The 60,948-nt window shown below is 39.8% G+C and overlaps 2 protein-coding genes across 4 annotated transcripts; one reads left to right on the plus strand and one right to left on the minus strand.

Moving 5' to 3' along the window:
• Positions 1 to 22,637: 22,637 nt before the first annotated feature.
• Positions 22,638 to 36,314, minus strand: LOC104102451 (uncharacterized). 3 transcript variants are annotated; one of them, XR_011414099.1, is made up of 9 exons: positions 35,997 to 36,314; positions 35,198 to 35,384; positions 34,435 to 34,532; positions 34,005 to 34,134; positions 27,332 to 27,549; positions 26,122 to 26,164; positions 24,230 to 24,480; positions 23,457 to 24,048; positions 22,638 to 23,030 (listed from the first exon to the last, which is right to left on the minus strand). XR_011414099.1 is itself a non-coding variant. In XM_009610157.4 (8 exons), exons 1-8 carry the CDS (start codon positions 36,173 to 36,175, stop codon positions 23,628 to 23,630), a joined length of 1,503 nt encoding a protein of 500 aa, XP_009608452.1. In that variant the 5' UTR covers positions 36,176 to 36,314; the 3' UTR covers positions 23,362 to 23,627. The 3 variants fall into 3 exon arrangements, 2 of the variants coding, with proteins under 2 accessions (XP_009608452.1, XP_009608451.1); XM_009610157.4 differs by lacking the exon at positions 22,638 to 23,030 and having other exon boundaries at positions 23,362 to 24,048; positions 34,005 to 34,110; XM_009610156.4 differs by lacking the exon at positions 22,638 to 23,030 and having other exon boundaries at positions 23,362 to 24,048.
• A 5,960-nt stretch (positions 36,315 to 42,274) lies between these two features.
• Positions 42,275 to 44,603, plus strand: LOC104109835 (uncharacterized). Its single transcript, XM_009619203.4, has one exon. It carries the CDS (start codon positions 42,433 to 42,435, stop codon positions 44,464 to 44,466), a length of 2,034 nt encoding a protein of 677 aa, XP_009617498.1. The 5' UTR covers positions 42,275 to 42,432; the 3' UTR covers positions 44,467 to 44,603.
• The last annotated feature ends 16,345 nt before the right edge of the window (positions 44,604 to 60,948 follow it).

A 60,948-nucleotide genomic window follows, 5' to 3' on the forward strand; every position in this document is an offset into this window, starting at 1 on the left:
CGACAAAACACCGGTAGAGCCACGACCTGAGGAGTATGTTCCCGGGGGGTGTGTTCTTACCTCTGATTTTAAGATCGACAAAGCCTCGCCAGTTCACGGTCAATGCGAGCCAGTATCGAGGTATATGTGCTCGATAACCGAGGGACATCTTGAACAGTTAAAGAAAGATTACAACTGGGAGAACAAAGAAGTGATAATCCTGGCTCCCGAAGAAGATATTACTACCCATGTGAAAGTATTTTTAAGCGTGTATACTTACCCTTTTGCGTTGGGCCCGCTCGACCCTGTTGTCATCGATTTTTGCCGCCAATACCGAACAACCCTAGGCCACATCAATCCTTCATTTTGGCGGATCATTATTTTGATCCGCTTCTTCGTGAACAAAATTGAGGGGATGCCTTTCACCCTCGACCATCTCATCATATTATACAACCCCCGCCTTTATCGAGGTGGGTTAATAAAACTCCAGCGCCGGGCTAACAAAGTGTTGTTCTCGAGCATAAACGAGGAGAAGGACCGAGGCTGGATGGGCAAGTTCGTTCGAGTGAAGACCTCCGATCTAATCCCGGCCGAGAAGATGCCGTTTCTCGAGGAATGGAACATGAAGCATAAGTATAATTCTACTGTTAGCTCCTATTGTTTCTTTCTCCTTCGTTTCTTTCTCACCGATATCCTTTTCCATGATATAGAGGTTGCTTGGATGCCCGGTGCTATTCCTAACCTTAAGAGCTAGGTACAGGACGTGGCTTCGACCTCCACCTATGCCGAGCGCTAGTGGCGCGACTTATCAAAGGGCCGATGGGAGGCTAAAACTCATGGTAAGCCTCTTTCCCATGACTTTGACGATTCGAACAAAATGCCTTTTTTTATACTTAACAAATTTTCTTGTGTGTAGGCCTGGGCAAAGATGCGGTCATGAGGCCCCCGTCTGGCAAGGAAGAGACTTCGACCCCGGTTCCAAAATATAAGACAAGGATGGCTCGTAAGTCGAGGAATAATACCATTCTTTTGACCAAAGAATCGGTTCGGCGTCTAAGGGATGAAGAAGAAGAAGAAGAAAATGATGGGTCCATTCTGGTGGCCCGAGTGAAGAAGTGCGTCGAGGCTCCAAAGGCTACTGAATCGATGAAGGCCGCAAATATTCTATTTTGTGATGAGGGAGTCTCGGGAAGAGAATTGGTTGAAGTCCCCGAGTCATCGAGGATCGAGGCTACCTCCCACCATAATGAGCCAATGGTGGGTACGACTGCGGGAGATGGTCTCGAGGCCCCTCGAGATGGAGAGAACGCCCCAAGTGATTCACTTGGGGCAATAGAAATTGGAGGCTCCCCGCTGCTCCCCTCGTTTTCCGAGGAAATTATTCGAGAGGCTCGAGCCTTGAAAACCCTTTCTGTCGAAGGAGGCCACGGAAGGAAATATCCCTTTCGTGATTATTTTACTGGGGTCGAAGATGCTACTGGCCTGAGCGATTTGGAAGTATCGAGAAAGTACTTGGGTGAGGCATCGGGCCTTTTTAACGAAGTGCAGCGAGCTCTGAATCGAGTAAGCGTTAACTCTCTTGGTTGGTATTATTTGTGTTTGTTTTCCTCTTCTAACTTATTTTCTATCTCCTCAGCCCTTCATTGGGAAGCATGTTCTCGGTCCCGAGCTGGGATGAGTTGGTAAGAGGCAGACCTCTGAAGGCTCATGGGGGAGATAAATGCCCTCAGACTTCTTTGTGAACAAAGAGAAGATGAGACCAAGGACCTCCGAGCCGAGTTAACCAAGGCTCACCAAGCTTAGACCGATCTGACCGAGCAGGTAATGAAAATCTTAAAATCTCATGGGTTCGATTCGGGATCAGAGGCAAATATTTTGATCTCACAGATGCAGCAGAAGCTCGAGATGATCGGGCAGCTCCGTGAGGAGGTCGATATAATAAAGGTGGGGACCTTGGGGTGGAAAGAAGGTATGGACCGCCTTGCTGCAGAGAAAGAGGTTGCTCGAGCCCAATTATCATCGGACCTTGTAAATACTCATGTATATGAAGATCTTTTCCTTTCCCGACTTGTCTTTGTTTCATTTTCTTCCTTGTGAAGATTTTGTTTCATTCATGCCTTATGAAAGTTTTCATAAGTTCGAGGCCTTAGGCAATTTGATCAAAGTCAGACCTTGTAGTCTTTATAACCGAGTGAGCGTTTGCTTGAACTTGAATTAAAAATAGCCTTTAGGCTTAATAGTCGAGTATGTTTGCTCGAACTCGAAGCAAGAGTAGCCCGTAGGCTTAGTAGTCGAGTGAGTGCTTGCTCGAACTCGAAGTAAGAGTAGCCCTTAGGCTTAATAGTCGAGTGAGTGATTGCTCGAACTCGAAGTAATGTAGCCCGTAGGCTTTATGGTCGAGTGAGAGCTTGCTCGAACTTGAAGTAAGAGTAGCCCTTAGGCTTAATAGTCGAGTGAGTGTTTGCTCGAACTCGAAGTAACATAACCCGTAGGCTTTATGGTCGAGTGAGAGTTTTGCTCGAACTCGAAGTGATGTAGCCCATAGGCTTTATGGTCGAGTGAGAGCTTGCTCGAACTCGAAGTAAGAGTAGACCTTAGGCTTAATAGTCGAGTGAGTGTTTGCTCGAACTCGAAGTAAGAGTAACCCTTAGGCTTAATAGTCAAGTGAGTGATTGCTCGAACTCGAAGTAATGTAGCCTGTAGGCTTAGTAGTCGAGTGAGTGCTTGCTCGAACTTGAAGTAATGTAGCCTGTAGGCTTTATGGTCGAGTGAGAGCTTGCTCGAACTCGAAGTAAGAGTAGCTCTTAGGCTTAATAGTCGAGTGAGTGTTTGCTAGAACTCGAAGTAACGTAGCCCGTAGGCTTTATGGTCGAGTGAGAGTTTTGCTCGAACTTGAAGTAAGAGTAGCCCGTAGGCTTAATAGTAGAGTGAGTGATTGCTTGAACTCAAAGTAAGAGTATCTCGTAGACTTAGTAGTCGAGTGAGTGATTGCTCAAACTCGAAGTAATGTAGCACGTAGGCTTAATAGTCAAATGAGTGATTGCTCGAACTCGAAGTAAGAGTAGCCCGTAGGATTTTATGGTCAAGTGAGAGTTTTGCTCGAACTCGAAAAGATGTAGCCCTTAGGCTTATGTGGGGCTTGATCTCGTTGATTTTTCGGTTGGCAGTCCCCGATTTATGGGGTAATGATCGGCCCTTAAGCCTGTTTGCATAATTAGATCATGAAGTAGAGGATAGATTCTGAGATATGAGATATCGGTAAAGAAGAAATTTCTCTTTATGTCATTATACATGTGTTCATGTTTTGTATCAGGGATCGAGCAAACTACACGAGCATGGTTCGTTTTGACCATTTGGCTCTTACAATTTTTCTTAGCGAAACCCTGTTGTCATGAAGTAACTTCCTTGCATCGGACTTGATTATGGACCTCGATATATTCAAGGGTAATGCCCCCCAGTATTCGAGGTTGATTGTAAAGTGGCCTCGGATACTGTTGAATTGTTCTAAGTTAGAACGATCAATGGTTGCCTCATTAAAAACCTTGCCGAAAAACCCATTTAGGACAAAACCGATCTAAGGGAAAAAGAGTGTAACGCGTGCTTTCAGGCCTAAAGGCTTCGAGTTGGATATCACATCCCTGTTTCTCATCGAACACCTGCAAGGGTTAATTTCTAAATATAAATGAACATAGAAGGGTCGTATCTTAAGAGTAGTATCGTTTTAGGTGCGACACGTTCCAATTGCTTGGTAGTTGTTTGCCGTTTATTACACCGAGCTTGTAGGATCCTTTTCCAACGATTTCGAGAACCTGATACGGTCCTTCCCAGTTCGGACCCAGTTTTCCTTCATTTGGATTTCGGGTGTTGAGGGCGACTTTCCTTAGCACTAATTCCCCGATTTTAAAATATCGAAGATTGGTTCTTCGATTATAATACCTTTCGATCCGCTGTTTTTGGGCGGCTAATCGGACGAGAGATGCTTCTCATTTTTTGTCCAATAATTCTAGCCTCGTGTTCATTGTCTCGTTATTCGACTCATTAGTTGCATATCGAAACCTAATGCTAGGTTTTTCGACCTCTACCGGGATAAGAGCTTCTGTGCCGTAAAACAACGAGAACGGTGTTGCTCCGGTACTGGATTTTGATGTTGTGCGGTATGCCCATAGGACTTCGGGTAATATTTCTCTCCATTTTCCTTTAGCGTTGGTTAATCTTTTCTTAAGATTTTGGATGATGGTTTTGTTGGTCGATTCGGCATGTCCGTTCCCGCTGGGATAATAAGATATTGATAGGATCCTTTTGATTTTGTGGTCTTCGAGAAATTTAGTTACTTTACTGCCGATGAATTGCTTTCCATTGTCACATACAATCTCGGATGACATCCCGAACCGACATATGATGTGGTCCCAAATGATGTCTATTACTTCCTTTTCTCTCACTTTCTCGAAAGCCTATGTTTCAACTCATTTAGAGAAATAATCAGTCATAAACAAAATAAACTGAGCCTTACCTGGGGCCGATGGGAGGGGGCCGACAATGTCCATTCCCCATTTCATGAAAGGCCATGGAGACAGGATCGAGTGGAGGAGTTCCCCGGGTTGATGAATCATGGGTTCATGTCTTTAACATTTGTTGCATTTTCGAACGAACTCCCTTGCATCTTTATCCATATCGATCCAATAATATCTTGCTCTGATTATTTTGTGGACTAATGAATCGGCACCGGAATGATTCCCACAGGTGCCCTCGTGAATCTCACGTAAGATGTAGTCGGTATCTCTCGGACCCAAACATATTGCTAGTGGACCATCGAAGGTCATTCTAAACAGTGTTCCATCATTGGATAAGGTGAACCATGCAGCTTTTATGCGTAGAGCTCTCGATTCCATTGGATCCGATGGAAGTTTCCCGTTCTTGAAGTACTCTATATATTTATTTCTCCAATCCCAGGTTAGACTTGTGGAGTTTGCATGACCTTCTTCGATTACCGATTTCATGAGTTTCACGACAGTCCCCGAGTTGAGTTCTGTCACGACCCAATTTTTTCTCTGTTGGGTACCTTGATGGCACCTAGTCTTAGGGACTAGGTAAGCCTAACATTTACGGAAATAATAACCATATTAATTAACGCCGGACAAATGCGAAGTAGACATCTCTATACAATACTTACAATCCCAAAATCGGTAGTACAATCCATAAGCTCTACTGAAGTACTAGAAAGCCTATAAATACAACTGTTTTGAAATAGAGATAAAACAGTGCAAGTATAATTTTAGAAGGTGACTCCAAAGCCTGCGAACGCAGCAACAGGTTTACCTTGAGTCTCCACAGCCAGATTTGTACCGTTAGCAAGCGGTCAACCGACTCCACATTACATGGCGTTGCGCAAAAATGTGCAGAAGTGTAGTATGAGTACACCACAGTTGGTACCCAGTAAGTACCAAGACTAACCTCAGTAGAGTAGTGACGAGGTACTGTCAAGACACTCACTTGTCAAATAACCTGCGTCATACTAAAATAATCGAAAACAAATAGCAATGATAGCAATAATAATCAACTAGTGATATAAACAGTAAGGCAGCAAGACCACCATAATTATTACTCAGGCGAATAAGAAAAAACACAAGTACAACCAATTAAACAAGCCTTTCACATATAATTTCTTCAAATAAATACCCTACAAATTTATTTCTTCAAATAAGTATCCTTCAAATATAAAACTCTTTCAAATAAATATCTTTAAAATATAATTCTTCAATTTAAAAGTCACCATGTGACACCTCATTTCATAATCAAAAAATACGGGTCTCAATCCACCTTCATATTTTCACGGCACCTCGTGCCCATATTTCTATCACAACTGCACGGACTACTCACGTGCCAATAAAATCAATGTATATAAGATCCACACGATCAATTTATTTCCGATAAAGTAAGTTTAAAATTTTTAAGTCAAGTAAGAAAATCAACAAAGAATTGAATTTATTTTAGAAATCATTTGGGTGAAGAAAATAACATTTCAATTAAAATGAAGAACCCGATAGTTGCTGATTTGGATGTAAAACTTATAAGAATTAAAGCATACAACAATTTCTTTTATTAAAAATAACTTAACCATGAAAACTAATAAAGACTAGAACCAAAAATCCTCAGAGTCTCGTACAAGAGCCAAAGCCAACACATTACAACAAGGGATACAAACACATAATAAAATCAAATATTATATCATAGAAGAACAAAACAATTTACCTATCACGGAAATACAAAATAACCGAAGACAAGTAAAACCATAGAGAATGTCAACAAAGGCACTCCCGAGATACCGTCTCGTAGTCCCAAAAGTAAATATGCAACAACAACAATTCCCCCAGGCCATCACAAGTCATCACAATTCAATCCCCGACATAACCCACCTTGTCTCGCCACGTGCGCAATAATAAAGTAAATTGCCCGCCTTGTCTCGCCGCACGCGCATAATATTATTCTCACCTTGTATAAATATATATATATATATATATATATATATATATATATATATATATATATATATATATATATATATATATATATATATATATAAATAGCCCGCCTTGTTATGCCGTATGTGCATAAATCAATAGTAATAATAGCACGGTAGAAACCTCATGCAAACACTCGAACATAACTCCCACAATATAACGTGCCAATATCATATCTCATAAACTACACCTCAAGTGCTCAAATATTACAACATATCACAGATTGCACATCAAATGCTCAATTATTACAACTTATCACAGATTGCACATCAAGTGCTCAAATATTACAACTTATCACAAATTTCAACAATACCTTATTTTTCAAAATAAGGAGCCCATAGCTCGACCATAATGTGCACAAAATCTTAACAAAATATCCAGAAGTGAACAACTCAACAAAATAATATTTCACATAAAAATCAAGATGGCAATCATACCAAATCATCATGTAAAAATAATTTCAACAAACAAGGATCTAGGCATGATAAATAGAGGATTTAATAAGTGCCAATAATTTCCAATTTAATACATAAGGGCGTCTAAGGATTTTTAATCAATAAAATTTGCACATATAAACCAAGTACGTACTCCTCACCTTGCGTACATGGTTTTTAATTACACAAATTGCACATAAGACTCAATGCCTAAGGGTAAATTTCCCCACTCGAGGTTAGGCAAGATACTTACCTCTAACCGTGAAATTATTTACTCTGTTGTGCCTTTGCAACGCGAATTGGCCTCCGAAATCCTTGTATCTAGTCACAATTAATTCGATACAGTCAACAAAATTTATATAATCAATTCCATAAGAAAATACTATATTTTTCAATAAAAAACTGAAATTAACCCAAAAATTGCATGCGGGACCCATGTCTCGGAATCCGGCGAAAGTTACGAAATACGAACACCCATTTATTCACGAGTCTAACCATACTAAAATCACTAAATTCCGATACAATTTCGTCCCTCAAATCGTGATTTTTTATTTTGAAAATTTTCTTCCAAAACCATCCTTTTCTCAACTCAAAACACAAATTAAATGATAAAAATAAAGATAGAATCATGGAAATAAATATATTCTAGGTGAAGAACACTTACCCAATCGATTTGCTTGAAAAATCCACAATATATCGCTCAAAACCGAGCTCTATAAGTCAAAAATGTGATAAAAATGGCCTAACCATCGATTTGGAAATCTTATATTCTGCCCAGGTGATTGTGCATCGCGAATGCGGAGAAAGGATTGCGTTTGCAAAGACGAAAAATGAAAGTTGCCTAGTTGTGCTTCGCGAACGCGTAGAGGAAAAGTCTGATGGCCTAACGACTGCTCTTCGCGAACGCGTGACTCAGTATACGAACGCGAAGAGTGAAATGGCATAGCTATGCGAACGCGAAGATACGGGTGCGAACGCGAAGAAAGGAAAAGCATACCTTCATGAACGTGAGAGCTTTATCGCGAACGCGAAGAACAAATATTCCCTCCTCCAAAATTACTCTTCGCGAACGCGAAGGAAGGGACGCGAACGCGATTAAGAAAAAGGCAAACCTTCCCGAACGTGAGAGGTTGAATGTGAACGCGAAGAAGAGTTATGAAGTGGTCAGTAGTAATACTTCGCGAACGCGAGAGACGCTTCGCGATCGCGAAGAAGAACACCAGAAGACAGAAACACATGTTCAAAAATAGGGAAAAAGGACCCATAGCCCACTCGAAACACACCCGAGGCCCCCGGGACCCCGTCTAAACACACAAACAAGTTCCATAACCTAACACGGACTCGCTTGAGGTCTCAAATCATATCAAACAATGCCAAAAATACAAATCTCACCACGAATCGAACTTATGAACTTCCAAAACTTCCAACTTCGAAAACTCATGCAGAAACCAATCTAACCACCCCGGAATGACGTCAAATTTTGCAGGCAAGTCTCAAATAACATAACGGAGTTGTTTCAACTCTCGGAATCGCATTCCGACCCCGATATCAAAAAGTCCACTTCCGGTCCAAAACTCCAAAAGTTTGACTTTCGCCAATTCAAGCCTAAATCAGCCACAGACTTCAAATTCACAGTCCGGACACACTTCTAAGTCCAAAATCATCCAATGGAGCTAACGGAACCCACGGCACTCCATTTTGGAGTCGTCTTCACACAGTTCCGACTACGGTCAAATCCTAAGACTTAAGTTTCCGTTTTAAGGACCAAGTGTCCCAAATCACTCTGAATCATCCGGTAACTAAATTCAACGACGCACAGAAGTCAATACACATAATACAAAACTGCTCAGGGCCTTATGCTGCCGAACGAGACTTAAATTCTTAAAACGACAAGTCAGGTCGTTACATTCTCCCCCTCTTAAACATACGTTCGTCCTCGAACATGCCAAGAATTATTCTGATGACATTAAATTACTGAGTGCATTATTTGCACATACTCGCGGGTGATTCTACGTCACCAAAAATTTAACAGGGGTCCGGCAACATCATCTCAGTGGAGATTATTTCTTTTACCTATATTTATAAACCTTAAAACCAATTTCTTACACTCCAAACATTTCCAAAAGGCCTGATTTGTACATCAACGCATGGTATTAGTCTCAACTGGCTATAGAAACTCGTGCGTACGCACACATCAACTTTCTTGATAGTGTTACATTCTCCCCCACTTAGGATCATTCGCCCTCAAACACATAACATAACTTATCTCTTCTTTTGCACATCTCAATCCCCCAAATTTTTACTAACTCTCAAATTTTTCAAAATTTTCGGCAGAGTCTCCCCTGTAATTGGCCTATCCACCTGCCAGAGTAACACCAAAATAACTCCTAACAACACATCCACAACCCAACAAAGTACCGCAATGTATATATCAATAACACTAATCTCAGCTTTACAAGCACTACGTTATCAAAATGATATCAGAACATGAAGCACATCATATGTATGCCCATCACCACATCTCTGGTATTAAAAGTTGTTCATAATTAATTCCAGCATCATCAATTAACCTCATATTAACCAAAACCCCGTTTTGAATTTTTACAACACTGATAACAGAATGTGAGGCATGCATACCTCATAATTATTTACCTAAATTAACGAGTCACATTTAACGCCACATGGGCACCCACCTTATAGACTAAAACTCAATGTCTACAACATAATTATGGCTAGATAAGCACAGAAAAATATACAAGGATTATCAAATAAGCATAACAGGCATGACTCCCTATTAATACTATAGTACAAATTAAATTTCACAAAATTTAAACTCATAAAATTTTCACCATAAGGATCCCGTCCTTATATAACTTCTACCGCGGCTTGTAGCCCAGTTTAAATATTTCATCTCATACAAAAATGCGAGGATCTCTTCCTCAACTCCGAATCACAAGTATTTTACACATTGTGCCAACTGAAAATTTTAAATTCCTTTCTTTCTTCTTTTCAATAAATTCCGTAAATAATTTTTCACAACACATAATGAACTCTCATACAAATAGGGAATATAATTTATAAAAATTGAGATCAATTATTCCGAAATCACATCAAAACCCAATGTAGTGAGTCATATAAAGTTACTTTTGGACTTATAGCCCTCAGTAGTGTAAAAAATAAAAATGATAGACACGGGCTAACATCTTCAAATCTCCCAACAGGGATAAACATATAGGTGGGTCACAAAATTATGAAGCTCACTCATAAGCGTAGCATATTAGGAGGACTCGCCTCAATATTCATAACCGAATCAAATTAAGGAAAAATATCCTTTTATAACAAATCGGGATGTACCTGTAACGACATCATCTGGTGTAGTGGCCTCAGCCACACCATAGCAAATATATCAACGGGCTGGGCCTCCCCCTTTAGGGTGCCCTCTACCCGCCTGTCCTGCACCTCTAACTGGTTGTGCACGTGAAATATTAACTGGAATAAAGCTTGTAGCCTGAGCGTTTTGATGAAATTCACCTCTCCCAAGTATGGGACAATCTCTCATGATGTGCCTAGTACCACCACACTCATAAAAACCTATCTGATGTCACAGCTGCTTGTGCTGAGTATGTGCCGGATAACTGAAATAACCACTTTAAGAATCTTGTGTCGGTGGTGCACTAAAAGTATTAACTTGAGCACTACGAGTACTATAAATTGCGGACTAGGCTGACAGACTGCCCGAGCCTCCGCCATGATAAGTCATAACTGTAGAGTAGAATCTAATAAATCCTCCAGAGTTCCGAGACCTTTTGGCCTCCTTAGGCTCTTCCTCCTCATTTCGAACATGTTCTAATATCCTGGTAGTCTCTACTACTTGCTGAAATGGAATGTGAGTCTGCAACTCTCGAGCCACACATATTTTAAAATCATAATCGAGCCCTTCAATGAATCTGCGGACTCGCTCTCTAACTGTAGGAACCAAGATAGGTGTATGGCGGGCTAACTCACTGAACCTGATAGCGTATTCTGACACCATCATGGTGCCCTGACGCAACCGTTCAAACTTTGTGTGCCATGCATCCCGGATAGTTTGGGGAACAAACTCTTTCAAAAACCTCTCCGAGAAATAAACCCAAGTTAGTGGTATGGCATCGGTTGGTTTAACTTCTTCATAAACGTGCCACCATTGATACGCTGCTCCTGATAGCTAAAATGTAGTAAAGGCAACTCCGCTCACTTCCACAATCCCCATAGCGCGGAGAATACCGTGACACATTTCTAGAAATCCCTGGGCATCCTCGGTAGCTGTGCCACTGAAGGTAGGTGAACTATACCTCTTAAATCTCTCAAGTCTATTTTGTTCTTCTTCTGATGCCTCTGGTCTGACCTCAGGCTGAACCAGAATAACATGATGTACCAGTACTATACTCGGAGCACGACCAATATGAACCTATTGTTCTAGAGTACGGGCAGTAGGAGTCTGAGTTACTCCCCCAATCTGTAAAATATTTGGTGCAATAGAGATCAATCCCGCCTGAGTTAATGTTCCAAACATATTCAAGAACTGTGCTAAAGTCTCCTGAAGGCCGGGTAACAATAGGTACTTCTGGTACCTGTCCCCCAACTGGAGCTACTGGCGGCTCATCAACAGCTGCTCTGACAGGTGCTCTAGTTGCGGCACGTGTCCTTCCTCGGCCTCTACTTCGGCCCCGGCCTCTCGCGGCCCTAACAGAATGCGCGGGTGCCTGCTCAGCTAAATCGGTAGCACGTGTCCTCACCATCAGTGAGAGAATAGAGATACAAAAGCTCAAATTCCAAATTCAACAAATTCCGCACGACAGGAATGAAAGAAGTGAAAATTTCCTAACAGTTCTGTAGCCTTTCGAAGATAAGTACAAACATCTCTGTACCGAACCACAAGACTGTACTAAACTCGCTTATGACTCGTAGCACCTATGAACCTAGAGCTCTGATATCAACTTGTCACGACCCAATTGTCCCTCTGTTGGGTACCGTGATGGCACCTAGTCTTAGGGACTAGGTAAGCCTAACATTTACGGAAATAATAACCATATTACAATGGTTATTATAAACCGGTAGTATAAGCCATAAGCTCTACTGAATTACTAGAAAGCCTATAAATACAACTATTTTGAAATAGAGATAAAACAGTGCAAGTACAATTTCAGAAGTTGACTTCAAAGCCTGCGAACCCAGCAACATATTTACCTTGAGTCTCCACAGCCAGATCTGTACCGTTAGCAAGCGGTCAACCGACTCCATATTACATGGCTCTGCACAAAAATACGCAGAAGTGTAGTATGAGTACACCATAGTCGGTACCTAATAAGTATCAAGACTAACCTCAGTAGAGTAGTGACGAGGTACAGTCAAGACACTTACTAGTCAAATAACTTGCGTCATACTAAAATAATCGAAAACAAATAGCAGTGATAGCAACAATAATCAACTAGTGATATAAACAGTAAGGCAACAAGAACACCATAATTATTACTCAGACGAATAAGAAAAAATACAAGTACAACCAATTAAACAAGTCTTTCACATATAATTTCTTCAAATAAATACCCTCCAAATATATTTCTTCAAATAAGTATCCTTCAAATATAACACTCTTTAAAATAAATATCTTTAAAATATAATTCTTCAATTTAAAAGTCACCATGTGACACCTTATTTCATAATCATAAAATACGGGTCTCAACCCACCTTCATATTTTCACGGCACCTCGTGCCCATATTTCAATAACAACTGCACGGACTACTCACGTGCCAATAATATCAATGTATATAAGATCCACACTATTAATTTATTTCCGATAAAGTAAGTTTAAAATTTTTAAGTCAAGTAAGAAAATCAACAAAGAAATGAATTTATTTTAGAAATTATTTGGGTGAAGAAAATAACATTTTAATTAAAATGAAGCATCCGATAGTTGATGATTTGGATGTAAAACTTATAAGAATTAAAGCATACAATAATTTTTTTTTTATTAAAAACAACTTAACCTTGAAAACTAATAAAGACTAGAACCACAAATCCTCAAAGTCTAGTACAAGAGCCAAAGACAAGACATTACAATAAGGGATACAAACACATAATAAAATCAAATATTATATCACAGAAGAACACAACAATTTACCTATCACGGAAATACAAAATAATCGAAGACAAGTGCAACCATAGAGAATGTCAACAAAGGCACTCCCGAGATATCGTCTCGTAGTCCCAAAAGTAAATATGCAACAACAACAATGCCCTCAGGCCATCACAAGTAATCACAATTAGATCCCCGACATAGCCCGCTTTGTCTCGCCACGTGTGCAATAATAAAGTAAATTGCCCGCCTTGTCTCGCCGCACGCGCATAATATTATTATCACCTTGTCTCGCCACATGCGCAAACCCATATATATATATATATATATATATATATATATATATATATATATATATATATATATATATATATAGCCCGCCTTGTCACACTGCATGTGCATAAATCAATAGTAATAATAGAACGACAGAAACCTCGTGCAAACACCCAAACATAACTCCCACAATATAACGTGCCAATATCACATCTCATAAACTGCACCTCAAGTGCTCAAATATTACAACATATCACACATTTCACATCAAATGCTCAACTATTACAACTTATCACAGATTGCACATCAAGTGCTCAAATATTATAACTTATCACAAATTTCAACAATAACTTATTTTTCACAATAAGGAGCCCATGGCTCGATCATAATGTACACAAAATCTTAACAAAATATCCGGAAGTGAAAAACTCAATAAAATAATAATTCACTTAAAAATCAAGGTGGCAATCACACCAAATCACCATGTAAAAATAATTTCAACAAACAAGGATTTAGGCATGACAAATAGAGGATTTAATAAGTGCCAATAATTTCTAATTTAATACATAAGGGCGTCTAAGGATTTTTAATCAATGGAATTTGCACATATAAACCAAGTGCGTACTCGTCACCTCGCGTACATGATTTTCAATTACACAAATTGCACATAAGACTCAATGCCTAAGGAGAAATTCCTCCACTCGAGGTTAGGCAAGATACATACCTCTAACCGTGAAATTATTTACTCTGTTGTGCCTTTGCAACGTGAATTGGCCTCTGAAATACTTGTATCTAGTCACAATTAATTCGATACAGTCAACAAAATTTATATAATCAATTCCATAAGAAAATACTATATTTTTCAATAAAAATCTGAAATTAACCCAAAAATTGTATGCGGGTCCCACATCTCGGAATCCGGCGAAGGTTACGAAATATGAACACACATTCACTCACGAGTCTAACCATACAAAAATTACTAAATTCTGATACCATTTCGTCCCTCAAATCGTGATTTTTCATTTTGAAAATTTTCTTCAAAAACCACCATTTTCCTCAACTCAAAACACAAATTAAATGATTAAAAAAAAAAGATAGAATCATGGAAATGAATAAATTCTAGGTGAAGAACACTTACCCAATCGATTTGCTTGAAAAATCCACAAGAAATCACTCAAAACCGAGCTCTATAAGTCAAAATGTGAAAAAAATAGCCTAACCCTCGATTTGGAAATCTTATATTCTGCCCAGGTAATTGTGCATCGCGAACGCGGAGAAAGGATCGCGTTTGCGAAGAAGAAAAATGAAAGCTGCCCAGTTGTGCTTCGCGAAAGCGACAACACGTTCGCGAACGCGTAGAGGAAAAGTCTGATGGCACAACGGCTGCTCTTCGTGAACGCGTGAATCAGTATGCAAACACGAAGAGTGAAATGGCATAACTACGCGAACTCGAAGATACGGGTGCGAACGCAAAGAAAGGAAAAGCAGACCTTCGCAAACGCGAGATATTTATCGCAAACGCGAAGAACAAATATTCCCTCCTCCAAAATTACTCTTCGCGAATGCGAAGGAAGGGACGCGAACGCGATTAAGAAAAAGGCAAACCTTCGCGAACGCGAGAGGTTGAACGCGAACGTGAAGAAGAGTGATGAAGTGGTCAGCAGTAACACTTCGCGAACACGAGAGGCGCTTCGCGATCATGAAAAAGAACACCAGGAGACAGAAACAACAGTTCAAAAATAAGGGAAAAGGACCCGTAGCCCACTCGGAACACACATGAGGCCTCCGGGACCCCGTCTAAATGCACAAACAAGTTCCATAACCTAACACGGACACGCTCGAGGTCTCAAATCACATCAAACAACGCCAAAAATACAAATCGCACCATGAATCAAACTTATGAACTTTCAAAACTTCCAACTTTGAAAACTCGTGCCGAAACCAATCTAACCAACTCGGAATGACGTCAAATTTTGCAAGCAAGTCCCAAATAACATAACGGAGCTGTTCCAACTCTCGGAATCGCATTTCGACCCCGATATCAAAAAGTCCACTTCCGGTCCAAAACTCCAAAAGTTTGACTTTCGCTAATTCTAGCCTAAATCAGCTACAGACTTCAAATTCATAGTCCGGACACGCTCTTAAGTCTAAAATCAGCCAACGGAGCTAACGGAACTCCATTCCGGAGTCGTCTTCATATAGTTCCGACTACGGTCAAAATCCTAAGACTTAAGCTTTCGTTTTAAGGACCAAGTGTCCAAAATCACTCCGATTTATCCGCTAACTGAATTCAACGACGCACGCAAGTCAATACACATAATACAAAGCTGCTCAGGGACTTATGCCGTCGAACGGGACTTAAATTCTTAAAACAATAAGTCGGATCGTTACAAGTTCGTCATCCTCGACCGACGAACCTAAGTTTGCAAGAGCATCGGCCTCACTGTTCTGCTCTCGAAATATATGTTGCAAAGTCCATTCTTTGAATCGATGTAGAGTCACTTGTAATTTATCCAAGTACCTCTGCATTCGATCTTCTCGAACTTCAAAAGTCCCATTGACTTGATTTACCACGAGAAGGGAATCACATTTAGCCTCCACGACCCCGGCTCCCAAACGTCTAGCTAGTTCGAGACCTACAATCACGGCCTCATATTCGGCCTCATTGTTAGTAATTTTGTAGTTTTAATAGACTGTCTAACTACATTACCTGTGGGTGATTTTAGTACGATGCCCAGTCTGGACCCCTTTGCGTTCGAGGCACCGTCTGTAAGGAGGGTCCAGACTCCCGAAGAGGTACCCGATTTTATTAGTAATTCTTTTTCAATCTCGGGTACGAAGGCCGGCATAAAGTCAGCCACGAAGTCCGCTAAGATTAGAGATTTGATAGCGGTTCAAGGTCGATACTCGATGCCGTACCCGCCGATCTATATAACCCATTTGGCCAACCGACCTGAAAGCTCAGGTTTGTGTAAAATATTTCATAGAGGATAAGTTATTACAACATGTATCGAATGACACTGGAAATATGGTTTTAGTTTCTTAGAGGCACATATTAAAGCAAGCGCTAATTTTTCTAAGTATGGATATCTAGTTTCGGCCTCACCTAAAGTTCGACTTACATAATAAATAGGGAATTGCGTACCTCATTCTTCTCGAATTAGGACTCCACTTACCGCTATCTCCGAGACAGCTAGATAAAGATAAAGTTATTCGTCTGCCTTCGGGGTATGAAGCAACGGAGGGCTCGATAAATACCGTTTTAGCTCTTCCAAAGCCTGCTGACATTCCGGAGTCCATGCAAAATTGCTTTTCTTTTTAAGCAGAGAGAAAAATCGGTGGCTCCAATCCGAGGATCTTGAAATGAATCGTCCCAGGGCATCTATCTATCCCGTTAGCCTTTGTACGGCCTTTACATTATCTACCACTGTGATGTCCTCGATTGCTTTGATTTTATTGGGGTTAATCTTGATTCCTCGAATGGATACCATGAAACCAAGAAATTTGCCCGAGCCAACCCCGAAAGCACATTTTTCGGGATTTAGCTTCATATTGTACTTCCTTAGTATGTCGAAAGTTTCCTGCAAATGCTTGAAATAGTCCTCTGCTCGCAGAAATTTAACTAACATGTCATCAATATAAACCTTCATTGATTTTCCTATTTGCTTTTCGAACATTCTATTTACTAGGCGTTGATAAGCTGCACCAGCATTTTTTAGGCCGAATGGCATTACATTATAACAGTAAGTCTTGTACTTAGTGATAAACGATGTCTTTTCCTGATCCTCCGGGTTCATCTGTATTTGATTGTACCCGGAATAGGCATCGAGAAAATTGAGAACCTCGTGACCGGTTGTGGCATAGATCATACGATCGATATTAGGCAAAGAAAAAGAATCCTTAGGGCATACTTTATTCAGGTCTTTATAATCTATACACATTCTAAGCTTGTCCCTCTTTTTAGGGACTACCACCACATTTTCTAGCCATTAGGGATATCTCACTTCCCGAATGGGCCCGATTTTAAGAAGTTTGGTTACCTCGGACTAGGGCCTTCTTTTTTATTTTACCGGTTGGAACTTTGGGTACAAGATTTGCTTATGAGTGGTGATTCCCAGTGGGATACCTCTCATGTCAAGATGGGACCAAGCGAAACAGTCTATGTTAGCTATAAGAAATTGAATAAGCTTTCTCCTGAGCTCGGGATCTAACCCTGTGCCCAGGTATACCTTTCGTTCAGGCAGATATTTGATTAGTATGACTTGCTCCAGTTCTTCGACCGTTGATTGGGTAGCGTCGGAATCATCGGGAACTACGAAGGATCGAGGGACCCCATGTTCATCTTCTTCGTCAGTTTTTTGATTTTCTAATCGGGTCGAAGCTGACTTTTGTGATTGCTATTTGGTATTCCGTTCCTCTTTCGAATTCGATCTTTTTGCTGATGATAATGATGATATCGGAATTACTTCATCGACAACAAATATTTCTTTTGCGGTCGGTTGCTCCCCGTAGACCGTTTTGATTCCCTCCGATGGTGGGAACTTCAAAACCTGGTGGAGGGTCGAGGGTACAGCCCTCATATTGTGGATCCATGGTCTTCCGAACAAGGCGTTGTATCTCATATCGCCTTCGATCACGTGGAACTTTGTTTCTTGGATGGTCCTGGCCATGTTAACTCGCGGGATTATTTCGCCCTTAGTCATTTCACATGCCATATTGAATTTGTTTAGTACCAAAGTTGCGGGCACGACTTGGTCCTGTAGACCGAGTTATTGTACGACCCTCGATCGAATGATGTTGGCCGAACTACCTGGATCAATTAACACACGTTTAACTTGAGTTTTATTCATAAGTACAAATATTACCAGTGCATCGTTATGTGGATGCATGATTCCTTCCGCGTCTTCGTTATTGAAGGACAAGGTTCCTTCAGGGGAGTAATCCTGAGTCCGAGATCACTTTTCTCTTACAATCGACATCTTAGCGCGTTTAAGCACCGGCCTCCGAGGGGTATCGATCCCACCAATGATCATGTGGTCGAGGCCATTTAGTATCTTTGATGCTTCCGATAGCCGACAAGACTGCGGATGCATCGATGCTGAAGTTATACTCTGATAACCGTGGTGCTTCCTTAAGTCCGGTATGCCTGTCGAACCCATTCCTATTCATCAGCCCCCGAGACCCTTGGCCTCGATCATTTCTCCTTTCACCTTGTACGGGGGTTGCGTGAAGGTTCGCTACCCCTACGATCTCCATTTTACGGCCGATATCGATCCTTGTTTGACCTTGGTTCTCGGTCGATATCCCTTTTAATAACGGACCTAGACCCTAACTGATCGTCTTCAACTCTGATCTTCGATTGACATCGATTGTGTACATCGGCCCAAGTAATAGCCGGGTACTCGATCAAATTCTGCTTCAACTGTCGTTAAGCCATCGAGCTCCACTCGTTCAGTACTTGAGTGAAAGCTTGTACAGCCCAATCGTTAGTGACCGATGGTAGATCCATTCGTTCCGTTTGAAAACGAGATACGAACACTCTTAGCATCTCGTTGTCCTTCTGTCTTACCTTGAAAAGGTTTGACTTCCTGGTCTCGACCTTTATGACTCTGGCGTGTGCTTTTACGAAAGAATCTGCAAGCATAGCAAAAGAATCGATAGAGTTAGACGGTAAATTATGATACCATATCATTGCTCCCTTTGACAGGGTTTCATCGAATTTTTTCAATAATATAGATTCGATTTCATCATCCTCTAGATCGTTCCCTTTAATGGCATATGTGTAAGAGGTGACATGTTTGTTGGGATCGGTTGTTCCATTATATTTAGGAATTTCGGGCATGCGAAACTTCTTTGGGACTGGTTTAGGAGTCGCGCTGGGGGGAAAAGGCTTTTGTACAATTTTTTTGGAATCTAAGCCCTTCAATATCGGTGGTGCCCCTGGGATCTGATCAACCCTGGAGTTATACGTTTCCACTTTTTTTGTCGTTTGCTTCGATCTTCCTTTCTCCTGACTCTATTCGTTTCGTCAGTTCTTCGAACATCTTAACAATTTCGGGATTAGTCCCTGATTCTTGCTCATTTGACCTTACTATAGCTGGTCCCATTTTGTGGGTGACTTCTTGGGGTGGACTGGGCTCGAGTCTGGTCGGTGCCTGGGTTTGGATCTGCAACTGGGCTACTGCTACTTGTTGAGCTTGCAACATCTCGAAAATCATACGCAAGTTGATTACGTTTTCCTCAGCGTTTTGGGTATTTCGAGCTGCAGACCGAGTTCTACCATGAATGCTATTTTCAAGGCCGGAACGTTGATTCATCTCGATGGCCGCATGTGAATTAACGTATATTGGCTCTTCGACCCGAGCTCCAACGGGATCGATGAGTGGCCTTCCACCCCCGGGGGTTAAGTTGTTGCTCTCATCTTGAAGGCCAGCTTCGTTGTCGATAGGTAGGGCCATTAATTGAGGATTCGTTGTTTTCAACGTGAAATCAAAGATACTTCCAAGAGCAAGTGTAAAATGATGTGTTTTGCAGAGATTCGTACCAAATAATCACTGTTATCGTTAGCCCCACGGTGGGCGCCAAACTGTTTACCCGAAAAACGGATAGATTTGAATTTATACGTAGTTCTAAGGATACGTGGTATAACTTGGCAAAAATCGGAAAGTAAATAAAAATATATTGAGTATTGACAATATAAAGAATGAAATACAAACTAAACTGAGTGGAAAATATTTTTTGAACAAGCAAGATGAATCAATATACTAAGCCCAAAAAGGAATAATCTCTATATGAATATCAGTATGTTTTTCTATGTGAATATCAATAATATGAGAGTGTATGAATGCCTTGATGTCGGATGCCCTTACAGAAATAATAATCATCCCTCTTATAGTGAAGGAATCCTACTTTGGATATAATTAAAATTACATAGTGGGAAATCCATGATAGATTAGTTTTTCCCTAATTCCCGCCGAGATTCTCTCCCTCAGTGCGACCGTAACGGCTCGTCTCTTAGCTCGATCTTGATCGGATTTGGTATTAGTCGATTTTCAGATTTAGAGATCGATATTAACTCGAGGCTTGATATCGACTCGGGCTCGATATTGGTCGGTCTCTGGCTCTTAGGCTCGATGACACCACCTCACATCATAGTTTGATTTGGACTCGAGCTCAGTAATGATTTCGAGTTCGGCATTCGATCGGTCCCAAAAATTTGAGCTCGGTAACCTGATTTCGAATCACATCCCCATATTATGAAGATGACATTCGGTCCATTATATTCGAATCTAGACTAGTCATACGAAGGTCGAAACCGATTTTGACTATATACACCCAATTTATCAAATACAAGTATTCAAATAAAAAAATTACAACTTCGTATATCGACTTAACACAAAGGATGCAAGTTTAAGTGGTAAGGAGCCATTCTCGGATATTGGAATTGAAACAGAACAAGTTGCCCATCCCTATCCTGTCCATACAAGAAATGGACAGGATAATGCAGTGTACCACCGTTACCTAACCTATGCTAACATCACTAGTGTCTGCCTTAACAGTTGTACCTTCCAACTTTTGGATGGTCTCTGCTCTCTTCTCTATGTCATCATCATCAGATCTTAACTGCTGCAACGTGTCATCTATAATGTATCCCCATGTCTTTTCCTGACGTGGCAGCTCCATTGGGATAATATGTCCTTTGACGTGTACGTCAACTTTCACTTGTCATAGCACATACTGTCACTATTTCATTTTACGTAAATGCATTTGACCGGACATAATTTTTAAAAATTAAATCAAAACCTGGATAGAGGGCAACACTTTTGTGATTACAAAATTACATCATTATAAAAAGCTTATAATTTAATTATAAAAAGGTTGTTTTTTCTTTAACAGATTAAGAAGGAAAAAGCATGAATATAATGAATCTAAGGGAGTAATTTTTCCTCATAAAAACAACGCCAAGCAGTACAAGTATGGGTTTGTAGTATTGCAAATAGTACCCTTTATTGCTTAGTTAGAACTTAGAAGAAAAAAAAAAGGAAAATTTGAAAAAGAACTACTTCGTAGCTGCAATGTAAATAAGGATGAAATGTAGTCTTGAAAATTTCATATTAATGTCATGCTTTTTTTTCTAAAGACACATAAATAGCTCAAGAACATTGGAAAGAAAAATCTGATCTGGAATACTTGGACATTCATTAAATCTACCTATAGGTTTACTCTCACGATAGGTTAATTTAACGAACGTCCAAGCACTTCAGATCAGATTTTTCTTTCCAATATTCTTGAGCTAATTTATGTGTCTTCAGAAAAAGAGAATAACATAACGATATAGTCAAATTTCTACGAATTCGAGAGCCTAATCAATATCAATTTTACGTATTGGAGAGCTTCATACTACGTAAGCGGCAAGAAGAACGTAATACCATTATACACCATCGAGTACAATAAATCAACGACGAGAATGATGCTTTCGAATGGGCTCGTGGATGCACAATTTGCACATACATAAAAATAAAAAGAAACTGGAATTTTCAGAAACCACTATTGTTTAATAGTTATTAATTTTTTATACCTATTATATACATAAGTACTTCCTATAACTACTATCAATAGTTACGGTAGTGCATTCGTTGTATTCGCGCTACTGTATTCATGACTATAGTAGCAAAAGTCGCCTAAAAACAAGGGGTTATAGTTGTACGCGACTGTATTCACATATATTCGCGCCATGTATTCATGAATACAACAGCAGTCACCTTAAAAATAGGTCTATCCAGCTGTCTAATAACGGAAATAGGATCAATTAGTATGATACATTCCTAATATAACTCAACAAAATCAATTCTAACACGCCTCATTATCAACTCAATTAATTAGAATGATTTTTCATACGTTAAACACAAACCTACTGCATGTATTCAGTTGTATATAATTATTGTATTTAAGGTGTTTCAATATTTGTTTTTTACTGTTGCATTCATTAGATTCAATGTTTGTATTTACTGTATTCACTATTTTGTATTCAGTGTATTCAAATGTATTTGTATTAACATTATTTTAGTTATTCCTAATACATGTTATTACTGTTGTATTCAGTATATTTCATTGGTTGTATTCACTGTATTTCTATTTGTATTCAGTGTATTTTACTGTGTTTTAAAATTAAATGTATTCACTATTTATATTTTGTTCTATTTCAATGTTTGTATTCAGTGTATTTCAATGTTTATATCATGTATTCATCCATATTGTAGGTACAGTATGTATGAATACAGGTGTATTAAAAAATACAAACCTTTGAAATACATAAATACAGGCCAAAAGACAATGTATCTATACAAAAATATAATGTATTTGAGTGAATTTATACAGAATATAATGTATTTGTATCATTGTATGTGACTTAATAGCAAAAAAGAGAAGAAAGTTCGCCAGATATGGCATTTTTCGGCCAAGCAAAATACTGTATACATTGTATTAAAACTAAAAATGGAGACGAACAATAACCCCCACCCACAAATCTTCTTCGGTGTAGAAAATATTGCAGTATCCGTCGTTCATGTTACAGCACCTGTACTCTACTCGGATTATTCCAACATCATTTTTGCTCCCGCGCAGTGGCCTTAGACTCGAAGCGACGAGCCCCTCCTTGCTATGGAGGAATCTGATTTTGAAGAAAAGGTCCGTCTTTCCCCTCTTTTTCCCTACAGTTTAGAAGTATTTTCAATTGAAATAACCCTAGAGGATTCGGCCAAAGAATTAACGATTAGAAGCAGGTTATTTTGCTCGAAGAAAGAGAAGAGAGAGAAAGAAGAAATTTTTTGTTGAGATTTTGAAAGAATCACGTGTTAATTGAAAGAGAGAAAAAACATAAATAGTGTATTTAACACCTCAATGGTAGTATATACCATAAATACCTACTTTGCTATAAAATATAAAAGGTAGCTATAGAAAATAATATTTTAAAATAGCTTTATTTTATAATAAATAGGGTATATACCTTTTGTAAAATTTCCAAAAAGAAACGAGACTAGATACATTGAAAGTCCAGAAGATGAATTTTTTAAGTGTAGCACCAGTAAGTAAAAATTCTGTCAGTATCAATCTCACAGTAACTTTCCATGTTTCACCTTTTATGTACACATTGCATCCACTTCCCCAGAGGACACTCTGATCCATTGGTGTTTGCCTCGACATATTGACAATTCTAATTGAAGCAAAGCAAGTCCAAAGAGTGGATTTTATTGAGAGTGCGAACAAAATGACGTATTGGAATTTGAGTTTTTTTTTGGGGGGGCCAGCTATGTTGAATCATTATCTGGCTCTTCTTCAGTATCACTCTGTGATTGAGGACCCCAAAATTTTGATTCGAGGATGCTTGAATCAGAAGAGGTGGGAACCATCGCATTGTTGAAGTCCCGAAAACACAAGGCGCTATGGTCTTCATCATTACACGCTGTAACTATTCTACATCCATCTACAGCCATTGCAGAACACCCAAAGCCTGGAGGGGAATCACATCGAGGGCAGCTAATGAAAGAACATGTTCGTCCACCACTCCCCGTCTCCCAAACATGTACTTCGAAATCCTCCAGCCCACCACTAACAATTTTGTAGGGATCCATGTGCAAGAGATTTACATTGCCTTTATGTCCGTCTAACTCCGCTACTGCTTCTCCCTTCTGTATGTCACATCCTTTTCTGACATCCCAGAGCATTGCTCTGACAACCATATTTGCATTAGCTTTTATCAATTATCTTCCAATTAAAACAGCAGTATAACACAAACCTAAGAGATACAGCGCAATAACGAAAACGACAATACCGATGCCCATTGATGCATTATGAAGCAACAACTTATCAAAGTCAAACCTGTAAGTTGGAAGAATCCTACCAGTCATACCTTTGAGCTAACCCTGTACAGATCAATGATTTCTCTGGCAACATTTGAAATGAATGTAATTCTTTTTTATGGTTCACTTTAAAGACTTGACGCATTGTTCTTATATCAATTGCAACAACCGAGGAACCAGCCGCAACATAGATCAGTGATTCATGACACTTCATTGCCTTAGGTGCGCCAGGCACAGTGCTCTTTCCCACACAGCATGAAGAGCGAACAGCTGATGAAGTAGAAGTGTCCCAAACCATCACCTGCCATGAGCAACTAAAGTTAAGGTCGAAAGCAACTATTGATTCTACACCAAGAAGCACAGAAGTTCCAAAAGAAAGTAAACTAAAGAGCTAATTAGTGGTTCAAGGATGCAACTTGTATGCGGATAATCATTGCAAATCAATCAAAACTTTGACAAAACTATATTCGTAAGTTGCTGCACTGCTTGTATCAGCCGCTTAAGCCTTTTCATTCACGCCACTTAAGCCTATTTTCACTTAAATGCTACGATGTTAAAAACAATTATTACTGAGAGTCTGAAAGATGTTTGTTTAAAGGGAATTGAAGTTTTTCTCTTTGTTAAATGCGCCATGGGAAATATAAAATGATAAATTTATTCTTCTGCAAAACTACTTTGAAAAAAGGTAAAAAGGGAACAAGGCGATATAGAAAAATGATGTCTTGTCTCTCAAAGGACTTGTGCAAACTAGATTCTGCAAATGAGATCACAGAAATATTAATACTTTCTAGGAGGGCCTGGAGTTCACTGTACATATTCACTTCAAAGTATGCGGACTAAGGAGGAGAATTTGCAATGTCATGGTTGATTATCAAGAAGGGGAGCCTTGGCGTAACCGGTAAAGTTGTTCCCACGTGACCAGGAGGTCACGGGTTCGAGCCGTGGAAATAGTCTCTTGCACAAATGTAGGATAAGGCTGCGTACAATAGACCCTTGTGGTCCGGCCCTTCCCCGGACCCCGCGTATAGCAGGAGCTTAGTGCACCGGGCTGCCTTTTTTATGGTTGATTATCAAACTTCAAGAAAAGAAATGATGCATCATTATGGAAGCCAACTCACTTGGTTTTAGAAGGGAAATATTGCGGGGAACACATCAAGTATCGGAATTTCTTGCAAGGCTTTACAAGTCATGCACGTGGGGAAAGCTGAGTTCAAAGGCAACCTTAGATTAACAGGAGACTATGCAAAAGAACAGAATAAGATGATCCCCTGAAGAGACAGCAGCATCTTGGCACACGACTAAGCTCAACTGCCCCTCATGCTTCTACTCTTCTAGAGATAAAAATGGAAAGCATTAGAAGCTTGCAGAAATTTTCAGTTACTTGGAAGAATTTTTTTCTCACCCCTTTTCCTTAACAACACAGAGTAGATTTTAACTACAAATGCTAAAAAGAGGGGTAGTAAACAAGAGAAGGAACTTCCTCATGGAATTTTCTCTTTCAATATAAAGTATGAGTTCTAAGTTAAGAGCTAATTCTGCTAATAAACAAGGGCTGCCGGGTGCACAAGGCATCCCGCAGGGTCCGGGGAAGGGCCACACCTCAATGGGTGTGACGTAGGCAGCCTACCCTATTGCAAGCATTAGGGGTTACTTCCAAGACTTGAATCCGTGACCGGGGATAACTTTACCGTTGCTCCAAAGCTCCCCTTAAGAGCTAATTCTGCTAATACTCAATAAAAAGTTTTTCCTACTAAATAACAAGAAAATTAATGTAAACAAACAAAAACATAATAATAACTCAAAAAGAGAATGTGCAAAATCTAGTAGTCAACAGAATCAAATAAAATGTCATGGGAAATTTTAGAACCACATTCAAATTTGGCACTGTTAATGTAGCTTGCTCATAAATCAAACTAAAGTGTCCCAACACAGATCACAATACCTTGGAGTTCCTTGATATGCTCACTAGAAGAGATGTCTTGTGCCTGAAACCAGAGAGATTCAGACAATAAGACAGTTGGGAAGAAGATAAAGCTCAAATTACAACCTCTTATAAGAAATTTAATGTTTCCATCAGAAAAACTAAGATTCACCAAGCTATAGGTTAGATTTCTCTCAATTCATATTCATAGCAAAGAATTTTGACTACCCCTGCACTGTGTGATCCAAATACTGAAGCAGCCAGCAGATCATCATAAAAAGAAAGAAGGAAACCAGAAGAAGGCAAGGTTTCTATCTACTTAATATGTTCAGTTACAAAGAATTGCTTTCTTGGGGTAAGTCTCTTGGTTATACAAGTTGCAAGAGAAATTGGTTTAATGTCCGTATGATTACAGATGAAAGAGAATCACAGGTATATCCTGGAAGTGCCAATGATACTGCAAGAGAAACAGTTCTAAATCATTCAGTTGGGTACTCACGTTTCTGGATTGCACGGTGCAAACGGTACTAACAGGAATGATAATAAACATTTCGAATAACTTACCAAAATATATTTGATGTATATAAATATCAGATCACGATAATTCAGCTTTGAAAATCACAGCAAGTATAGGTGTATTTTGGCTTTTGGGTGGAGTTGTCCAGGACTACTTCACTAAATCTTTTTGGGCTTTCAACAACTACTGGATCCCAGTTTATAAAAAATTAACATTAGATTTTAGCAAATCTCAACTAATACTGTACCTCCTCAGTATTCTATATTTTTCTCCTTTTTTTTTTTTTTTCGGAATAATGGTATCAATAAATATTCTCTTTTTGGAATATGTTTTCCCACTTTAAGAAATTTTAGAAAAAAGAATGTTCAAAATGCTTACACCTTATGATTGACCTTCACTGTTTGCCTGTAAGAACATCGTGGAGTAACTCAATATAGCATTTTAACTCAAATTAATAACAGATAGACGTGAAGCTAATGCAAGCTCCTGCTAGATTGCAATATCGTTTTGGAGATGCTCGTTTCTTGAAATCCATACACTAGAGATTCGGTTGCAACGATGCAGAGAGAGAAGAAACAATCCAGATTGTTAACCAAAAACTGGCATGTAGAGAACCAAATCTAGATGCCAATTTCCCAAGCAAGAAGTTTTGGCAGCACAACAGGATAATAATAAAGATAATTTGCAACAAATATCAGAGCAATTACATCATACCCAGCAACTGACATCAGCACTACAGGTTTCTCATGCCCGTAAAGTGTCGCCTTTAAAGCTTGTTGGCCGCGCTTACCACTAGAATCAAGGGACCATAATCGAACAGTTCCATCCAAACCACCGCTTGCAAGTATATTACTAGGACAATCACCCAACAATTTGTCTGAAAGTGTGGAAACTGAACCATTATGGCCTCTGAGACATCGTTGACAACGCCCCTAAAAATGAATCCCACAGGCAAAACTGAGAAAATGACAGGCAACATAGTTATTTAAGAGATCGGATACCCATATACAGAATCTAAAACGAACATAACCAGAAACTGATGCATGCTCATATGCATAGAACATGACATTCACCTAATTGGCATATTCTTTAGGTACCAACCATCATGAGAATTTAGGCTGTCCTAGCAGTCAAAATAATGTGCAGAACTCAACAGTTTCACTAATGGGAATCGGTATCATAAAGTAAACATACTTTTCGCAAAAAGAATGTGCAAAACATCAATAGTTCAACTGATGGGAATCTGGATCAGTTGAACCCTGTCGCGACACTACCTTAGAAAGAATCGCCGGAATCCGACACCCCACGCGCGGCAGAGCTCCGACCACCTCTAACCCACGCGCCGGCGCATGACGCCTCTCCAGGCCAGATCTCAACTTTTTTTCTTCAGACAGCCTCTTCGCGAGGCTGTTCCGACCCCACCCATCCACCAACCTCCAACTTCCGACCACTTTTGCTATTTTCCGGCGACGGAGGTGGCTTTTTCCGGCCAGATTTCACTCCCTCTCACTTTCTCTTCTTCAGTCAGTCTCCTAGCGAGGCTTTTGGTTTAGCTATGATGGACTCTACAGAGAGAAGCTCCTACTTCTCCCTAGAATCTAAAAAATTGAAAAACATGTCTTTCATCAAAGCTGCATCTTGGCCAGCCCTAGAACTTGGGGGAAGATGACAGCGAAAGCTTGACGTAGGGCAGGAGCCGCGCTTCTCGCTGTCCGAGGAGCACACTCTCAGGCGTAAAGGTTTCTTGGATTCTTGTTTGATTGGGTCTTTCTCCAAATGGGTTGATTCTCCAGAGGCTATTAGGAACTGGGCAGCAGAGGCATGGAACGTCAAGGACGGGCTGAAAATATCGCAACTGGGGAACACGCAATCTCTTTTGATTTGTCGACGAGTCTCAAACTTTAGAAATTCTTGTCAGAGGAAACAGGTGGTTCGATGGGAATTTCTTAAAGATAAACATATGGGTGGAGCACGATGGGTGTCTCGACCCTCGTTTCACTGGAGAAACATTGGTGATAAACATGGTGGGTCTCCCGGTGCATCTCTGGTGTCTTGACCTATTCAAGAAGGTTGGGGAAATCTGTGGGGGTTTTATTGATGTCACTTGCAGCTTACACGATCTCTCGCGAGTAAAGATTGTGGTGAGGAAAAGGGGCAGAATCCATGTCTCCACTGTGGTGGAAGATGGCTATTTGAGTTACAGGGTTTGGTTGAGCCCTGAATTTCGCCCTATATTTATGCATGTGATATTGGCGGAAGAAAAGGAAAGGTCAAATAGAAGGGAGGGAAGGGGAAATCAGTCTCTGAGGGGAGGGGAGGGCTCACCGGATCAGTGGACTAAGATGGAATCAGACGTTAGATCGAGAAGTGACGGGAGGTTTGAATTTGGGAGAAGAAGACAAAATTTTAACAGGAGGAAAAGACGTGAATGGGTTAGTGATGCGGGCTGGAAAGGCAGAATGGATTGGTCCTCTTTTAACTATCATAGGGTCGGGCAAGATTTCAGCAAGTATAGGCCCGGGCCTCCACACATGGGCCCAGCAACTTTTCCCAATTCTATTAGAATTGATCCAAAGGGGCCCAGATTATATCAAGCTGCGTCCGATAAGGCTCCTAAACATATGGGAGCAGTCACTCCTCCTTCTGCCAATGATGCCTCACACAGTGGTATTTCTTCACCAAGCACTAGTGACATGCGCCCCTCTTCGGCCACTACTCCAAGGGCAGCACCGGCTAAAGCTAGTGGTGTTATTCCACGGCTCCCCACCTCTGATGGACCCAGCTCGATCGCCCCCTCATCTCCCCCTGTGCTTAGTTGTGCTGAGGTTACAATACAATCTCCTTCCTCTTCTGGGGAGATTGTTGCGCTTGCCCCAATTGATGTCAGTGGCGGGCCAGTAATACCAGTTAATATGCCGCCAAGGGCTCCATCACGATACACTGCCAGAGAGGCATTAATCTCAGAGGTTGGTGCCTCTCAAGGAAACGACGAGATCCACCCAGCATCCAGAGTTCCTATTGCTAGCAATGCTATAGTCTTGCATTCCTCCGATAGGGGCAAGGAAAAGGTAATTACAGAAGACGCATGTCCAATTTCGTCACGGATTGGAGAAGGGGATATGTCCTTCTGGATGGAGGATAAACTATTAAACTTTGGGAAGTTCTTAGGTGTTTCTTTTGAAGGGAAGGAAGATAGGGTGCTAGAACTGTTGAGGGAGATTGAGCAACAACCTTGTTACGAAGGCGCAGGGAGGGAGTTAGGTAAAGGTGTTAAGCAAAATAACATAGGGGATGTAGTGGTGTATCAGAGAAGGGGTCGAGTGTGTGACGGGGAGAAAGAAACCTCGGCTGGGGGGGGTGGGGAAATAGGGGCTATTGTTGCTTATGGAAGTTAAGATCCTTTCATGGAATGTCAGGGGGATGAATTACCCAAACAAAAGGGCCATCATCAAAGTGGGAGTTAAGGAGTGGGGTGCCAACCTAGTTTGTTTTCAGGAGACCAAAATGGAAGTTTTGTCGGATGCGATCGTGATAAGTGTTTGGGAAGGTAGTTGGGTGAAATATGAATGGGTCCCAGCAGCGGGAAGTGACGGGGGCATTCTACTTATGTGGGATGATAGAAGCTTGGAGGTAAAGGAGATTAGGAAGAGAGTTTTTTCCTTAGCAGCTCTCGTCAAAGATAGAGTGAGTGGGGTGGAGTGGGGTTTTGCGGGAGTGTACGGGCCGGTAGGGGAAGGGTCCAAGGTGTCTTTCTGGGAGGAACTGGCCAATATTATGGGGGAATGGGATATTCCATGGGTTCCAGGGGGAGACTTTAACACTATTAGATTCCCAGAGGAGAGATTAGGGTGCAATTTGATTTCGAGGGCCATGGAGGAGTTTTCTAACTTCATCAATGATCACTTTCTCATTGATCTTCCTCTGTCAGGGGAAAGGTTTACTTGGGCCAGGGCGGAGGATTCCAACTCAAGGTCTAGACTCGATAGATTTCTGATATCGGCCTCCTGGGATGAGCTGGTGCTGAATGTGTTGCAGATCCCTTTACCTAGGCTGACTTCGGATCATTTGCCTATCTTGCTAGATGGATGCAGAGGGAGGGGGGTGCGTGCTCCCTTCCGATTCGAGAAAATGTGGTTGAAAGTGCCAGGATTTTGTGACAAAGTGAAAGAATGGTGGACCAGCTACGGGGTATCAGGGTCACCCTCATTCTGTCTGTCGAAGAAACTCAAATTGCTCAAGGGAGATATTGTTAGGTGGAATAAGGAGGTCTTCGAGAGGGTGGAGGTCAAAATGAGGGAGCTTATGCATGAATTGGGGGAATTAGAGAGAGAGGAAGGGGCGAGGGAGCTAGATGAATCTGAGAAAGTGAGATTGGGGAGGTTAAGAGTGAAATAGTCGAGTTAGCAATAGCTCAGGAGACTAGTTGGCGACAAAAATCAAGGGCGCTCTGGTTAAAGGAGGGGGATTCGAATACCAAGTTTTTCCACAGGGTTGCGGTTGCAAATCGAAGGAGAAACTTCATAGAGTCCTTAGTTGTAGATGGGGTGAGGATTGAGGGAGAAGAGGAGGTAAAAGGGGCGATAGTGGGGTTTTATGAGAACTTATATAAAGAGAAAGTTAGCTGGAGGCCTACTTTGGGGGGAATAGAGTTCAACCACATAGGGGAGGGAGACAGTGAGCGGCTAGAAAGAGCTTTCGAGGAGGAGGAGGAGCACGATGTTGTGTCGAGTTGTGCTGGTGATAAGGCCCTCGGGCCTGATGGTTTCTCCCTGGCCTTCTTCCAGCTCTGTTGAGACACCATTAAGGGGGAGTTGATGGAAACCATCGAATACTTCCGCGTGAATGGTGCTTTCGAGAGAAGCATCAATGCTTCTTTTATTACCATTGTGCCTAAGAAAGAAGGCGCATCTTGTATCAGAGACTACAGGCCTATCAGTCTAGTGGGGAGCATTTACAAGATTATTTCTAAAGTGCTCTCCAACAGACTCAAAAAAGTTCTTGACGTGTCTGTTTCGTCCCCCCAGAATGCGTTTGTGGAAGGTAGGCAGATCCTGGATGCTGCTCTGGTGGCAAATGAACTTGTAGACTCCAGAAGGAAAAATAGAGAACCCGGCTTACTGTGCAAGTTGGACCTTGAGAAGACTTTCGACCATGTCAATTGGGAGTTCCTGGACTTCATTATGAAGCGGATGGGGTTTGGGGAAAGATGGAGGGGATGGATCAAATTATGCATTTCCTCAGTCAGATTCTCTGTCCTGGTTAATGGTAGCCCGTGTGGTTTCTTTGTCAGCTCCAGGGGGCTCAGGCAAGGTGACCCCCTATCCCCATACTATTCATTTTAGTGATGGATGCTCTGAGTAAAATGATGGATCGTGCGGCGAGTAGAGGCTTCTTGAGAGGATTCTCAGCTCCAATCGGGGTGCTCAGTGCCCGAAGGGTCTCTCATTTGTTTTTTGCGGATGACACCCTGGTTTACTGTGATGCCGATATGGATCAGTTGACCTGCCTGAAGCAGGTACTACAGTGGTTTCAGATAGTATCAGGACTCAAAATCAACCTCGGTAAGTGAGATTTTCCCGGTGGGTGAGGTTGCCAACATTGATGCTTTGTCTCATGTTCTCGGATGCAAGTTGGGCTCTCTTCCCACTACTTACCTGGGTCTACCATTGGGCACTTTGCAAAAGGATACTACGGTTTGGAATCCAGTTATTGAAAGGGTTGAAAAACGATTAGCAGGCTGGCAAAAACGGTACTTGTCAAAAGGCGGTAAGGAAGTGCTTATCAAAAGCACTTTGTCGAGTATCCCTACCTATTACTTACCCTGTTGCAAGCACCTGTGAGCATCACAGAAAAACTAGAGCGGCTTCAAAGGAATTTTCTTTGGGATGCGGCAGATGGTACTAGAAAGTTTCATCTAGTGAATTGGCAGACAGTCACTTCCCCAAGGAAGTGGGGTGGACTTGGAGTAAAAGATCTCAGGGTATTCAACAGAGCTTTGATAGGGAAGTGGTTGTGGAGATTCGGGGTAGAAGAGCATGCTCTATGGAGTGAGGTCATAGCAGAAAAGTACGATTCCACGGGAGGGGGTTGGAGGACCAAGGCAATCACAGCACCGTTCGGGTGTGGCATGTGGAGGAACATCATGAAGAACTGGGAAGCTTTCTATGGCAACATCACTTACATGGTGGGAGATGGAAGGAGAATCAGCTTTTGGAATCACAGGTGGTATGGAGAGGCTACTTTGAGGGTCTCTTTCCCCCAATTGATGGTCCAACAAATTCGCTAGGAGCATGAAGATGGGACCTCTCTTTTAGAAGGAACATGCAAGATTGGGAGATTGCGGAGCTCCAAAATTTGTTTGCACTGCTATACGGGAAAGACATGCCCCATCCATCTTACGATTCTTGGAGATGGGGGTTGCGTGGCGATGGCTTGTTCACCGTAAAGTCCTTTTACCAGAGTATGTTGGTGAGAGAGGAAGCTACTTTTCCATACTCATCGATCTGGATTCCTAAGGCGCCCACGAAGGTGTGCTTCTTTGCATGGCTAGCAGCGAGGGGAGTGATCTTGACATCTGAAAATCTGCGAAAGAGAGGAATTACACATGTTAGTTGGTGCTACATGTATAAAAGCTCAGGGAAGAAGTTGATCATCTTATGTTGCATTGCCCTGTGTCCTGGGGTTTGTGGGGGGCAATCCTAAATCTTTTTGGTGTTCAATGGGTGATGCCAAACACTGTAAAGGAAATGCTATATAGCTGGGCCGGTTTCCGTAGAAGAAGCAAGCAAAAGGCGTGGAAGTTCGTCTCGTTAGCTCTCATGTGGTTAGTCTGGAGAGAGAGAAATAGGAGAGTTTTTTAGGGGATTGAGTCTTCGTTTTCACATCTTAAGAATAGTCTTTTATCTTTGATCGCTTTTTGGTGCACACATATAGCCCCTACTTATGTAGAAGATTGGGCGTCATTTGTAAAGAATCATGTTCTGATGTAAATTCTCTACTTTTTTGTATACTTCTTGTATGCGGGAGTTTTCTCTCCCTTTTGATTAATACAATTTACCTTATCAAAAAAAAAATGCATCAGATGAATAATCTATTTCTTTCTTTTGCAATAGGGAAAAGATATTCAGCAAAGAATATTGAATAAAACAGTAAGTACGACAACTCCATGATATAGTGAGAACAAAACTTAAAATTAATAATAATAAGTTTCAAGAGATTTAACTAAAAGAATTTGCAGATTAGAACGTCACAGACAGGAAAATATTTGATTACGAGTTTCATAAGCTCATTAGGTTCAATAACTCACGAGACACAGGAGACAGGACAAACACAAGTATTCACGCAAACATCAAAGGAACTAAAAGTCATCTTGAGTTATTTAGACTACCTTCCACCATAGCCGAATTGAATGGTCAAAGCTTGAGGTTACCAAAAGATTGTCATTTTTCTGTGTCTTGATACCATACAGGCATGTCTCTTCAAATGGAATTAATCTGCAGTTAGTAGGATTATGGCTACTGCTACACATATTAAAAAGAAATGTCAAACTAAGACATAACATATTTGTAAGGGAAGTAAACAAGTACTGAATCAGCTATTCCAGAACTGTTCATTTACATCCTTCAAGTCTATCTTGGATGAAGTATGAAGTCCATAACATTCTCCAAAGATGTTCACTCTATAGCTTCCCAAGAATATTTCCTATCTTGAAGCAGAGATGAGTTCAACAATCCATCTACTTTGCTTCTTAATTTCACAGTGCTAACTCTCAAATCTCACTTGGACAGCAGAAAAAGAAAATATAAAGCAACTCTAACCTCATAGAAGTAATTCTGGCGGTGTGATCACTGAGTGTGACATATGGATCATTTCCATCCAAAAAATTGTCAATGTTCACTATATGGACTGAAGAGCCCTGCATACAAGTTATTAACAAAAATCATGTCATAAAATAGTAATAAATATGATTGAATATTCTATCAACTCGATTCCAGAAAATAAGGATTACAACCACCGGTCTAAGGTCCACATTGCAATTGATGGCAAATTTCTAAGATAATGTATTCAAGCAATAGCTAATTGTAATCCTCTACGTGCACACACAACCACCAAGATGCACCAGTGTTATCAAAGGTGAAAAACGCAAAAAAGCTCTAAGATCTATTAGTGCTTTAAGCGCAAAGCGCAAATAAAGCGTGGGCATTAATGAAGAAAGGCGCAAATAGAGAAAAACTACAAATATGTATCTGTCGTCCAAGACTAATATCAATAAGTATGAGTACCAAATATAAGGACAAAGAAATTGAAGAAAATTTACGATATAGTAAAATATCAATTGCTTAGTGTCGTCTCTTCAGAATTACGCTCATTAGCAAGGAAAAGTATGTCTTAGAGCCTTGATGAAAACACTGAAGCGCCCGCTAAGCGAGGCGAAGCGCTCAACATGTTTTAAGCCTGGCTTTAGGGCTTAAGCGCGCCTTTGATAACACTGAGATGCACTTTGTAAGAGCTTTTGAGTTCTATGACAGGAATAGCTAATTGTATTGTGACAGGAATTTGAAGAAATGGTAGACATACTACCTGAGAAAATATGATATTGTCTTTGTCAAGATGCAGATTTTCATGAGGTTTTGCCTCGGTAGCAAACTCTACAACAATAGGGTCAATGAACTTGAATTGCAGCACATCACTACGCCTGGCAAGGTATGCTTCCCTGGCAGTTGATGTATGAGGAAAGCTAGAAGGTACTATTGGAGACCACTGCTGTCTGAAGAACATGAGCTTAGTACTAATCTCTAAGAAACTGGCAAGCAATGAAATACTAGAAGCAGAGAAGATAATCTGTTGATAACAGACCAAACAGTCACAATTTCCAGTCATAGCTACTTTTAAAATATTTTCGAGAGTCCTTTTCAAAATTAGCTTCCTTAAAAGAAAAAGGTCTATTTCTAGATATTCTTTAGCTTCCAATGCAAACTACTTTAGTGTTAATTATTCAGAAACCACAACTCCCAATATCTAAGAAGATCTCTCTTTTTTATCAGTACTCAGAAAATAAATTTGGCAAATATGTAAGAAGATATATGATTTAGAGATACCCCACGTAGTTAAAAGTTGCTCTACATCACCAAAGTTTAGCAGTAGCTTTAATTTTCAATTCAGTTTTTGAGTTAAACATTAATAACTACCCTCCTCGAAAGAGTTAAATAGTGCTGATTTCTCTTCAATTAGATGGACAATAGTGCTGCTAGGCTCATTTACATTTACACCGCAGATTCTCAAATAGGGATGCATAATTGCTACCAATATTATAAAGATTGTATCTTTATCCAGCCGCTATCAAATAATAAACAAGGGTTTAATTAGAAGAAAGTATAACCTGAAAAGGGATTGCCAAATAGAGTCAGAATAGGCAGCTCTTTGAAGGTATTTACAAGATATAGCTATGTTTGACAGGTCTTGAATATTCAAGTAAGTTGCACAGTGAACCAATGCGTCCATGTCAAGGTCAGTTATGCTTGTCGAGCTATTTTGAGTCGCCGGTGAAGTGTCCCCCATTTTTGGAGTCTCTCTGTTCAAACCCTAAAATCACAAATGAATGACGAACTGTGTGAGAAAGTTCTAGAATTGTAAAATGGAAGAGGAGCTATTTTGAAGAGGAAGCCGATATGTGACGGAAATGTAATTCAATCCCGTAAAACGTCGAATTTCTTTTTGTATTATCTTATTTTGAATTTTTGATTCACTTCTAAAATAAAGGAAAATTAAAACTTAACAAACTAACAAGTTGGAGTTTATATTACTACAAAGTATTAGGACAGGAAAATCACATACCGAATTATATTTACATCTATGTACACTAAAATCAAATTCCAAAAATTAGATAACTGAAATATAAACATTTGTTTTCTTTCAAAACAATGTAATGTATTTATATTAAAACTTGACCTATCAAATTTTTGAAAAGTAAAGCAATCTCAACCAAAAGAATATTTGAGAAATAACGAAGGTTAAAAATTAGATGTATACAATATGTATTAATTTCCAAAATTTTCAGAATTTACAAAATCAATTTCATAAAATTGTTATATATAATATTTTTTTATTATTATCACAAAGATGATATCTTTAACTTTTGTTTCCAGCCAAATAATACAAAATGGAACGGCTTGCAAGACTGCAAGTAGTAATTAATTTTTGTTATGAAAATAATTATATTATGGATGTCTATTTATTACTTCGCTATAGATAATTTTCCTAAAAAAAATTATCCGTTTGTTACTCTATTGAAGTTTATCTAGAAGCAGTTGATGCAAGCAGGTTGCAAGCAACTCAATGAAATGATTTGCGGCAACTTCTTAATTAAACAAGCAGGTTGCAAGCAACTCATGCAGACAACTTACAAGCAACTCAAGAAAAGTCTCGCAGCTGCTTCCTAAAAAGCCTCGTGACTGCTTCCTTTCTTCTATAAATAGAGAATTTTTTAGTTCATTATGTACAACAATTTGAAGTTGAATAATATATCAATCTCTCTTTGTACTTGTCTTCGATTTCATTACTTTACAGTCTTTATTTTATAACACGTTATCAGCACGAGACTCTATCATTTTGAGCACTTACTTCGAATTTAATTTCTATTTCAATGTTCATCTCCGATGTAAGGCGACACTCTTATGTCCGTGGTTAGATCTTGTTCATTCTGAGCATCATAAGGCAGATTATATTTCTTGAGGTGGTGAGTTTTTCTTCTTAACAGTAGTAATGTAGATATCACTTACGTCTGGAGAAGTCAAATTTGTGTAAAGTAATTTGAGCCTTTTGCTTATATTTGGTTTAATATCTTTATCATCAATTGCTTGGTTATGTGCTACGTATACGGTACCTATTTTGGTTTTTGTTTTCATCATAATTACTATCTTAATAAATGATTACAAAGTGGATAACATTAGTAGATTCACTTAAACTCCAGCAGAGTTTGCAAGAAATATACAACCATCAGAAGTGGTTATGTTTCGTATATCTCATTGTAACTAAATTTTGTTAACCACCGGAAGTGGTATATACCTATGACCGCCAGAATTGATTATTTAGGCTTTCGATTGTTACAATTAAAGATAAGTTAGAGAAATATTTTCTATATTACATGTACGCCTCGATTTGCCCCTGACATAGTAAATATTTTAAAAGAGGTTGAAGCATCACAATTTGATGTGATTAATGCGCGTTCAGATAATTATGTTTGATTTCCTGAAGAATGAGAATTTTTGATAAATATAATCCACTCCCTATAGTAAATGTGATAATATTAATAAAGCTTGTAAATCTAAACGCTCTTTTAATGTAAATATATTACAATTCACCTCCATAAGAGGTAATATGATTGAGAGAATATATATTCAATATTTTGTATTTTAAATTTGCTCCTGAAGTAGTAAAATAATTGAATTTTTCTCCCGAAGTAGAAAAATATTATGAAACTGTGTTTTTCTGTGCTTAAACAAAAGAATGAGCTATTCAAAGTTATTTTTGAAGTACATTTTCATTCCCCTGAGAGAATAAAGAAATACCACAACTCACCCCCTGGAGAGGTAGAGTAATAGAGGATATAAACATTATTTTTGTGGCATAAAGATCATTGCCACACGTACCTATTGTACATAAAACATCTTGAATATTTTTATTAAGTATCATTCTAAGGCAAAAGTATCCTTGTAGAATGCTTTCTACTACAACCATATTAATATATTATGGTTAGTTATTCAGTTCCCCGAAGGAAATAACAACTCATGTATATTTCCCTGAAAGATGTAATGACTATGTGGTTGCCGATTTGATATATAATATTCAGATGTTAATGGCGTTTCTCCCCGAATGAAATATTTTTCACAAAGTTGATAATAAAAATATTGAAATTCTTGATTTATGACATTTATAAAATTAGAATTGTCTTTATATTTTTTATTTGGTTATGATTTTCCCTCGTGATACCATAAGTGTATGAGCAATATTTGATAGTACAAAATGTATCAAAAACTCATGGAGAATTAACTGTTTGTCTAGAAGACACGTGACACCAGTAGTGTCCGAATAATATTAGATTGTGGATAATAAATGAAGGCTCTCGAAGAGCTTATATACAAATATGTCATTCATATTATATGATTATGGTCAAAACATATATTGTAGTAAACCCGAAGTTTACTGATACAGATGGCTATCATATTGATACTACAAATGATTGGAATATTGAAAATCTTCATGTTTTCACAATCATAGGGGGTAAAATAATATATATATGAGAAGTTACCCGTCTTATTCTTCAATTTGTACTACATCATGTATTACAGTAAACCGGAAATTTACTAATGCAAAAGCAGTCACAATAAACCAGAAGTTTTACTGAGGCAAAAGTAGCTACTGTAAACCAGAAATATATTGATACAAAAGTAGCTACAGTAAATTTAAAGTTTACTAATGCAAAAGTTTATGTCATAGTAAACCAGAAGTTTACTTAGAGATAGCATGTTTCATGATAAACTTGAAGTTTTCATTTACCATTTTTAAATGAGCTAGTTGAGAATTTAGATAATCAAATAATGATGAACTAGAAGATTCTTCAAGAATTCTCTTGTGTTGCTTGTTCTCATAATAAATTGATTATACCAGCTAAAGTTGGGACTAAAACCCACGAATTATGAAATATATAAAAGGTGAATATGAGCCCATTTACCTATCATGTAAACCACTTATACATGCATATATGAGATGGTTACATGTGTGTTTATTGTCAACCTGCAGTTTGGCATTTGAAATTGCTTTTCTCAATTAAGAGCATAATTTTCAGATTATGAAATCAAGATAGTTCATCTTGATGATGTTGGTTTATATCCAAGCTAGTTTAGCATTGAATACCTTCTATTAATGGCTAAACTGTTGCTTATGAGAACAAAGCCTCATGTGTTTGTCTAAGATTTTCTAAATTGCATACATCAACACTTGTATGCATCAGACCAACAAAGTATGATAAGTCCTCTCCTCACAATTGGTTTAGGATCAGAAACCAAATATTTTTACTATCTAATAACCTTTGATGTATGGTATATGATTAATTTCTCTACCACAATGCACAAAGATATGTTTCCCAAAGAAGATTGGAGATATGTGTTAGTTTTTCTAACATTTGGGGGATGGAATAAACAGCTGAAAGATATGCTATATGAATTGAATTATCATTAATATGATCCTCGCTTAGAAGATAATTCAAGTCAAATGCCAGAAGCATTTGTTGATCCAAAATTAAATATCATATTTCAGTTGCTAATGCTCCTATTAAAATTAAAGTCCCTGAAGGATAAAGTTTATTGCACGCATGAAGCGTAGTAAACATATCGGTTCCAAAGGTAACAATCCTTGAAAAGGATAGGAGCAAATGATCAAAATGATCATAATGAGGAGGAAATGAGCCATAGAAAAGCCTACGACATAACATTTCATGAAACTCCAGAAGAAGTTCATGTACCTGAAAATAAAGAAAGTGATAAGATCTCAACAAGTTATGTCACTTGCGAACCGATACAAAATGATCGATGATGATATATTTGATATAATATAGTTCATAATATTGCAAAAGATTGTGAGGATCAGACATGTAGTCCAGATACCTGAAGATGTCATGCCATCTAAATGCAAGTCATAACCTATATGACTCATTTGATCAAATTTATATAAAGATCCATGAAGCATTTAAAAAGCTCGAAGCATATAGTTCAAAGTATCGTGAAATGTACTCAATTAGATTACAAAGATCTTTGTATGGTTTAAATCAATTTGGGTGCATGTGATATAATCGCCTCAGTGCATATTTGCTGAATTAAGGTTATGTAAATGATGGCATTTGTCCATGCATTTTTACAAAGAAAACAACAGCATAGTTTGTTATATTTATTGTTTATGTTAATGGCATAAATCTCATAGGAACTCTAGAAGAGCTCCAAAGGGAAAAACTTTTTCTTAGTCTGTAAATTGAATATTTAGCAAACGGGATCTTTATCCATCAATCTATCTATACAGAAAATGTCTTAAAACGCTTTTACATGGACAAAGCGCAGCTATTTAAGTACACCAAATGGGTGTTCGATCACTTGAAGTGAATAAGGATCAGTTCTGACCCCTAGAAGGGGATGAGGAACTCCTTGGTCCTGAAATACTATGCCTCAGTACAATTGGTGTACTTATGTATCTTGCTAATGCTAACAAAGGCGGTACATATCATATTGGTTATGCAGATGCAGGTTATTTATCCGATCCCCATAAAGTTCGATCTCAAATCGGGTACGTGTTTATACGTGGAGGTACTATCATATCATGGTGCTTCACAAAGCAATTTATTGCTGCTACTTCTTCAAATCACGCTGAGATAATAGTTATTAATGAATCAAGTAGGGAATGCGTATGGTTGAGATATGTGATTCATTTTATTTGAGAAAAATATGGGTTGGAATGTGATAAAGAACCCACAATATTATACTAAGACAATACTACATGCATATCCCAATTAAATGGATGATTTATAAAAGGAGATAGAACGAAGCACATTTTATCAAAATTATTCTACACACATGATCTTCAGAAAATAGTGACTTCGATGTGCAATAAAAATCGTTCAAGTGACAATCCAGCAGATTTGTTCACTTTGCCAACTTCAACTTTTGAGAAGATGGTATACAAAATTGAAATACGGAGACTCAAGTATTTGTAACAAGGTTTTCATCATGGGAGTGAAATACGCATTGTACTCTTTTTCCTTACTAAGGGTTTTCCCATGGGGTTTTCCTTGTAAGGTTTTTAATGAGGCAAATAGAAATGCGTATTACTAAATATGTGTACTCTTTTTCCTTCACTAAGATTTTTTCCACTGGGTTTTTCCTAGTTAACGAGGCACGATATCTTTTAATGAAAATCCAAGGGGGAGTGTTATGAAAATAATTATATTATGGATATCCATTTATTACTCCGCTATAGATAATCTTCTTGAAGAAGATTATTCGTTTGGTACTCTATTGAAGTTTATCTAGAAGCAGCTGATGCAAGCAGGTTGCAAGCAACTCAATGAAATGATTTGCAGAAACTTGTTAATTAAACAGGCAGGTTGCAAGCAACTCATGCAGACAGCTTACAAGCAACTCAAGAAAAGTCTCGTAGCTGCTTCCTAAAAAGCCTCGCACCTGCTTCCTTTTTTCTATAAATAGAGAATTTTTCAGTTCATTATGTACAACAATTTGAAGTTGAATAATATATCAATCTCTCGTTGTACTTGTTTTCGATTTCTTTACTCTACAGTCTTTATTTTATACTACTTTCGTTTCAGTTTATGTGAACTTATTTCCTTTTTGGTTCGTTTCAAAAAGAATGACCCATTTCTAAATTTAGAAACAATTTTGCTTAAACTTACAATTCTACCCTTAATAAGAAGCTTTTATAACCATACAAATACTCTGCGCCCCTTTTTGAATTTTTTAGAACCACAAATTCCAAAAATATTTATTTTTTCTTAAATTTCATGCCCATTTTTTCTTAAACTCCGTGTTTAGTGAAACATCTTCAATTAAATTGTAACGGAGGGAGTAACAATTTTGACTTCCAGCACGGGATTATGTTTTTTCCGTCCCCAAAAAAACAAAGGAAAAAGAATTGAGTTATTGACCAGCTTCGCAGTTGCACTCAGTCCTTCACTCCCAATTCCGTTAGTCAACTCACATCGCATTTTGCTCAAACCTCAAACCCTATCCCCACCGGGATCCTACAACTCCGACAACATGCCTCCGACCACTGCCATCGCCGCCGTCCTTCTCCTCCTTCAACTCTTCTTCATCACAACCACCATCTCCGCCCCAATCGTGGGACTAGACTCCTTCCTCGCTCAACAATCCCGGGTTGACCCGACTGCCACAAACGATTCATTCCTCTCCCTTCCTTCTTCCATCAAAAAACACCTCTCCCACCCCTCCTTAAACAACCCAACCACCCCTTCTTCCCTCCTCTCGTTCCAACTCTCCGTCCCCATCACCGTCAAGCTCGTCGGCTCCAACTTCTCGTCCTCTTCCAAATCTCAGCTCTCTTCATTTCTCAGCTCAGCAATTTCTTCCGATCAGTTCCACGTCATCACCCCTTTCTCTTATCAACCATCTCATCATCTCTCTATTTCCCATTCCCTTCACCTTGACGTGTCACATTCTTCTAATTCCCTTTCTTCACGTTTATCTGAAACCCTCAAAACTCACCTCTCTACCGTCCCTTCATCTTTCAGATCCGTGCTCGCCGCCGTCCCGCACGAGATCATCGATGAAATAATTAAACAGGACTATGAAAAAGAGAAACCAATTAATGGGATTTACATTTATATTCTCAATTTGGGCTCCCAGTCAAAACCCTATGCTTACAGCTACACTCCTGGAGATCCGTCCCCGGCTTTCACTAAGTGTTTGGGCACTGTATGGACCGGAAAAGATCGGTATTTGTGGATTGATTTGGGGGCTGGCCCGGTTGATTATGGGCCTGCGTTGTCCGGCGATGGCGTGCTGCCACGTGGCGAGTTTCATCCGTTTGCTTCGTTGCACGGCCGCCCCAAGTCCCAAAAGGCACTGCTTTCGGATTTGGCGTCTTTGGTTTGGAGTGCTTATCAGGTTCTTCTTGTGCCCTCTTTGCGAATTCCTGTCCCGTTTGAGAATTCGTTAATTGTTGAGTTTATACATATACATAGTAATTCGGATAATAAGGATAGTTTTGGGTTAGATTGGAAGTTGATAGAGAGGAATTTCATGGATGAAGTAAATGAAAATGGGTTGTTGTTTGGTGATCAATCTTTGAGATTTAAGAAGTATGAGGTGAATTTAGCAGAGTGTCCTATTTGTTCTTTTGCCATTTCGAGGGCTGCTACTTCGTATACTTCTAGGTACTTGTTTGATAATTATACTCTGATTGTCAGTGAGTACCTGGACTCGAAGCGTTTACACCAGACATTGTCTGAATCGGCTGAGGAGTTTAGGAAGGTTGCTAAGCTTCCTGAGGAGGACTTTGCTGGAAGGATTCTTCCGGTTTATGTTTTTGATTTGGACGTTAATACGATTCTGTTGCTTGATCGTTATCATCAGTCCGTGGCCTTTAAGGATATGGTTATTGCAGTCAGGACGAAGAGTACGCAGACTGTGAGTGATTATAGTTGTAACGGGCGTCATGTGTTTACACAGTCTCGCGAGTTGGAGAGACCCCTTGTAGGTTCCATCTTACAGAGCATGTGGGGTGTTTCCCCGACACATATGGTATGGAGCCCGAGACATAACAGTACTCTAGTTGACTATACGTGGAGTGTTGGGCAGACACCATTTGGCCCATTTTCGGAGGTTTCTTCCTTGTCGTTTGTCCAGAAGGATGCTGCGAGGAGAAATGTGTTGCTGACATCGTTGAACTATAGTATTACTAGTGCTCTTGAGGTTCTTGGATCCATTGCTGCACATGGCGGGGAGAGAAAGCTTCTGAAGCATAATCAGCTTACTGAGTTCATGCAGCGGTGGAACTTGTTCAAGTACAAGCTAGACAAGGCAGTTTCAGCGCTATCACATTTTGACTTCGAAATGGCTCTGTATTACATGAGGTCGTCGGATCATGATATTTATGCCATTCATTCTCTTGTTTACCATGCTTCTCAAGAGCTGGAAGCGTCGCTAGACTGTTTCAAGGACCCACCATTTCCCTGGGCATCAGTTTCTATGACTGCTGGAGTTATAATTTTCCTTTTGTATGTTTGGGTAAAAAGAGATAAGTTCTTTTCCAACAAGCGAAAACAATTTTGATATTTTTTCAAGCGCTGGAGTTTGTAAGATCTGAGCTGATACAACACCTGTATCTATGAGTAGTATGCTGGCTGTAAGCTCTGAAATTAGAATTTGTTTTGTTAAGAAAAGGTACTGCAGTTTAAATTAGCACAGAACATCTTGATTATTGTGTGGATTTCTTAGGAGTGTCAGGATCATGCTTGCCAATTGGATCATGCTTACTCCCATGTATAATTGATTTTCCGACAAGGAAGAGTTTTAATTTTTTTCATGTGAATTAGCTCCAACAATGGGTTAGGAATACAAAAGATCACTAATTTGAATTTGAATAAGAGAGAAATATATGGAGTTGATGATCAGTGTTTTGATCTGTTGTGAACTATGTCTAAATTATGGAAAATGATTTATCATAGACTATCAATTTCATAGCATACTATTTCTCTATCAAAAATCTCTATGATAATTCTTAGATTCTCTCTTTTTCATAGAAATGATAATTTGCCTTCTATTTTCTCAGCTCCTCATCTGGTATATAATGTGTGTAGGCTCACCTTCTCTTCTTTTGAGTACCCCTTATATGAATACCAATGAGAAAATAGTGAAAACCAGGAAAATTTGAGACATACGAATTGAATGTAATGACTATCAACATTTCCTCCATTTGTCCTGCTTTGATATTCCTATTTTGCTTCCCGATGATCATGTTATGAACGTAGTTAACATTTGGGAGGGCATGGATGGAAACTTAGAAACTTATTTGTGGGACCCAGGTTAGAAACATATGAGGTATGGGGAATTAATAAATAGCAGTACCTTAGACCAAATAGCTATTGTTAAGTAAAGGGTCTTAGTCCTCTCTTCCCCAATTCTTAGTCTAGCTTCTCATCCCCTTCACTGGTTATCTCCTATCTTACTTAGCTTATTCATTTGCATTTCCATTAATGTTGTTCTACTTCCTTGAGTTGTAATCCTTAGTTACTACCATCAATATAATCTATATTTTGGAGTTGTTACATTGGTGCTTTCATTGAGAGTCAAACTCAATACTGTCCCTATAGTGTCACAATCAGCTATGGTGTCTCCCTTTCCTGCTCTAAGCCTTCTTTCGAAGTCATCCACATTTGACTCGACCTATGAAAATGGAAACTCGAAGGCGGACCATATGTTCTATAAATTGCCAGTGCAGTATGAAACTGTAGATTCCTTGACATTGATTACTGGCATTAATAGTGAGACTGAAAATCTTGAAGATATAGAAGCACCTCAAATTGGGAATGCAAAATCAGTAGAGGTAGTGGAATTGGTACATGAACCTTCTGCCACAATTGATGATCAGGTGTTCGACGAAATTTTACACGACGCAGTGAGCTCCAACATTCACGATCTTAATGCTATTGTCCATGAGGGAGAGGACTCTGTTACTACAGTATCCAAGGTGTACGACGATAGCTTCTGCGCAAATGCCAGCTTCCAAACCAAGTTACATAGTGAGGTGTTTGATGATACGACCGGAACTAATTCTAGGGAGGAAGAAAATTCCCCGAGATACTACTGAAGCTCAGATGTTTGACAAATCTCGTCAATGGGATACATTAGATCTTCTGGTTTTTACTAGCCAGGGAATTGTGCTGTCGAATGCGAGTGTGAGATTTACTGTAATAGAATTTTCATTTGATGGTACACTATGGTTTGACACACTTCCATGTTTGCTTAATTCTCTTGAAGATACTGGTGGGGTTAATCAAAATCAGGTGTCACTTTACCTTGACTTTGGCTCACACAGATGCAATTGGGTTGATACTGGGCAAGAATGCAATCTTCCAGGATTCTTGTTGTCTAAATCCAGAGAGCGTGCTTGGGAGCAGAAAATAGTGAGAGGGCTCCAGGTATTAGCTGAATGTTACTCCAAGCAATCACCACATATTCTGCTCGATAAAGCTACTAGAGTCTTGTTTGCTCTGTTTGGTCTAGTTCATAAAGCAAGGCCTGCTTCGCTGTATATTATCTTTGATCCTGGTCCTTATGTTGATTATCCCAGATTTCCCACGTTAGCCGTCTTCATAGTAGCAAACAACCATAGTGACTGCATTTGCTCTACATGCTTGAACGACGCGACTTCACTTCATTTTGTTATATGGATTGTTGTGACTTTCTTGTGGTCATCCTTGTCTGTTAAAAGCTGAAGAACTGCTTGCAAAGGATAACAATAGAATTCTTGTTCTCTACTATACACTTTCATTTTGAACCTGATGGTAGCTTGGAGTTTGATTTGCCTATGACGCAACTAAAAGAGCTTGTCAATGTATACCACTTTATTGTGAGCCAGGAGCATCCACATGTTGCTTCCTTGCTGCAGATCCAAGTGTTCGATGGAGCTTATGGCGGAACAGTTGTACATGATTGTGTAGATGAATACTTTAGTGACTATAACGAGACAATTGGTGGGGAATGCACTACTTATAATGTTCTTGCCTCAAATCTTGAGGACAAGATCCATAAGAATACGAAGCAACACAAGGTCCTTGAATTTGTGCGCACCATACAAGCTGTATGTGTTATTCTCGGCATGGACTTCTTTAGTACTATCACTATAATTCGCTCAAGCTTGAATGACCCTACTCCAATCACAGAATCTATTCACTAACACATTGTCAAGTTTGGGATTTACATTTATTCTGACTAAGAGCTTTCGGAAGAAATTTCCACATGAGGAGGAGTACTGGTGTACCGTGGTTAATCAACCAAATTTTTACAGTGACATCTTCATTTTGGCTGGAATCCAGTTGATACATAAGAATATATCCCCTCTTTTTTATCCCAATAATTTTAGCTACGGGAGAGAGAGACATAATATGGAGAAAGGTTCTAGCAACATTCAACCTTGGCCTCCACGTCTCCTGAAACCACCTTTCTCCGACTTCTTGTTGGGTATCCTAAACAAAGTCGTGCACTCTGTTAAACTGTGACCAAGTTCGAAGCGGCGTGCAATGGATTCACGGATTGACAAATTGAACAATGTTGTTATTGGTCATATCTTTCCAACAACTGAAGATAATTTGAACGTGATAATTATCCAGCATGATCGTGGGAGGATCGCGAATGGATTGGCAACTGTTGGTGCTCTAATGTGTGACTTTCTTGCTGCATTGTCAACTAGATTTAAGCATCACCCTACTGTTTCTGTCTCATATCATTGGATTCATGTTCATGAGGGGCATTTTCTCAAGTGTGAGCCTCATGCGCCATTGCAGAAACTCGATTCGTCACAAGGATGTCGATCCATTAGTTTTTCTCAGACACAAGGAGTTAGTTTTATTGGCTTTGGCAGGGGAAGCACCTCTACCATTCCTGGGTATGCATTCAATACTGGTGAAGCTTTAAAGTTGCATCGGTCGAGTAATCGCTTGGTTTTATATGCTAAAGCAGAAAGCTATGAGGGAATAGAGGCAGTTTGCTTTTATTTCATTGACCTGGACATTACTATCTGGCAGCAAGCTTTTGATCCAAGTGGAGTTCACCAAGAAACAAAATGCTCTCTCTTTCGGGACAATGATGATTATAAAGCCACACAGCTGCAATGTAATGCAATTGGCAGTGCCCAGCAAGCTCTTCTGTCCGGATATTTTGATGATGGTCAAGCTTCAATATGGCATTGTGATGAGTTCCCTATGCTTTCACGTACAACTAAAGTGAAGTGCCTAAGTGATGATGGCTGCTGGATCACTTTGTCTCTATTGGATGTTCCAATTTCTCATGATTGGATAGTTGTGGATCATGATAGTGTCACTGCATTTGACCTAATATCTGACATTACACTGATGGTTACGAAAGATTACATATGTGAATCCTTTTCCATGGTGCAAGCCAACACAAATGCTCATGTCCTCTCATTAGAATTTCCTATCTTGAACCTTGAGGACAAGGTTCTTATTGAGGCCGGGGGTATTATTATGAACGTAGTTAACATTTGGGAGGGCATGGATGGAAACTTAGAAACTTATTTGTGGGACCCAGGTTAGGAACATATGAGGTATGGGGAATTAATAAATAACAGTACCAAATAGATAGCCGATTATTGTTAAGTAAAGGGTCTTAGTACTCTCTTCCCCAATTCTTAGTCTAGCTTCTCAGCCCCTTCACTGGTTATCTCCTATCTTACTTAGCTTATTCATTTGCATTTCCATTAATGTTGTTCTATTTCCTTGAATTGTAATCCTTAGTTATTACCATCAATATAATCTATATTTTGGAGTTGTTATAGATCAGTTCTACGAGCTTTCTTTAACTATAAACTTTGAGGATTTTGAGTTTATCTTTCTAAACTGCTATTGTAGATGCCTGATTTGTTGGTGCAGCTGTATCATTGCTCTTGTGGTACTTGTGCTTCCTACTGTTCTGAATTTTGCTACAAAATTTGTGTTGTCAGATACGGAAATGATATTTTTAGCATTTTGCTTTCCAGAAAAATTGTGCTGTCATGATATTTTACTGAAATTCAACGATTATTGACAATATTTTTACTCTCTAAGGTAGAATGTAATTATATCTTTTCTGACTGACCAAAAAAGAAATTAACTTTTGATATATGGTGAAGTTCTAATTGATTTTATTTTTTTTAGCAAATATACTACTAGGTTATTACCCTAGTAGCTATTATATATAATAAATTGATATATGGTGAAGCTCTAATTGAAACTTTTAGCCTGTCTGGCCAAGCTTTTTTGGGCCAAAAATATTTTTTTTCAAAAATTAAGGTGTTTGGCCAATCTTTTAGAAGGAAAAAAAGTATTTTTGAGGAGAAGCAGAAGCAGTTTTTGAGAAACAGAAAAAATTAGCTTCTCTCCAAAAGCACTTTTCTAAGAAGCAATTTTGAGAAAAATACACTTATGAACAGTTTTTAAAAGTTTGGCCAAACAGTAATTACTGCTCAAAAGTGCTTTTCAAATTAATTAGCCAAACACAATCTGCTTATCACCGAAAACACTTTTTTGAAAAGTATTTTTCAGAAAAATACTTCTCAAAATAAGTTGATTTTAGAAGCTTGACCAAATATAAGTTGATTTTAGAAGTTTGGCCAAATAGGCTATTAATTCGAAGAAATAATTGGCCCGCGATCATTCTTTTTATTTCTTTTATGCAGTTCCTAATGGAGAATCTTTCAAAGGAATCAGCTTTACAAACAAGTTATATTTTTCTGGAAAAAAATACATATTCATAGGACTGAACATGAATGGGAACGATATAAAGAACAACCCAAACCCATTGTTGGAGCAAATTCACAGAAAAAAGATACATATTCATAGGACTGAACATGTTGTGAACTATGTCTAACTCATAGCAGAGGCGGAGCCGAGATTTGAAATTTATTGGTTTAGTATTCTGATTCTTTTAAGTTATTGGGTTCTAAATTAATAATTTATCATAATTCAATAATTTTTTAAGATAAATACATGATTTTGACAAAAGTTATTGGGTTCAGCCGAACCCGTATCTGAAGGGCTAGCTCCGCCCTTACTCAGAGAGCTTCTCAATTTTACTACAAAAAGATTTTTTCTTTTCTTGTCATGAAATTCTTTAGCTCACCGGAAATGTTGTTCAAGGGAGTTATTGTTCCCGTTCAAAATTTGCAGGGGAAATTGTTTCTCAAGCCTTACTTGTTAAGGGGTTAAGAGAAATTTACTTAGCGTGAAGGGTAAAAATAATCTCCTTATCATTAGGATTGAACATGAAGAGCTATTTATTTTGGTTTAACGACAATCTTTCAAAATGTTTCTCATTATTCAAAAAAAGGTAGTAACAAAGATAAACAACTTTTTATATAGTGGAAAATTATAATTGTCACGATCCAAAATTCTAACATATCGTGATGGCGCCTATCTCGATACTAGGCAAGCCGACAACCTCAATAAACCACAATTTATTTTAAGTTTAAAAATATAATATTTAAACACAATTCATAAGTCTCGCAAATACCGATACACACACTCCCAAAATCTGGTGTCACTGAGTACATGAGCATCTATACATTACAAGTCTAGAAAATGTGGTCTATAATAATCTAAGACCAAATACAATAAACAAAAGGATAGGGAAGGAGAGACAAGGTCTGCGAAACATGGCGTCTACCTCTGAATCTCCGGAAAATCGACTGTGTGAAAGAATCAACACCCACTGTATCCGGGATCACCTAGATCTGCACATGAAGTGCAGGGTGTAGTAGGAGTACAACCAACTTATTAAGTAACAATAATAAATAAAGAATTAAAAGTAGTGGCGAGCTTCTCAGCTAAATCCAAATACAGTACTTTCCAATATAAAAGAGTATGCATGCTCTCAAGTTCAACATTTAAGATTTCACTGAAATTTCATATCAAGTTTAACCGAAAAAGAAAATAAAGTTTTTCCAAAATTTCCATAAATAGTGATATATGACAGCTGAAATGCAGCAAATAATGAAATCAATGCATCCTCCTAGAGTAACAGTCACTCAGTCTTCCCGTTCACTCCAACCTCACAGTCACTCTTTCCTCACAGTCGCTCATTCCTCACAGTCACTCGTCACTCGCACTCAATAGGTACTTGCGCTCACTTGGGGTTTGTACAGACTCCGGAGGGGCTCTTTCATCCCAAGCGCTATATCAAGCCAATCATGGCATAAATCAATAAAAAAAAATATGTTGCGGCGTGCAAACCGATCCATAAATATCCTCACAATTAGGCCCTCGGCCTCACTCAGTCATCAACCTCTCCAGTCTCCCGGGCTCTCATAAATCATGATAATCAACCCAAAATTGATAATATGTCATTTTAATAAATAACAACAGAGACTGAGATATGATATGAAATGAATAAACATGACTGAGTGTGAAAATACAGTTTGAACATATAATTCAACCACAGAAATGACCCCAGTGGGTACCAATAATAACAACATATGTCTAATCATGATTTTTTAATATGAGTCTCAACTCAATTTTTCCTAACACGTAGAGAATGTACGGATATCAACAGATAATTCAACTACACAGTCCCATGGAATCTGACCAAGTCACAATTCCTACAGCGCCCGCCCACACGCCAGTCACCTAGCATGTGCGTCACCTCAAAACCAATTACATAACATATAATCCGGAGTTTTATACCCTCGGGACTAAATTTAAAATAGTTACTTACCTCAAGCGGTGTAATTCTTTATTCTACAATGTCTTTTCCTCGTGAATTGGCCTCCAAACGCCTCGAATCTAGCCATAAATAATTCGATTCAGTCAATAAAATTTATTGGAATTAATTCCATAAGAAAATACTGATTTTCCAACAAAATTCGAAATTTAGCTCAAAAATCGCATGTGGGGCCCACGTCTCAGAACCCGACAAAAGTTATAAAATTCAAAAGCCCATTCAACTACGAGTCTAACCATACCAATTTTACCAACATCTGACCTCAACTCGACCCTCAGATCTTTAAATTAAACCAAGAGGGTTTTCTAAAATTTCCAACTTAATTCACCCATTAAATGCTAAAAATAACCATGGATTCGGGTAATTTAAATAATATTGAGTTAAGAATACTTATCCCTTTATTTTCTCTATCAATCTCCCAAAAATCGCCTTTATTCGAGCTCCAAATCGGTAAAAAATGGAAAATGGGACGAAGTCCCATTTTCAGAACTTAAACTCTCTGCTCAGTCATTTTCTCTACGCGATCGTGGACAACCACACGCGATCGCAAAGCACAAATTTTCACTGCCCAGATTTAACCCTAAGCGATCGCGAACTTTTTCACGCGATAACGAAGCTCACTCTCACAGGCCTACGCGATCGTGGACTCGTCCATACTATCGCGAAGCACAAAACGCGTGACCTCTACTTCTGCTCCACTTACTCTACGCGAACGCGACCTTCTTCACGCGTTCGCGAATAACAAACTCGCACAACTACGCGATCGCGTCTCTCTTCATGCGATCGCGAAGAACAAAATCAACACTGCCTCAAACAAGCCTGCGTGATCGCGGACATTCTCATGTGATCGCATAGAAGGAAACCAGTGACAGAAAACTAGCATTCTTCAGCTGGAATGCCAAGTCCTAAATTGATCTGTTAACCATACGAAACTCACTTGAGGCCCCCCGGGACCTCAACCAAACATACCGTCAAATTCTATAACATCATACGAACTTAGTCGAACACTCAAATTATCTCAAACAACGCTAAAACCACGAATCATACCCTAATTTAAGCCTAATGAACTTTAAAATTTTAAGTTTTCACAACGATGCCGAAACCTATCAAATCAAGTCTGATTGACCTCAAATTTTGCACACAAGTCATAAATGACATAACGAACATATTAAAATTTTCAGAATCATATTTCGACCCCGATATCAAAAAGTTACCCCCCCCCCCCAGGGTCAAACTTTCCAAAAATTTGACTTTCGTCATTTCAAGTCTAATTCTACTACGGACCTCCAAATAATTTTTCGGACAAGCTCCTAAGTCCAAAATCACCATACGGAGCTATTGAAATATTCAGAATTAAATTCTGAGGTTGTTTACACATAAGTCAATAACCGGTTAACTTTTCCAACTTAAGTTTTCAATTAAGAGACTAAGTGTCTCAATTCACTCCTAAATCCTTCTGGACCCGAACCAACTAACTCGGTAAGTCATAAAATAACTGTAAAGTATAAATTGAGCAGTAAATGAGGGAACGGGGTTATAATACTCAAAATGATCGGCCGAATCGTTACATTCTCCCCCTATTAAACAAACGTCCGTCCTCGAACGGGTTTAGAATCATACATGGAGTCTCAAATAGGTGTGGATATTTGCTCCGCATCTCCTGCTCAAATCTCCCAAGTAGCTTCTCCGACTGGCTGGCCTTTCCATTGTACCTTCACTGATGTTATGTTCTTTGACCTCAACTTTCGAACATGCCGGTCTAAAATAGCCACCGGTTCCATATCATAAGTCAAATTACCGTCCGGCTGCACTGTACTGAAATCCAGAATATGAGACGGATCCCCGACATACTTTCGGAGCATGGATACATGGAATACTGGATGAACACCTGATAGACTAGGCGACAAGGCAAGTTCATAAGCCACCTCTCCAATTTTCGTAAGTATCTCAAAAGGTTCAATATACCGAGGGCTCAACTTGCCCTTCTTCCCGAACCTCAACACACCCTTCATGGGTGAAATCTTGAGCAGAACTTTTTCCCCAACCATGTAAGCAACATCATGGACCTTCCTATCGACATAACTCTTCTGTCTAGACTGCGCCGTGTGAAGCCACTCCTGAATCAATTTAACCTTCTCCAAAGCATCCTGAACCAAATTAGTACCCAATAGCCTAGCCTCACCCGGCTCAAACCAACCCACCGGAGACCAACACCGTCTCCAATATAAAGCTTCATATGGAGCCATCTGAATGCTTGATTGGTAGTTGTTATTGTAAGTAAACTCTGCCAGTGGAAGAAATTGATCCTAAGAACCTCCAAAATCAATGACACAGGCGCGTAGCATATCCTCCAATATCTGAATAGTGTGCTCGGACTGTCCGTGCGTCTGAGGGTGAAATGTTGTACTCAACTAAACTTGTGTGCCCAATTCTCACTACACTGCTCTCCAAAACTGTGATGTAAACTGCGTGCCCCGATCTGATATGATGGACACTGGCATACCGTGTAGGCGAACAATCTCGCAGATATAAATCTCAGCCAACTGCTCCGAAGAATAATTAGTAACAACTGGAATAAAATGCGCAGATTTGGTTAATCGATCCACAATCACACAAATAACATCAAACTTCCTCAAAGTTCGTGGAAGCCCAACTACGAAGTCCATGGTGATACGCTCCTATTTCCACTCCGGAATTTCAAGTCTATGAAGTAATCCTCCCGGTCTCTGATGCTCGTACTTTACCTGTTGACAATTTAAACACCGATCTACAAACCCAACTATATCCTTTTTCATTCGCCTCCACCAATAGTGCTGCCTCAAATCCTGATATATCTTCGCGGCACCTGGATGAATGGAGTACCGCAAACTGTGAGCTTCCTGGAGAATCAACTCACGCAAACCATCTACATTATGCACACATAGCCTGCCCTGCATCCGTAATACACCGTCATCCCCAATAGTGACCTCCTTGGCATCACCATGATGAACCGTGTCCTTAAGGACAAGAATATGGGGATCATCATACTGGCGCTCTCTGATGCGATCATATAAAGAAAACCGAGAAACCATACAAGCCAAAACTCGATTCGGCTCGGAAATATCCAATCTAACAAAGTGCCAAGGCCTGAACATCCAAGGCTAAAGGCCTCTCTGTTACCGGTAAGTATGCTAAGCTGCCCAAACTCTCCGCCTTACGACTCAAGGCATCGGCCACCATATTGGCCTTTCCGGGATGATAGAGAATGGTGATATCATAATCCTTAAGCAACTCTAACCACCTTCGCTGCTGCAAATTAAGATCCTTCTGTTTAAACAGATGTTGTAGACTCCGGTGATCGGTATAAACCTCACAATGGACACCGTACAAGTAATGCCGCCAAATTTTCAAGGCATGAACAATAGCTGCTAACTCAAGGTCGTGGACCGGATAATTCTTCTCCTATACCTTTAACTGTCTGGATGCATAGGCAATCACCCTACCGTCTTGCATAAGCACTACGCCGAGATTAATACGCGACGCGTCACGATACACAGTATAAAGCCCTAAACTTGTAGGCAACACCAATACTTGAGCTGTAGTCAAAGCTGTCTTTAGTTTCTGAAAGCTCTCTTCACATTCATCCGACTACCTGAACGGAGCACCTTTCTGGATTAATTTAGTCATAGGCAATGCAATAGACGAGAAACCTTCCACGAAGCGACGATAATAACCGGCCAAGCCGAGAAAACTCCGAATCTCAGTAACTGAAGATGGCCTGTGCCAACTCTGAACTGTCTCTATTTTCTTCGGATCCACTTTAATCCCTTCACTGGACACTATGTGTCCCAATAATGCCACCGAGCTATGCCAGAACTCACACTTAGAGAATTTGGCATAAAGTTTCTCCTCTCTCAGCCTCTGTAATACAATATCCAAGTGTTGTGTATGCTCCTCCTGGCTACGTGAGTACACCAGGATATCATCAATAAATACCACGACAAATGAGTCAAGATACGACTGGAATACACTATTCATCAAGTGCATAAATACTGGTGGGGCATTGGTTAACCCAAAAGACATCACAAAAAATTCATAATGGCCTTAACGAGTCCTGAATGCCGTCTTTAGAATATCTGAATCCCGAATTTTTAACTGGTGATACCCCGATCTCAAGTCAATTTTAGAGAATACCCTCGCTCCCTGAAGTTGGTCAAATAAATCATCAATACGCGACAAAGGATATTTGTTCTTGATTGTAACTTTGTTCAGTTGTATGTAATCAATGCACATCCGCATAGTACCATCTTTCTTTTTTCACAAACAAAACTGGTGCACCCCAATATGATACACTAGGCCTAATAAACCCCTTATCAAGGAGTTCCTGAAGTTGCTCTTTCAATTCTTTTAACTCAGCTGGTGCCATACAATACAGAGGAATAGAAATAGGCTGAGTGAGCCCGGCACCAAGTCAATCCCGAAATCAATATCTCTGTCGGGTGGCATACCCGGCAGGTCTGCAGGAAATACATCCGGAAAGTCTCGCACTACCGGTACTGAATCAATAGTAGGGGTATCTCCATCAATATTTCTCACAAAGACCAAATATGCCAAATACCCCTTCCCCACCATACATTGGGCCTTCAAATAAGAAATTACCCTGCTAGGAACAAAATCTAGAGAACCTCTCCATTCAACCTTTGGCAACCCCGGCATCGTCAACGTCACGGTTTTTGCGTGACAATACAGAATAGTATGACATGGAGACAACCAATCCATACCCAGAATTACATCGAAATCAACCATACCGAGTAATAAAAGATAAACTCTAGTATCCATTTTCCCAATAGTTACCACACACGACTGATACACACGGTCCACAATAATAATATCGCCCACCGGCGTAGATACACGAACAAGTGAAACTAAGGACTCACGGAGCATATCTAAATAACGAGCAAAATACGATGATACATATGAATAAGTGGAACCAGGGTCAAATAATATAGAAGCCTCCCTGTGGCACACTAAAACAATACCTGTGATCACTGCATCTGAAGCAATAACATATGGTCTGACAGGAAAATCATAGAATCGGGCCTGACCACCACCTGATCGGCCTCCCCCTCTTGGGCGACCCCTAGCTCACTGACCCCCACCCCGAGCTGGCTGGGCGGGTGGTGAAGTAACGGGTGCTGAAGTCATAGTCTGACTTCTCTACTGCACTAGACCTCCCTAGCGACGAGGATATTATCTCCACATATGCCCAAATTCCCCGCACTCAAAGTAGCTCCCCGGTACTGGTGGGGTGCTGACTGAATCGGGCTCCGAGAACTAGAATAACTGCTAGAAGCACCCGATGCAAATAAACCCTGAACTGAAGGAGCACGAGACGAACTCTGGGCTGGCAGAGCACTGAGAGATGACCGACCCTGATGAGAACTATATGAACCCTGGCTGGATGATGCAATACGGTGAACCGGACGACCCGTCTGAGCGTGTCTGTAAGGACGACCCGTACAACAGTAAAATTGACCCTCGGAAGGAACACTGCTAAAATCACTTGGACCACGAGGCCTCTTAGCCTCACTCTCTCCATGATCTTGGCTACGGACCATCTTTATTTGCCGAGCAATGTAGTAGCAACAGAAACTCTCTCCCGAGTCATAACTAACTGTAGATGATATGTGAGGCCATCAATGAACCTCGTAATCATCTCCCTATCAGTGGGAACCAACCAAACTGCATGACGAGCCAACTTAGAAAATCTCATCTCGTACTACGTCACAGACATACCATCCTGACGTAACTGCTCAAACTGTTTGCGCAGCTCCTCTCCATGAGACTGCGGCACAAACTTCTCTAAAAAGAGAGCGGAGAATTCCTGCCATGTAAGTGGTACATCACCGACCGGCCTGTGCCTCTCATATGTCTCCCACCGTCTGAAGGCAGCTCCAAAAAACTAAAAAGTAGTGAACGAGACCCCACTGGTCTCCAAAATACCCGCTGTCTGAAGTATCCGCTGACACTTATCCAGAAAACCCTGAGCATCCTCTGACTCAGCACCGCTAAATGATGGAGGTCGAAGCCTCTCAAATCTCTCAAGTCTCCTCTGCTCATCATCTGCCATAACGGGGACTACCGGGGCCTGAACAACTGCAGCCGGCTGGGCTGGTAGTGCCCCCGGTATCTGAAGTCTCTGTACCACCTGATTTGGAGTATGGGCAATAGGGGTATGAGTACCTCCCCCCGGCTTAAGAAGTGGCAGGTGCGGCCTGAGCCGAAACCACCAGAGCAAGGCCAATGCAAACTGTCAATATCTGAGCCAAAGTCTCCTAAAGGCCTGAAATCTCAATGGGCACAACTGGTGCCTAAGCTGGTCCTGTCGGCTCAGCCATATCTGGAATCTACTCCTGAGTTGGAGCAACTGGTGATGCTACAGGTGCTGCTCCAACTGCTGTACGAACTACACCTCGACCTCTACCTCGGTCGCGGCCTCTACCACAGCCCCGACCTCTCGCGGCCCTAGCTGGTGGCACTGATGGCTGACCGTCCGATTCGGTAGTACGTGTCCTCACCATTTCTAAGAGAATAGAATAACTTAAGTTTAGTTTCCGGAATCAATAATTCGCACGACAGAATACATGAAAGTGAAATTTTCCTAAGGATTAGGCAGCCTCTCGAAGATAAGTACAGACGTCTCCGTACCGATCCACAAGACTCTAATAAACCTGCTCATGACTCGTGAGACCTATGTAACCTAGGCTCTGATACCAACTTGTCACGACCCAAAATCCTAACCTGTCGTGATGGCGCCTATCTCGATACTAGGCAAGCTGACAACCTCAATAAACAACAATTTATTTTAAGTTTAAAAATATAATATTTAAACACAATCCACAAGTCTCGCAAATACCGATACACACACTCCCAAAATCTGGTGTCACTGAGTACATGGGCATCTATATATTACAAGTCTGGAAAATGTGATCTATAATAATCTAAGACCAAATAAAATAGACAAAAGGATAAAAAAGGAGAGACAAGGTCTGCGAAATATGGCAGCTACATCTGAATCTCCAAAAAATCGATTGTGTGAAAGAATCAACACCCACTGTATCCGGAATCACCTGGATCTGCACACGAAGTGCAGGGCGTAGTATGAGTATAACCAAATTAGTAAGTAACAATAATAAATAAAGAACTGAAAGTAGTGATGAGCTTCTCAGCTAAGTTCAAATATAGTACTTTCCAATATAAAAGAGTAGGCATGCTCTCAAGTTCAACATTTAAGATTTCACTGAAATTTCATATCAAGTTTAACCGAAACAGAAAATAATGTTTTTCTGAAATTTCCAAAAATAATGATATATGATAGCTGAAATGCAGCAAATAATGAAATCAATGCATCCTCTTAGAGTAACAGTCACTCAGTCCTCCCATTCACTCCAACCTCACAGTCAATCTTTCCTCACAGTCACTCTTTCCTCACAGTCGCTCATTACTTACAGTCACTCATCACTCGGCACTCGCACTCAGTAGGTACCTGCGCTCACTAAGGGTGTGTACAGACTCCAGAGGGGCTCCTTCAGCCCGAGCGCTATATCAAGCCAATCATAGCATAAATTAATAAAAAAATATGTTACGGCGTGCAAACCGATCTATAAATATTCTCACAATTAGGTCATCGGCCTCACTCAGTCATCAACCTCTCTAGTCTCTCTGGCTCTCAGAAATCATGATAATCAGCCCAAAATTGATAAAATAAATAGCAACAGAGACTGAGATATGATATGAAATGAATAAACATGACTGAGTATGAAATTACAGTTTGAACATATAATTCAACCACAGAAATGACCCCAATGGGTACCAATAATAACAACATATGTCTAAGCATGATTTTTAATACGAGTCTCAGCTCAATTTTCCCTAACACGTAGAGAATGTTTGGATATCAACAGATAATTCAACTACACAGTCTCATGGAATTTGACCAAGTCATAATTCCTAGAGTGCACTCCCACACGCCCGTCACGTAGCATGTGCGTCACCTCAAAACCAATCACATAACACATAATCCGGGGGTTAATACCCTCGGGACCAAGTTTAAAAGTGTTACTTATCTCAAGGCGTGTAATTCTTTATTCTGCAATGTCTTTTCCTCGTGAATTGGCCTCCAAACACCTCGAATTTAGCCACAAATAATTCGATTCAGTCAATAAAATTTATTGGAATTAATTCCATAAGAAAATACTAATTTTTTAACAAAATCTGAAATTTAGCTCAAAAATCTCCCGTGGGGCTCATGTATCGGAACCCAACAAAAGTTATAAAATCCGAAAGCCCATTCAACCACGAGTCTAACCATACCAATTTTACCAAAATACAACCTCAACTCGACCCTCGAATCTTCAAATTAAACCAATAGGATTTTCTAAATTTTCCAACTTAATTCACCCATTAAATGCTAAAAACAATCATGGATTTGGGTAATTTAAATTAATATTGAATTAAGAGCACTTACCCCTTTGTTTTTTCTGAAAATATCCCAAAAATCGCCTTTATCCGAGCTCCAAATCTGTAAAAATGAAAAATGTGCCTAGTCATTTGCTCTACGCGATCGTGGACAACCACACACGATCGCAAAGCAAAAATTTTCACTTTCCAGATTTAACCCTACGCGATCACGGACTTTTCCATGCGATTGCAAAGCTCACTCTCACAGGCCTACGCGATCGCGGACTCGTCCACGTGATCGCAAAGCACAAAACGCGTGACCTCTACTTCTGCTTCACTTACTCTACGCGAACATGACCTTCTTCACGCGTTCGCGAATAACAAACTCGCACAGCTACGCGATCGTGTCCCTCTTCACGTGATCGCGAAGAACAAAATCATCACTGCCTCAAACAAGCCTACACGATCGCGGACATTCTCATGCGATCGCGTAGAAGGAAATCAGTGACAGAAAACCAACATTCTTAAGCTGGAATGCCAAGTCCAAAATTGATCCGTTAACCATCCGAAACTCACCCGAGGCCCCCCGGGACCTCAACCAAATATACCGTCAAGTCCCATAACATTATACGAACTTAGTCGAACCCTCAAATTACCTCAAACAACGCTAAAACCACGAATCATACCCCAATTCAAGCCTAATAAACTTTGAAATTTCAAGTTTTCACAAACGACGCCAGAACCTATCAAATCAAGTCTGATTGACCTCAAATTTTGCACACAATTCATAAATGACATAACAGACCTATTAAATTTTTCAGAATCGTATTTCGACCCCGATATCAAAAAGTCAACCCCCGGTCAAACTTCCCAAAAAATTCG

The sequence above is a fragment of the Nicotiana tomentosiformis genome, chromosome 2 (assembly GCF_000390325.3).
Source record: "Nicotiana tomentosiformis chromosome 2, ASM39032v3, whole genome shotgun sequence".
Classification (NCBI taxonomy): domain Eukaryota; kingdom Viridiplantae; phylum Streptophyta; class Magnoliopsida; order Solanales; family Solanaceae; genus Nicotiana; species Nicotiana tomentosiformis.

Excerpts from the sequence above, each read along its gene's own strand:
- LOC104102451 (XM_009610156.4), bottom strand. The coding sequence starts at position 36,175 with ATGGGGGACACTTCACCGGCGACTCAAAATAGCTCGACAAGCATAACT. Across the intron at positions 35,385-35,996 it reads ATTTGGCAATCCCTTTTCAG|ACAGCAGTGGTCTCCAATAG; the intron begins GTTATACTTTCT and ends CATGTTCTTCAG. Across the intron at positions 24,481-26,121 it reads GCATATCAAGGAACTCCAAG|GTGATGGTTTGGGACACTTC; the intron begins GTATTGTGATCT and ends TGCTCATGGCAG.
- LOC104109835 (XM_009619203.4), top strand. The coding sequence starts at position 42,433 with ATGCCTCCGACCACTGCCATCGCCGCCGTCCTTCTCCTCCTTCAACTC.